The sequence below is a fragment of the Callorhinchus milii genome, unplaced genomic scaffold, assembly GCF_018977255.1.
Source record: "Callorhinchus milii isolate IMCB2004 unplaced genomic scaffold, IMCB_Cmil_1.0 Scaffold22, whole genome shotgun sequence".
In the NCBI taxonomy this organism is placed as follows: Eukaryota; Metazoa; Chordata; class Chondrichthyes; order Chimaeriformes; family Callorhinchidae; genus Callorhinchus; species Callorhinchus milii.
In genome coordinates this window covers 12,126-81,860 of record NW_024704763.1, presented here as the reverse complement: position 1 = coordinate 81,860, position 69,735 = coordinate 12,126, and the positions used below count along the sequence as shown (strand labels likewise).

General features: G+C 42.5%; 1 protein-coding gene and 1 long non-coding RNA gene across 4 annotated transcripts; one reads left to right on the top strand and one right to left on the bottom strand.

Annotated features, from left to right (window-relative positions):
- Positions 1 to 12,968: 12,968 nt before the first annotated feature.
- Positions 12,969 to 42,688, bottom strand: LOC103189904 (cytosolic carboxypeptidase 4). 3 transcript variants are annotated; one of them, XM_042342996.1, is made up of 24 exons: positions 42,543 to 42,688; positions 41,081 to 41,144; positions 39,369 to 39,515; positions 39,032 to 39,163; positions 38,371 to 38,464; positions 33,261 to 33,298; positions 32,403 to 32,611; positions 30,204 to 30,375; positions 29,631 to 29,713; positions 28,683 to 28,799; positions 27,578 to 28,263; positions 25,080 to 25,163; positions 24,195 to 24,281; positions 22,212 to 22,360; positions 21,432 to 21,519; positions 21,185 to 21,323; positions 20,454 to 20,607; positions 19,999 to 20,179; positions 17,341 to 17,470; positions 16,533 to 16,664; positions 15,805 to 15,981; positions 15,503 to 15,636; positions 15,005 to 15,134; positions 12,969 to 14,116 (listed from the first exon to the last, which is right to left on the bottom strand). In XM_042342996.1, the coding sequence occupies exons 1-24, from the start codon at positions 42,597 to 42,599 to the stop codon at positions 13,973 to 13,975; spliced, it is 3,528 nt and encodes a 1,175-aa protein (XP_042198930.1). In that variant the 5' UTR covers positions 42,600 to 42,688; the 3' UTR covers positions 12,969 to 13,972. The 3 variants fall into 3 exon arrangements, with proteins under 3 accessions (XP_042198930.1, XP_042198931.1, XP_007908652.2); XM_042342997.1 differs by having other exon boundaries at positions 15,005 to 15,131; XM_007910461.2 differs by lacking the exon at positions 12,969 to 14,116 and having other exon boundaries at positions 14,488 to 15,134.
- Positions 42,689 to 47,162: 4,474 nt separating this feature from the next.
- On the top strand, positions 47,163 to 50,030 carry LOC103189903. Its single transcript, XR_489107.2, has 3 exons — positions 47,163 to 47,213; positions 48,601 to 48,692; positions 49,541 to 50,030. It is a non-coding gene; the product is annotated as an uncharacterized LOC103189903 (long non-coding RNA).
- The last annotated feature ends 19,705 nt before the right edge of the window (positions 50,031 to 69,735 follow it).

Below are 69,735 nucleotides of genomic sequence, written 5' to 3'. Positions count from 1 at the left end.
ACCTCAACCTTCAAGGCCCTTTCCTTGAGTGGTTTAGGTCCCACCTCTCCCACCGTCTTCACTTTGTCTCTGCAAACGGCTTTTCCTCCAGCCCGCGCACTGTCTCGTGCGGTGTCCCTCAGGGCTCTGTCCTCGGTCCCCTCCTCTTCACCCTCTATATGCTCCCCCTTGGTGACATCATCCACAGACATGGGGTTAACTTCCACATGTATGCGGATGACACCCAACTCTACCTTTCCTCTTCTACCCTCAACTCCACGACCACCCATCGGTGACATCCTGACAGCCTGCCTGTCTGACATCGAGTCCTGGACGAGAGACAACTTTCTTCAGCTCAATGTGCGCAAAACTGAAGCCCACCTGATTGGCTCACGTCAGCGCCTCCGCATCTCAGGCACTGACAGCATCAGCATCCAAGGCTGCATTCTCCACCTCTCAAAGCCAGTCAGGAACCTTGGCGCTCTGTTCGACCCTGAGCTGTCCTTTCTTCCCCACCCCACATCCGCGCCACAACTGGCACCGCCTTCCACCACCTCCGGAACATTGCCAGACTATGGCACTACCTCACCCCTCACGCTACTGAAACTCTGGTCCACGCCTTTATCACCTCAAGGCTGGACTACGGGGACTCTCTCCTCGTCGGCCTTCCTGGCACCTCCCTCCACAAGCTGCACGTCATTCAGAAATCTGCAGCTCGTGTACTGTCCCGCACCAGGCTTTGCGACCACATCACTCCCATCCTCGCTCGCCTCCACTGGCTCCCCATCCTCCAGAGGATCGAATTCAAGATCCTCATCCTCACCTACAAGGCCATTCACGGCCTTGCACCCTCCTACCTCTCCGACCTACTATCCCCCTACTTAGCCCGTACCCCCTGTTCCTCCCTACCATCGGTGGCCGGGCCTTCAACCTCTCAGCCCCGAGGCTCTGGAACTCCATCCCCCAGTGCCTTCACCTTGCTTCCTCCCTTTCCTCCTTTAGGGCCGGGCTCAAGACCTTTCTCTTCAACCGTGCCTTTAGCTCCCCTCTCAACTCACTACCCCTTCCTCGCTCCCTCCCTTCCCTCCCCTCACCCTGACCATTTCCCCTCTGCTTGGGTCCCGACCCAACTGTCCAGCGCCTTGGGATGTCCTCCCGACGTGAAAGGCGCTCTTTAAATGCAATCTTGTTGTTGTTGGTGTTGTTTGGGCTGCCCGTCTCTCTATGTCATTGTGGACTGTAGAGACCCTCTCTAAGTATTGTAGCAAAGTAAGATTATTTTTTCTTAATTTCTATGTTGATCAAAACATTTGTGTTTAATTTGGGCCCTCCGATACTTGTCCTGCAAGAGTTCAAATTGTCCGTAATAAACTCCTGATAAAACTCGTCAGTCTCAAACTGTTCTGTCCTCTGTGTCAGAGTTGCCTGAAGTTAACTCTGGTTCACAAGGATGAAAGTAGGTATGAGAGAGAGATTGGAGGCTTTCCTGGAGCACAGATGGCTGAAAGGAGATCTGCTTTTGGGAGATGGAGTTATAAACCGGGAAATTATTCCCATTGAATGGTAAGTCTACAAGAGCAATGGGAGAGATTTAGAGAATTTATTTTACTTGGAGAGCTTGAATAGTGGTTGTGACACAATCCATAATAATTTTTCTGCGAGAAATAGATAAATATCTGAACAGAGTATAAAAAAGCACGAGGGAAAGGAGAAGGGGACTAAGCACCACAGCCAGCACAGGCTCAAGGAGCCGAATAGCTGATGTGGGGTAAATTTCTATGGTTCTAGAAAACAAATTCGAAAGCATCTTTTTCATCCAAACTGATCGTGAGATGAAATAACCTCAGTGTCTAGATTGAGGGAATAGGCTATTGGAAATTGGGTTTTCTGTTTCTGTTTGTGAAACAGTCTAAAGTGATAGACTTACTGTGGGTAATATGTGAGTAAACGCACAGGTCATGATGGAATCTGATTTTTTCCATTGTACAAGAACTAGCTTGTCACAGTGAGCATGAAACAAGAGAAACTCAGCCCACCCACCATACCTCCATACAGAAACTGACTCCCAACTACTGACACCCACTCAATAACCTCTGTATGAGAGTGTTCACCCACATCCAACCACCTGTGAATTGTGTCTGTGAAACTTCACACCATCCTCTTTTCGTCAGCATTCAATACAATCAGAAATGTAATTATAAAAGTCAGAAATATTAGTCATCTCCAGAAGCAGCATTTACTGGGACAGTTATAAATAAATCATTTCTTAAACTAGTTTTACTGTTCTAAAGTAAATTTGATTTTGGTGTAAACAGATGGCAGATACAGTGGTCATTGTCAGAATTTATTAGAGATTTGGGGAAGTTGACAAAGAGGTGGTGTGCAATGCCACTCAGCATCAATCTTACATCAACAAGAGCAGCAACTGCATGTGAAAGGTTCCATCATTGCCATCTCATCAGCCTGGGAAATAAATAGCACATTATTCAAAACCACCACTCACGTGATTCCTGGTTTGGGAAGTAAAATACATTAAAAAGGAAGTCTTTGTGCTTTTTAAATATTACGTTGAATCATGTTTAATCTTTGATTGATTGCCAATCCTTGAGAAATAAATTCTAAATCTGCTTATGAGAAATAGCCCAAGCTACCACGTGTTCATGTAGTGAGGACATGTTGGTAGCAGGCACAGTGCAGTAATGATTCAGTGTGTAGTGAGGAGAATAGACAGCAGTGTTAGTGTTCGTGCATTCCCTGCTTGGCTCTCAGGGGCTGGTGGCAGTATTGGGCATTGAGAAGTGAATTCCCTATAGCTATACAGTTCCTCAATGTTCACACAAGAGGGATAATGTGTGTAAGATAGTAGCAATTTGGATTGTAACAGCTGATCAGTGCTCATCTTCATCCCATGCCAGCCAGGGCTCTGAGCACATGGCTTGATTTAAGGTGAAGCTGGCTGATATATAAGAGATATTTGCTATTCCTGATGCCTCTGATATAAATACATCTCATCTGTTCAGTATTCTTGCCACATCTCCTGCCTAAACTGAGTGAGCAGCTGTCTAGGAGGATTGGCGGAAATGTAGAATCACTTTGGACTCAAAGGGTCTGTTTCAAGACAAGCCAAGTGACTGCTGCAATTTCTGCATCTTAATGAGGGAGAGTGAGCTGGGTTAATAACATCCCTGATGTGGACAGTCAGCGAATGAGAATGATCTCTGTTCCACTCAGACTGCTGACCCACAAACCCAGCAGCTCAAACAGGCCCAAAGTGCACGACCTGACTTCCTCCACTGGGTTCAGTATTGCTTTGTTTACAAAGAAGGATTGGCTGAGCCAACGTGAGCCCTGCTGCACAAGTGGCAATGCTGTCCACACCCAAAATACGATTGGCAATATGACGGGTAACATCAGCCCAGACTACCCTCACTCAGCAACATCTACAAGTCTTGCCATCACTCAGAAACATCAGGTTATTGCTAAAGTTACTTATAATAAAACAGAGACTAAAATTCAGGATTTTGTAAATTGCTTAAAATTACTGCAAATTTGGGCTGCTTGATACTAAATAATGAAGAAACACAAAGTCTAGACAGGATATCAAGCTGTGGGGAAAGTTGTGACACAAAGCTTCACACAACACAAAACAGAAATGTCTGGATTCCTATCGACAGGAAGTCTGGAAGAGCATCTTCCAGAAGCAATTTCACAACTGTCAAAATGCTGACACCCAGATTAACCTTTGTGCAGTGAATTTCACAGTGAGTCATTGTGATGCATGCTGTAGCTCTTTTCTGAATCTGTGCTGTAACCCTCCCTGTCCCACATTGCTCTCTCTGTCACTCTCACTGTCTAAGGGGACCTGTGCAGCTGTGTGTGGGCAACCTTGCAGCAGATGTGCCAGCAAGTCATTCTGTCACTGTGACATCCTCTGTGAAGCAAGGAATTGTAGAGGGTAAGTTACATTGATTTTAATGAAGATCTGCCAAGTGAAGTGGTTGTCTGAAAAGAGTTTAAAAAAACAGTGACCGTTCTGTCCAGCTGACAAAAGCTGAATGTCCTTTGAAGTAAAGATATTCCAGCCCACTTTGTGGTGATATTTCTTGTATTTCTGTAAAATGGATCATCTTAGCTGGACGTTGCTGCCAAATGAGCTGTCAGACCTCTCCATATTTCTTTTTCACCATATAGAATGTTGCTCTGTTCTCTGATCAGCAGCAAAATTATAGCAAATTCAGTTAAGAAACAAATTCCATGGTTTACATTTTGTGCAGTTTCAATAAATTCAACAGTAAGACCCATTTTCTGAACAAGACATTCATATTTCAAAGGGAGTTTCTGACCAGTGAAGCCGCAAGAGATGGTTAGTTGCTCAACACAGCGACTCTTTAGCGTAATAGTTGTAATAAAAAAAGGAAAATTCTTTTTCAAAAAAGCTTTACAAAAACACCTTTGTATCAAACACGCTTGTTCTGCACTGTAGTCAGTCCCATTTGATGGGATGGACACTAACTTGATGCAATGTCTACATTGGCTCTTGTTGAATAAAAACCTTTTAACTTCACATTCTCATGGAGTGTATCACATCACAACACTCGCTCTTCACAAATAGAGGCAGTTACTACAGTATTTTATTATTGCATCAAAATAAAGTGTTCCTTTCGTAAGGATTTATTTTCTCCTCAGTTCTTGGCTGTTTTCACCCCTGTACCCGCTGATCACACATCTATAGTCAGGAGACAGATAGACAGCAATACTTGGTGTTGGTCAGGAGCAAACAAAATTTGGTCATATAAACCTTGTAATTCTCCCCCTCCACTACACCCCCCCTCCCCCACCACTCCACGACAGACCCTCATTCTCCCTAAAACACAGCCCAAAACCAATAGATTCTGGTTCTGGCAGCAGATAACATAACACATCTACAGATCCTGAGGTTCTGAGAAGAAAAGCTTCTCAGGCTAATGATATCATGCATATAAACTGTGAAATTGTATCATTTGCAACCTTTACCTCTGTTAAAACAATCAATAGCCCTGACAGATGTGAGTTACTGAATAGTCAATCTAAGCAAGGGTGAAACGACAAGTCTTAACATTCATTGATATTAACATTTTATTCATATTTATTGATGAGGAAATACCTATGAATTGCACTTCGATTCCATCCATTTAAGACTGGATTCAAGGTTCAGAACGGACACATTAGCAATTTCATGTGAGTCCTTAGCATGTCTGCACCAAATCAAGAATATATGAATGAAAATTGTTTATTTGAATGAAAATGATTTCCTGTCCTCAGCTTTCATGTTAATTTATTACAATGATCCTCTTCACATTAAAGAAAACAGCTCATCTCAAACCCTGGGAATCATCTCCACTATAAACGCCAAACCTTTCATTGCTGTTAAACACTTGCACAACCACCAACCATTGTGTTTCCTGGACAGAAATCACAGAGCAATGCACCAGCCTGCGATTAGGACATCTGAAACTGAGAAAGATTCCTGCAATAGAAACCCGAAATCCACAGGTTGTACAGGATTCTCCGAGGCAGAAAAGTTATCTTTATGTTTAACTTTTGGGACAGGTCACACACCTTTCCCAATAATCTTTTATTCCATTGACAAACTTCAGACATAATGTGTGACAGAACAAGAGGCAAGAAAGAGGGAGTGTGAAATACAGAAAGGCGATAGAATAAAAAATAAAGCTGGAATATTGATTTTAATCATCTTGATTCTATAATGATTAGCTTTGCACATTGTGCAGTATTTATGTGGGTTGAATGATAAACTGGATATTGGATTCCCATGTGGGTTTATGCAATGTGTAAACAGCCACAACACAGCAGAGTGGTAGCAAAACAATCTCTTCAGAAAGAACATTATGCTGTGCCATTCTTGTTAATGCCTTTCTCCTGACAATTCCTGCCAAGACTTGCTCTTGTCAAATCTTCAACAAGAGTTCAACCACAATGGTGCACTGCACAGGCCAAACCTCAACTCTAACCACTCCAGTGAGACATGTGAATTCAAAATGTTTAAGTGATAATAAATATCGAGATGATTGAGTTCAATTCAGGCCAGAAACTTTAAAGCAGATTGTCAAAGGAGTAGAAATTACACAAACGGCTTTGGATTAAAGGGATCTGGACAGTTCTCTCTAATGCAACCCATGTGAATTGTGCTATATAAATGCAAGTTGCTGTTGGTATATACTTACTGTCTTTCAATCCTCTGGTACATTTCCTAAATCTATTGAACTTACTAGTAAAGCCTCTACAATTTCTTTCCTTATTCATTTTAGTTCCTGGGGTAGAAACTGTCTGACTTCAGACAAATCTATCTATTATATTATGTTACAGATAGAGAACTCACTGCAAACACGAGGTGATGATAACCTTGGCCCCTGCCACCCTGGGACAAATACTCTCCAAAATTAAGTAAGCAGATGTGTCATTCCAGGGAGAAAGTGTACATTCCATTCCTCGTACAGGAACATTTCTATGTGTGGATGGCAACGTGGAGCTCTCAGTCTGGTTTGGAAACTCTGAAGCACAGAGATGGGGATGGGATTTGCTGTTTGACCAAAAAATCACTTATTTCCAGAAATCAGATTCCAATCCGAAATGTAACATTTACAGGTCTGAAACACTAACTGCTCCTGAATAGAAAATGTGTCATAGGCTGGCCATCTGGTATGGAAACACACCCAATGCAATTGTTTATTGGGGGTAGTCATGGATCCGAGTTCCTGATATTCTATGGTTAATATTAAGCGCTTTGTGCCATTGGTAAATGAAAGAGAAAGAATATAGAGGGGGAGAGCGAGCAGGATATTAGGGTTAGAGTAGTTAGTTAAGGAGTTGTATTAGGCTAATTGCTATGAATTGTTGAGATCCCTGAGGGTTTTGAGAGGGACTGTGACACATTTTCCTCAATAGTCAGAATAGTTCCTCAAACCCACATTTAATTATCTGAATGTTTAACACAGAACAAAGGCAACCGGTGAGAATGACTGCAACAATTCTGTTCCTCCCCACATCAGTGGTGCTGGACTGAGGCCTGAGTGATTAGTATTCCGGCAAATGGCTTGTGATTGTTGAGTCTGTGTAAATGACTGCAATGAAATAAACAGCGCACATTGTGCTTTTCACGAGCACTTGTCATGGAGTAGTTTGTGCTCATGATTTTAGTGCTTGCAGGTCAGACAGACTGACCTACAAATGCATTTCCTAATCTGTGGATGTCTTTTAATTTTACTTAGAGAAACAGGCAGTAAGATTTCCCACCAGGAGGAAACGCAAACAAATAATGTAAATAAAAGCAAACCTGTTCTCAGAAGTCATCAGACACCAGATGTCAGGTGAGATTTTAAATATCACCTTTTGTTTTGTTACCAATGTATAAACCGCTCTGTGACTTATGTTTATCGCCTGTACACATCAGCATTCCACAAGATTTCTGTTCAGATATTATTGAAATATATTCAAATTTATTTTAGCACGTTTGTCCACTAAGAACATACAGGATTAGGGCTTTCCATTTCTTTCAGCATCTGATTAACAGATACATTCCAGGTTCAATTCTTCGTGTCCGTCTCTTAGTGTTCAGAATTCCGTGTTATTTGCAGGAAGAATATCAGAGAGAGAACAATGTCATGGGGAAAAAGAGTACTCAAAGAAAGAGTTTAGAGCCAACGTTTCACACAGAATGTTAATTAGAACATAGAATTATTTGCCACAAGTGGCCATTGAATCTAAGACTACATTTAAAAGAGAATTTGCTAAACATTTGAAGAGGGAAAATATAAAAGGAGGAAATTAGGATTCAAATAATTAGCTTCAGTGGATGAGATAGCAGTAACACAATGGGCCAAATGGGCCCTCTGTTGTATGTCTATGTTTCCCTCTCATAATGATTTGGTGATAGTATATAATTTATTAAATCGACACCTTCTCATAGAGAAAGACTCTAAAATGTATTTGGATGTCAAATTCTGAAATTGCCAACATTGGAGGCCTGTAGCTCAGGGGTTAGAGCATTCGCCTTGCAAGCAAGAGATCTGGGTTCGATTCCCGGGCAGGGGGAGAGCTTAGGCAAGTTTCCTTACTCCACATGCCTCTGTTTACCTAGCAGTAAGTAGGAACCTGGTTGTTAGTCGATTGGCCAATCACTTTTCCGGGGGTAATACTTCAAAAAAATAATTTGGTCACTCAATCCTCAATGTGTGCAATTGGCTGCCATGTTTCACCTTCACAGTATATTCTGTGAACCACTTTAAGATGTTTCGAAGGCATGATAAGGTGCTGTATCAAATGCAAGGATTATTATTATTATAGTGACCCTAATAATAATCCTTGCATTTGATATAGCGCCTTATCACGTCTTCCAAACGTCTCAAAGTGCTTCACAAAATATACTGTAAAGTGAATTGACTGTAGATTTTGTAGGCGAAACGCGGCAGCCAATTGCGCACAGCAGCATCCCACAAACAGTTGTGGATTGAGTAACCAAAATTATTATTATCATTATTATTTTTGAAGGAATTATTAGCCTGGAAAAGCGATCCACCAATCGACTAACAACCGGGTTCTTACTTACTACAGATAAACAGAGGCGTGTGAAGTGAGAAAACTTGCCCAACATTTCGATTATTATTATTATTATGGAGGGAAGAGTGTTAACTGGTTGTTTGGGGAGTGGGAGGGATAAAGAATGACATCACGATTACTCCTTTCACAGACATGAAGCTGACTCAACTGCCCCCGATTTCCCAGAGATCCAGAACAAACTGCACAACCATTTATATTGAATATTTATCTCTTCTTGAACTCTCAGCTCTTTCTCTCTACATAAACGTTCCCGGTTACGGCAGTAACTCATAGGTTGAGTAGCTCTCTGCCTGTTGCAGTCTCCTTTCTGAGTTGCTTTCCCATCAATAAGATCAATAACAAAATGTTTGTGATCAGTGGCTTGTTCATCTACCCTGCTTTATATTTTACATTTCTGCGTTGGTCCCTGCAGTAAATCTACATTTCCCTCCAGCATTCCTGCAGCTTCTGGCAACATGACAAAGAGATTGGTATAAAATTTCTTATAGATTGCTGCTTAGCAATATTCCTGCTGCACTTCAATCTCACTTTAAAGAGCTACAAAAATGTTCAGTGTCCAAGGTGTTTGTTCAACAATAACTTTCATTTATATAGTGCCTCTCACACAGGGCAGCATCCCAGACAACTTGACAGTGGCGGAGCATGACTCCGAGCCGGGGGGAGGTGGAGGTGACCTTAGGTACGGTCGAACAGGAAGGTCTTCAGGCCAATCTGAAAACGGGGAAGGAAGGGGCAAGGCAGAGGGATAGAGGAAGAGTGTTCCAGAGTTTCAGGGCATAGTGGCTGAAAGAGCAGCTACCAATGGTGGAACGGAGGGCACGAGGGACATGCAGGAGGCCGGAGTCAGTCGAGCAGAGGTAGCGCGTTGTGGGCTGGGGCCTAAGCAGTCAGAGAGATAGGTAGGTGCCAGGGCATGAAGAGGTTTGAAAATGAGTTTGAGGATCTTGAAATTGACCCATTCGGTGAAGGGGAGCCAGTGGAGTTTGGCTAGGACTGATGTGATGGGGGTTCGGAGATAAGTGCAGGTGAGTATGAAGGTGGCGGAGTTTTGGATCAATTGGGTCCTGTGCATGGTGGAGCTATGGAGACCAGCAAAGAGGGCATTTGAGAAGTCCAGTCAAGAGGTGACGAACACATGGACGAGTGTTTCGGCTGCACCTGGGGTAAGGTAAGGCTGGCAATGTGGCGGAGGTAGAGGAAAATGTCAGGGACCGGATGTGGGGAAGGAAGGACAGCTGTGGGTAAAACCTGACGCCTAGGTTGCGCACTGTTTGGGTAAGTTTGAGGCCGGGACATAGAGGAGGCCAGAGCCGCAGGTTAGAAGAGGTTGACGGGAGCCAATGAGTATGGCTTCCATTTTCTGTCTCGAACCAGGATAGTGGGGTCCCACTGAGGTGGATGTTCAATAAATATGTGTGCCAGTCCGGCTCAGTCACTTACACTCTTGCTTCTGGTGGGAATGTTGTGGGCTGAAACCCCATATCAGTACTTTAAGCTCACAGTCCAGAGTCATAGTCGCAGTGCTGGGGGTGCGCTACATTGTTGGAGGTGCCATCTTTCAGAAGAGATGTTAAACTAAAGGTCCCATTTGTCAGTGACATTAAAGATGCCTGGACAACAGTCCTCCACATAAAGTTGGCCACTCACTTCATGACTGTTTGGGGGAGACGCTGCTGTGCGCAATTGGCTGCAGCGTAACCTGCAAAATACACAGTCACTACACTGTACAGTTTGGGAGAATGCTGCAAAGCATGAGACATAATAATAAAATATAATCCTTGCATTTGATATAGCGCTTTTCACGTCTTCTCGACATCTCAAAGCGCTTCACAGAATAGACTGTAAAGTGAATTGACTGTATATTTGTGGGTGAAATGCGGCAGCCAATTGCGCACAGCAGTGTCCCACAAACAGTCGTGGATTGAAAGTGACCAATTTATTATTGTTTTTGTTTTTGGAGGGTTTATTATTTGGCGTGTGGAGTAAGGAAACTTGCCCAAGGTTTTGCCCGGCCTGGAATTGCACCCAGGTGTCTCGCTTGCAAGGCGAGTGCTCTAACCACTGAGCTACAGGTCTCCACATCTTCCAAACATGAAAGACACTGTATAAATATAAGGACTTTTTAAACACAGATTGAAGAATACGGTACAGATTGGAAGCTGTAGTTTGTGAACAATACTGAGGAGCAGAGTTACAGACGGGAATCTTAAACACAATCTGGATAAACCTGGTTGGATGTGAACCTTTTGTATAAATCAATTATACATATCAAGGTTCACATTGGATATATTTGATCTACAATGAATTTTTTGGCTCAAAGAGTCAGATAAATCCTAGGGTTATTAATTCCATATAATGTGCAGTATACAGGGCACTATCGTCGACCCCGTAAACCCCCTGTACCACCCTACCCTCCCGTAACTTCACCCTCGCACCCCTCCCCCCAAAACCCCCCTCTCCCCCCACCGAACCTCCACCCTCCGACCCCTCCCCACCCGGCTGTCCTATACAGTTTCTCATGTTCTGTATATCGAGCTGAGAGCATTTTATAGTGAAGCCTGGATTAGAACATCACAAACAGACACCAGACACCAGGGACTGCGGTTACCATCTGGCAAGTCATCGCTATGGTAACTGTCATCACACTATTCCATCAGCTGCATTTAATGTAATTTAAAATTATAAATGGGTTGCGTTGGATCTTATATTACAAATAGAATTGTTACAAGTGAATTTGAACATTTCCAGGAAGAGACAGAAATTGAAGTGATATTATTAACCGTTGTAATAACTTCAGAACAGATGGCAGGAAGTTTCCCCTTTACACCGAGGGTGATCAGGTTGTGAGGACAGTAACATGGGCTCTGGAGGGATGAAGGACCTTCTTCATCTGAATCAATCTTGGGACCTTGTGAAGTCCTCAGGCCTGTCACCCATATTGTTTCACCTCCAGTTGCTCTATAGCAGAGGAGCACCAGCTGCTCTCACCCTCATAAATTTCAGCTGCCAATTCTGTAAGTTTATTAATATCTTCCTGCATCTTTTTACAATTCTCTTCAGCATTCACTTTGAGGCACCTGTGAATTTTGACACTATACCTTCTGTGCCTTGGGACGTCCTCCCGACGTGAAAGGCGCTTTACAAATGTAATTTTGTTATTGCCTGAGTCCAAATCATTATGTCCTTGGTGAACAGTTGCAATCCTCGTAAAAAGCACTTGTTACTTCTTGCCAGTCTCACCAGCTTCATTGGTGGAGTCCTGTAGCTCAGTGGTTTGAGCACTCGCTTTTCAAGCGAGAGACCTGAGTTCAATTCCAGGCAGAGGGTGAAACCTTGGGCAAGTTTCCTTACTCCACACAGAGCCTAATAATAATCCCTCCAAAACCAAAAACAATAATTGGTCATTTTCAATCTACAACTGTTTGTGGGACATTGCTGTGCGCAATTGGCTGCCGCGTTCGCCCACAAATATACAGTCAATTCACTTTACAGTGTGTTCTGTGAAGCGCTTTGGGACGTCCTCCCGACGTGAAAAGCGCTATATCAAATGCAAGGATTATTATTATTATTATTGCCCTTCACCTCCCCTCACCCCAGATGACACCTAAACCCTAGTATTTTCATCGTTTGTTGTCCTGAGTCAATGTGAAACCTAAATTATTGAAGATCTATTTATAAGAATCCGAGAAGCGGATTTTACAGTCTGAATAGGACTTAGAGAGACTGAAATTCCACCTATTTTGAAGACCATTTTATTTTAACAATCAAATTGCATAAATGTGGAAAATTCTTAATTTAAATGTTAATTTGTAAAGCCATTTATCTGCAATTCTCAAGCAGAACCAACACCCAATTCTGTTCTATCTTTGGAGGAATCCTATACAGTAAAGGGAACTTTGAAATTCTGGATCTTGTTCTCTCACACAGAAAAACAATCAATAATTATAGCTTAGAGGACAGCACTTCAGGTCTGAGGTAATTATTCACCTTCGTAACAGTAAGATGGCAGGAAGATGATCTCATCTATAAAAAAAATTGTGAAGAGTATGATCTGCAGATTGACCCACTGCAGCCTTCCCTGTAACACATCCCACAAGAGGAAATCCTCTGCCACACTGGTGTGACAGCCTGTGTGTGCCAGTGTGAGTGTCCCTCACCCTGTGTGTGCCAGTGCGAGTGTGCCAGTGTGTGATCAGATCTAGTTACCAGCACTGAGAAGAGATATTAATATTTGTCAGGGATAGAGCACACAAGGTGGAGCGGTCGCTCTGTGAAGACTGGCCATTAGAGGCAGGTCTGGCCAGAGCTATGCTTTATACCTTGTCAGCAGTTGAATGTCTGAAACTATAATATTATAATGAACTTTATTATTATAACTGTTAGTTAATATTAATGTGATTGTTAGTTCAACACAAGGTACAGTTTAACCATGTCTCCACAGCCAGACAGACTGTAACACACAGCACAAGTGAGTTAGGATAAAGGCCCCAGAAAGAGATGCTTTTAATAATAATAATAATAGATAATTCTGAAGGGTAGATGCCCAAAAGAGCATTAACATTGCTTGTCTAGCTCGGACCACCCAACCTACCCATGATGGCTTTGTCTTTCAAGGCCAACAAGAGCCATTTCAGGTCTGACTGGTTTCAGAATCCTGTGGACATGACAGGCTGGGCTGCCATAAGCAGTATCCTAGAATCCTGCCCTGGAATACCAAGGACCATCCCGCCTCAGGAAGCAGACGAGCAAGGATTGACTCAATCCCAACATTCCATTGGCCAAGAATGTCACTTTGGAGCTCAGCTCAGCTCCATGAGACCCTTGCTATCTTCCCAAGTAGTCAATATTCTAAATGTTCAATGCTCTTGTTGTGTAACCTCACAGCTGATCATCTTAATGAATAAATCTTCAACAACAACATGCATTTATGTAGTGCCCCTCCCACAGAGTAGTGTTCCAGAGTACTTCAGTGAATGAACAGGAGAGCTGGTCGGAAAAAATTGTTAAGATTTTTGCTACATTCAGAAACTGCAGGTTATATTTATGTGTGTACTTCAAAATGACAGGGCCCATTATGTTATTTTAACCTGATACATCCTCTGAGTAATATATCCTGGAGCTTATCCTAATTAGTATGTACAGAGCAGCTCAAGTAAGATCAGATAGCTCCAGGTTTGATCAAATTCACCTTGAGGCTTGATGGTGTCTGTGTTTCCTGGGAATGAGGAGCTGAGCTTGGAATAGAACACTAAAACAGGAATTCTTTGCCTTCTGTCAGACGTACAGAATAATCTCTGCTGCACCAACACCTCAACCCACTGCTCCCGCTCCGCTGGTCATGTGGTGACTCCGGTTCCCTGTTTCTGCCTCTAACTGTTCAGCACAAGAGCACGTTCCAGCCAATGCCAGCGTTTAACCTTTTTTTTGGCAAATCCAGGAGTCTGAGAATGGTGCCCCCTTGCAGGTGCCTTGTGGAGTGACAGTGAGACATCACTGAAGTTCCAATGGGAAGGTGGATTTTCTGCAGTCACCATTACAGAAGGAATATAGAGACAATCATTTTCTAGTTGGCTTTAACCCTGGATTGCTGTCTATGTTTCTCAGAGTACTTAACAGTGGCGGAACCTGACTCCGAGCCAGGGGGCGGGGGGGTGGGGTTTGGCCCTAAGCATGGTCAAAGAGGCAGGTCTTCAGGCGGGACTTGAAAAAGGGGAGAGAGGGGGCAAAGTAGAGGAATTGAGGGAGTGTTCCAGAGTTACAATTTACAGGTCCTCCATGGATAGGATAGAACTTGCCAAGGAGGAGGATGAAAGAGACCCAGAGGGGTTAGCCAATTCATTGCTTAAAATGTGAAAACAATATGAGGCGGCAATAAACAAGGCAAACAAGATGTTAAGCCGAATAGTATATAACAATATATTGCTGAATAGTTGAGTACAGATCCCCTGACATCATGGCTGTTTTTGGACATTGCTGTGCGCAAATTAGCTGTCATGTTCGTTTCAAATATACAATCACTATACTTTACAGAATATGCTAGAGATGTTTCACATGGAAGATAGTGTACCGGACCTAAAGGTTATATTCTTATTCTTGGGGTAATGAGCCAGCAAACTATTAGAACTACTTGTTTTGGCATTCAGTGCATTATCAACCTCACACAATCATTGAATCTGTGATGAATCCAACACTTCTCCTCAGTTTCTGAGTGTTTTGCCTCATGTAAAGGTCTGACACAATAACTAGTGTGTCCTCTAAACTAAATTACATCAAAACCATACACTTCACCTCTGACTGTTAGCAAAGAATTGGAGCAAACCTTGAATGTCACAGCTGCAAAGAGCATGCCAGACACACTGTTGGTGAAAGATTATCTGTCAGGCCTGATTGGACACCATTGGGGCTATACCTCTGCCTCATCTCCTGAGCTTGAGCTCGTGTTCAGTTCAAAGGCCACATCAATGAACTGGTCCTCTTCACTGCTGTCTGTGTAGTAATCAATCTCCTCTGGGCAGCGAGGCTCATCGTCATCACTCCTGCTGCCGACCACAGACAACATATTATTGTTCCTTAATTCAAGTAAAAATTAAGTTGCATTTCATTCTGTGAAATCACCTCTATTGAATCTCTCCATGCTGAGATCCACCCAGTCTTTATAATTAGCATATGTAACTTGGATGAGTTTCAACAAGATAATTTTAAGAATCTGAAAGTCATCGGGAAGGGTTGGTGTGTGCGTTTGCATGTGTTAGTGTGATGTATGAGCATGTATTGTGTGTGTATGTCGCTCCACTCCCCCCTTCTCTCTCCACCTCAGTCTGGACAATGTGAATGGATCCAGCCATAATCCACAGCATATTGGGGGAGAGAGAAAGGGAGAGAGAGTTCCAGATTCCCTTTTAGTTACCTGTTGTCTTTGCTGTTCCCAGGCCAATCTGCCTCCGAGCATTTGCAATACTGTCTTGAACCACTGAGGTCCAGCAACGCGCTGCAGAAATTCCTTCCCATCTCTTCTAGTTCCCATGTTCCAAGCTGCATGTCCTGTCATCAAAACACACTTTGGTTTATGGCTGCGAAAATCTATATATGATTTTAATTTATTTTCCTATCTATCATTTGCGTAGCTGAGCACAGTCTCACACACACACCAGTGATAGGCATTAATATCGCCTTCACATGAGGTAGGGTCACAGAGACATGTGTAAATACCTTGTAGTTGCCTTGATTGCAGCCACAGTAAGTGCTTTCCATTGTGTAGCTCCTGAGAACTCCAATCTCTCTCCAAACCACCACTCGTGCCGTTGCCTCTCGAGATTTCTCCACCAGGAAACTGCAGCTGCTGATGGCAAACGCAGCCGACATCGTGTCCAGCACTTTGGGGAGAATCTGCATGGAAAGCATAAATTATTTCAATGCAGTATATTTAATGATGACACTAAGTGATGACATTCTGCATATGTCAGACACAGGGCCCACCAAGAAAAGATAAGCTTATATTTTGATTTACAAAAACAGAAGTCGCTGGGAACACTCAGCAGGTCAGGCAGCATCTTTGGAGAAAAGAAAGTGAGTCAACGTTTCGGGTCCACGACTGTTTGTCAGAACCCAGTTCAGATTATTGAAGATCATTGATCATTGTTTTTGTTTCAGATTTCCAGCATCTGCAGTATTTTGTGTTTTGTTTATATTTTGGTTTATTGTTTTAACATCAGAAATAAAGAGAGGCTGATAAGTTAATCGCTAGTACCCTGACTGTTTCTGTATTGATTATATTCCTGACAGACTGAGCCTCACAAATCAATTCAGAGAATTTATGGCTGTGACACGTGCTAAAGGTAAGATGTTTCTGAGTTTCTTTACTGGAGAAGATTTCTCACATCCCATGGGGATGGGGAAGTGACAATCAGCTATCGATAGAAAAGGGAAAAGGCACAAACCTGGTAACCACTATCCTCTGACACAGTTGTCGTGTCAACACAGGAGCTCGATTGCCACAGTGTCTCCTTAATGCTGCAGCCATATAGAAAGACATTCTTTTTCCTGGAGTGGCCATGGTAGTCACAGAACACCTGGCAAAGACACAGCAGAAAACACTCATACCGGCTGTGTCAGGGCACCGAGGAATACAACAATCTCACTCACTGACTGGTCAGGGAAGAGCCAAACAGATCAGCTTCTCTCTATATACTTATTATTGAAGAATAAATCTTCACTGATACGAGTGCTCTGGGACGCTCTGCGCGAGGTGCACTATTTAAATGCAAGTTGTTGTAAATAGGTTTTAAACTGTTAAGAGAAAAGTGATATAATTTTTCCCCACAATCATGTATCTCGTACAAGAACATTACATTTACTCCATTAAAGACCACTGCTTTCCTGCTTGTGAATCTTCTTGTTCACTATCTCATACTTTCCCCTCTATTATCCTCTCAGTGACTGCTAACCATCATTATTCTCCCTTGTGGTCACCTCTCTCACAGAGCCTAATGTTGATGCAAATGCTGTTATTCCTACAACAATAACTCTTCTTCAACCATTGACATCCCCCATTTTTACCACATTTGGTGATACTGCGAGGAAAGTAGAGATAATCTCAGGAGATGGAGGCTATTGTCAAGTCGAATTGAAATATCGAATTTCAACACAAGCTCAATGAGTCTCTTGTTTGCCGTCTTAGAAAATTTACCTTTAAACTTTCTGTCTAAGATGCATCTGGTTAGTGTACAAAAGAGTCCACACTCTTACCAGGGGAGTCCTGCCAATGCTCTTGATGTAGCTGAGGAGACCTTTTGTGTGGTAAATTGTTGGGTGCAGATCAGGACTAGGATGGGACCAGTGTCGGTTCAGATCCTCCCCACTCAGTGAACATCGCTGGCTAATGTGATTTAAACAAATTAATTCGTCAATCAGCAAATTGTCAAAACATTTTGACTTTTTCATTTCAAAGCCAGATGCTGCAGAGACAGAAATACATGAAATTGTACAAAGCAGAAAATGGGGACGTCTCTCCATTTCAACCCTGTTAAATGATTGAGCCAAGTTTCGGTAACAGAAGCTTTCAACTCTGCTAACTTTTAATTAAATGCATGCATGGGAAGTCTGCTGGAGATGAAGTTGATTAAAAAGTTACTAATTAACTATGTGCTTGTACAGTTTTAATTGGAAATGTTGGTGATGAAGAGTTGCATTGGCCAAACTGCCTGATGTGATAATTCAAAGCAATTGTACAACATACTTTAAAGGTAACCAAGTAAAAGATAGAAATACAAAGATAAGAAAAGAGCATAAAATACGAGTAGATATATATATAAAATTAATAAAGATGCTGTATTTGCCTACAAATACACAGTCACTACACTTTCCAATAAATCCTGTGAAGCGCATTGAGATATCTTCCCAACGTGAACAGTACTGTATCAAATACAAGGTGTATGATCTTTATATGTCTGTCTGGTTTTAGATAAAACTGAATATTTTTTATAAGCGCACACACTAGATATATTCATTTAACATTCAAACATTCACAAAGAGCTGGTAAATCTCAAGGTGGGAATGAGATTGGCTCCATGCACGTTTGGGGATAATCAATCACTCCAGTGAGAACAATGTTTCTGTGATGCTGGGAGCAGAGCTGAGGGTAGGTGTGGTATGTAATAATAATAATAATAATCCTTGCATTTGATATAGCGCTTTTCACGTCGGGAGGACGTCCCAAAATGCTTCACAGAACACACTGTAAAGTGAATTGACTGTATATTTGTGGGCGAACGCGGCAGCCAATTGCGCACAGCAATGTCCCACAAACAGTCGTAGATTGAAAATGACCAATTTATTATTGTTTTTGGTTTTGAAGGGATTATTATTAGGCTCTGTGTGGAGTAAGGAAACTTGCCCAAGGTTTCGCCCTCTGCCTGGAATTGAACTCAGGTCTCTCGCTTGCAAAGCGAGTGCTCTAACCACTGAGCTACAGGACTCCAAGGACATTGCTGGGTGCAGATTCACAGCAACATTTTCATTCTATGAACTCCTTATAGTTAAATAATCTTCTCTGAAGTGGAACATTGATTTTTGATGCCATCAATTGGCCAATGATTGTTCCCTATCTTCAGTGAGTGATTGTAGGAAGAACAACATCTTACACAAGGGAAAGCTCTTACCCCATTAATCTCATCTTTCCAGAATCCACACCAAATTACAAGATATTGCAGGAATTCAATTACTTTTAAAACTGTTCCATGTAATACAATCAAAGTGTTCTTTCCCCAAAGTATAGTTACGTTCAAAAGCAATTCTCTTAAAATAGGCAAATCCTTGGCTATAGTAAGACGGAAATATTCAATTTAGACACATTGCGACTCTACATGATCTATAATACAATACACTCTCACTCCAACTCAGTGAGCCTGAGTTCACCCTCGTCTCCCTTTCCTCCCCCCATTTGTTTGACTAACGCCAACCCCTGTACCTAAGAGCATTAAACCAGACATATTCCATATTTGCCAACTACACAGGGAATCCATGTGTTTGGAAGAGAATGTGCAGTTGCTTCCTGTTTACCTAATTTCAGAGAGTGTGAAGTGCTGGATGGAATCCAGACCGTGTCCTGGACAGTTGAATGCACATATCATGGCCCAAACTATATACTGTATCTCCAGATATTATTTCCCAACAGAAATTCCAGCAATTCTTTCAAGAACAAATTCCGGCTGATTCAGGCCCAGGCACCTCCCTATCTCTCTAATCTGCCCACATCTCGCTCCTTTATCCACCACCTTCGCTCAGCTGGCACAGGTTGGCTGCCTGTCCCTCGTCCCCTCCACTCCACAATTGGTGTTTGTACTTTTAGACCTACACCCCGAATTTCTGGAAATTCTTGCCACAAATCCTCTATCTTGACCCTCTTCAAATCTACCTGAAGACTTTCCTCTTTGATCATGCGTTGGACTGAGTCAGGGTATCAAGGGATATGGACAAGGGTAGGTAATTGGACTTGAGGTACAGATCAGTCATAATCTTATAGAATGGTGGAACAAGCTCAAGGGGTTGAATGGCCTCCTCCTGTTTCTATGTTTCTAAGCCGTGCTGCTGTTAAGCTACCTATGTGAACGATGTTAGATAAATACAATACAAAATTACATTTGTAAAGCACCTTTCACTTCGGGAGGACAGCCCTAGGTGCTGAAATCCAAGTTGGTGTTGTTTGTTTCCCTTGAAATCATTAAGATAAAATTTATCATATTTCGGTTACATTGGAGCTCAGAGTACGTCAGTGAAAACATAGATACGCAGGTGGTTCTTCATCAGTGAACAATTCACCAGCATCACGCTATCTCACAGGATCCCTTTTATCACTATTCCCTGATGAGTTACGATGAACACAGAGCTCTTGAGAGCCAGACTCACCAGCCATTGATGACACCATCGGGGTTCAGCATGGGGACAATCTTGAAGATGAACAATTGTCGAAGTTTCTCAGCTACGGTGGTGTTACTAACCAGGAACTCCAGTGTGCCCTTCATCACCCAGGATGCATTGCTTTCTCCAGGATGTACACGAGCAGTGAGTACAACGTATTGGCGATTCTCTGAGACACAGCAACAAATACAATTGGTTTAATTCCAACAAATAAATCTTTTTACAGAACTATTGTGTCCATAAAATAACTGCTCTAGAATTCCAGTACAAGTATAAAACAAGTATTATGTCTTCCTCTTAAACCAGTGGTGAAAGGCCTGACATCAAATGCAAGGATTATTGTTATCATCACTACAGTAAACACTGGACTCCCACACACCAGAAACTCTCAGATTAATCTAGTAAATGTTGTCATTCTTCTGCATAGTCACATTATTACTTACGGAATTGATGGTGATGTTTTGAGTGTCCAGACTTAGGTGCAGCGGTGATGGTGATCACTGGGCAAAGGTTGCCACTCAAGGTGCTACACAGCGTTTGGTGTCTGAAATAGACCTGACTGGGATCCAGTGACATTTCCAGCAGGTGCAGGTGGGCCTGCAACAGACCACAGAGGAAACCTTGTTGCACTTTGATAGTTTGCTCATTTCATTTAATCCTTAAAAGATTGACCTAATAAACTGGTGTAGCAGGCTTGATGGACTGATAGGCATCCTCTCGTTCCTATGAAGACAAGTATCAAATACCAGAACTAGCCAGTTTACATGGGAACAACTATTTGCATCCATTAACGTAGAATAACATCTCAGAATGTATATATATATATATACATACATGTACATATATATGCTTTTAGGGTAGGATATCTGAAACAGGAATTGTACCTTTCATAAAGTTTGGTGCAAGGTTCATGAGACACATTCATCACTGACATCTTTTGTGCATGGATTTTACATCAGTCACAATCATGTATCTAAATGAAACAATTTTCCATATTGTTTCACTCGTATTCTGTTCATTAAAACTCTTGCACTATATTGAGTGGATGGATGTTTCAGCAGGTAAGCCAACCGATGTCGTCAGTGGCCAACTTGCTGTGATTACCTCTGGACTAGTAAGTTGTCACTTCAATTTCCTGTGGGATGTAATTGAGTTACTGTAGTTATTGAATTACCATCAGAGCTGAATAGGTGTAGGGGTAGTGATAGGCCAGGTAGCACACATCCTTGGAATGAGGGAAGCTTATGGTGAAGGTCAGAGTGTAGAATTTTCTCCCTCTCTGTCCAGCGCCTTCATTGCAACAATAATGATTCCTGAGGAAATACAACATCACCTTTAAAATTAATTAATTTGTTTTACTTAAAACACTGTGCTTTTGGAAATTGCATCAAATGTTCTCATGATGTAAAAAGGAATCATACTTGTAGTAGCAGATATCACTCCCCACACGAATCCAGTGGGGTCTTCCACTCATTGCTTCATGAACCGAGTACATAACTGGCTGCATACCTAGAGAATAAACACAGAGTGAGGGTGACAGACAGTGAATGCTGATTTCTCAGATACAGATTCTTAACTGGATTCACAGCTTTGCCATTTTCAGGGCCAGTGAGGTGTTGGATTTTAGGATCATTTGCACTCCGGGAGCCTATCCCATGTGAAAGGTGCTATATAAATGCAAGTTGTTGTTGTATTACTGAATGAAAACTGGAAAGTGAACAAGTGCAATGTGAAGTGAATCCAGAACGAAAATCAAACAAAAGAACCTCTAGCTGAGGTGAACATTTAAAATGTTAGTAAAAGATTCATATTGGTAACTTAATTTGCTTCAAGTCCATTAATGGCTTCCATTAATTCCATTGTGTGTAAATGCCTGCAACAGTCATTATAATAATCCTTGCATTTGATATAGCGCCTTATCACATCTTCGAGACGTCTCAAACTGCTTCACAGAATGTACAGTAAAGTGAATTGTATATTTTGGGGGCGAAAAGGAGCACCACACATTCAGCTGCTGCTAACCGTCAAAAAAAGCTGCAACCTGCAAGTCAAAATCCTGATCTTGTTTCATCGATGTTGGTAATCAGAAGATGCATGGGGGTGGGAGGGGGGGAAATCTGATAATTACTATTCCATATTTTAAGAATTTAAGGGGCGCTGTATAAATGCAAGTTGTTCTTATTGTTATTGTGTGGTCTTACCATAGTTAAACTGGCTGTTTGTCTTCTCACAGTTGATGATGTTGAATCGATATGAAACTCCGGACTTCATTCCACTGACCTCAAAGTAGAACCACTGGAATTGATCGTCGGTGTTGATATCAGCATTCAGGATTAAATCATATTCGTAACTGGAAAGACGCAGGAACAGAGAATAAGAATTTGGTAAGAGCAAATGGAACATTCCTCACTAAATCCACTAACTCTTAATTTACTACAAACCTCCCTTTCCTTTTTTCCTTTCGAAGGTCCTTGAACAAGTAATTGCTTCCCAGCTTCTCTCCTTCCTCCCCCTATATGAACCCCTCCAATCAGGATTCTGTGCCGCCCACAGCACAGAAACAGCCCTGGTCAACGCTCTAACCTCCTCCACCACTTCTACTTTCATGGTTCCGTCCTTGACTGGTTCAGATCCTATCTCTCGCACCATCTCCACTTCATCTCCACAAATGGTTTCTCCTCCAGCCCCCGCACTGTCTCATGTGGAGTCCCTCAGGGCTCTGTACTTGGTCCCCTCCTTTTCAATTTCAATATGCTCTATCTTGGTGACATCATCTGCAGACATGGGGTCAACTTCCACATGGTTAGACACCCAACTGTATCTCTCTGCCTCCATCCTCGGCTCCAGTAACACTGCTATCCTGACAGAATGTCTGTCAGACATCAAGTCCTGGATGAGAACTAACTTTTTACAGTCGAATGTCAACAAGATCGAGGCGCTCCTGTCAGCACCTCCTCACCTCAGGTGCTGACAACACCACCCTCCACGGATGCACACTTCACCTTTCTAAGCCAGTTAGGAACCAAGGCGTCTTGTTTGACACTCAACTGTCCTTTCTCCCCCACATCCATGCCATGACCCGCTCTGCCATCTCCCACCTCCGCAACATCGTCTGGCTCCGCCATTGCCTCACCCCTCAGGCCGTCGATACCCTCATTCACAAGTTCATCACACCTAGCCTCAACTACGACTTCCAAAATCTTCCTTCCACAAGCTGCAGATCATCCAAAACTCAGCAGCTCATGTCCTTTCCTGCACCAGGCTCCATGACCCAGTCATCCTCCACCCTTGCCCAACTCCACTGGCTCCTCATCCCTCAGAGGATAGAGTTTGTCCTCACCTTCAAGGCCTCCACGGCCTTGCACCCCCACCTCTGTGAGCTGCTGACCCCTATCAACCTGTCCTATCAGCAGGCTCTGGCCTGCTCCACGTTCCCCACTCGCCCTGCCCCACCATCCGGGAAACTTTTGGAACTTCATCCCACTCCCTTTGCCTCGTTCCCTCTCTTGCCTCCTTCAAGGCATGTCTTAAGACCCTCCTCTTCGTCCATGCCTTCAGCCACCCTCCCTGCCCTCCTCCCTCCGTTAACCCAACATCCCTGCCCCATCCTACCACTTCCCCTCCACTTGGGTCTAAATCCCTGACTGTCCAGTGCCTTGGGATGTCCTCCCAACGTGAAAGGCACCATACAAATGTAATTTTGTATTGTACAGATGGTGTTAACAGCATAAACAAGTTTCTGAGTTTAAGTAACACATTAGCAATATCCACAATCAGGTCATTCAGGCGGAATAACAATAATAATCCTTGCACTTGATATAATAATATATAACTTGATATAATAACAACAATAATCCTTGTATTTGATATATAATGCCTTTCATCAAAGAATTTCATACAATTCAGACAAGAACAGGTAACCAGCAACACAGTGAAAGGATGATATCAGTGAGCCAAAGAGACTTTGTCAACCAAACATCTCTTATGATTTCTGCTGGAGAATAGCAAGTATTTCAGATATAAGATACATCTAATTAGTCATATGATTTAAATACCCGATGACCAAAAAAAACTTTTCGTGAAAGTTCAATTAATGGCAAAAATAGGATCTGGTTCGGCATAAACACTAGAGTTACTACAATGTAAGTTATAACAGAAGTTCACACGAACCTAGTTATACTTACTTGCGTATTTGAATGGCTTTACGAAGATTGCCTGATTCAAAGTTTGAGTAGAATTTAAGAGAAACACCATCTTCTGAAAAAACATTTCTGGAAAGGACAAAGAAGAATGTAATGGTGATCTGGTATTTACCATGTTCCACTTTTAATATCTCATATTTGCAGGCAATGAAAGCTAAAAATAATAATAATCTGTGTATTTTATGTAGCACCGTATCATGTTTTCGAGACACCTCAAAGTGCCTCACAGGATTTACTGAACATTGAAATGGTCTCAAAAATCTTCAACCAGAAAAAGCGAGGAATGGGAGCCACAGATTGGACTAACCATTCAGTGCCAGGCTTGAGGGGCTGAATGGCCTAGTCCTGTTTCTATGATAACCAGGGGAAGATCACAATACAATAAGACTGCACCCAGCACTGCAACACCATTCTGAGGGTTAAGATTTTATATAATTTAATGAATTTGCCTGAAACACATTCATATACCCAAATCCTAGCCTGAAAGAGCATTTTGTCTTGAAAGGTAAAAACATGTAAATTGTGCAACATTCTTAAATACCTGTGCAGTCTTAATTTGGAATTGTGGAAATTCAGTCTCCAAATTGAAACTAAATTTAAGAACTTTACACAATTCTGCACAAGGGCATAGTGCATGAAGGACAGTTTCAAGTGCATGATGAATACCAGGAATATATTCAGATTAATTCATTCTTATTTTTAGGGCTGCTGGAAATGGTACTTTACATCATCGTAAAATCAATGATAAAATAAAGCAGAAAACAGCAATGGATGAAACGTCACAAATTTGGTATTTTTCACAAACAGCAGGTTGGCATTTTGTATAAATTGACATGACTATGGAGGATTAATAATACATTCACATACCTCATAACTTCAGCATCAAAAACAACCCTGTTCAGTACATCTTCAGAATTCACTAAACGCTGTAAATCGTCAAAAATTTTACACCTAAAACCAAATAAATTGGAATAATTTGAAAACAGATCACTTAAAAAATGAACAGATAAACCAGGCATTGATCTGGTGGCCTCATTTGACAGAGCTTCTTGTAACTGAAGACCATACAATACCTACATGTCAATGCGCTCTTTCCTATCCACCCATTCATTATTCAAACCCCTTCAGTCGGGTTTCCGTGCTGCCCATAGCACAGAAACTGCCCTGGTCAAGGTCACCAATGACATCCTGACCATCTGTGACCAGGGCTCCCTCTGCCTCCTCGTCCTCCTCGACCTATCGGCAGCATTCGATACGGTAGACCATGCTATCCTCCTCCACCGCTTGTCCTCCCACCTAAACCTTCAAGGCCCTGTCCTTGAGTGGTTTAGGTCGTACCTCTCCCACCGTCTTCACTTTGTTTCCACGAATGGTTTTTCCTCCGGCCCCCACACTGTCTCGTGCGGTGTCCCTCAAAGCTCTGTCCTCGGTCCCCTCCTCTTCACCCTCTACATGCTCCCACTGTGGTGACATCATCCGCAGACATGGGATTAACTTCCACATGTATGCGGATGACACCCAACTCTACCTTTCCTCCTCTACCCTCAACTCTACGACCACCAATGTCCTGACAGTCTGCCTGTCCAACATCGAGTCCTGGACGAGAGACAACTTTCTTCAGCTCAACGTGCGTAAAACTGAGGCCCACCTGATTGGCTCACGTCAGCGCCTCCGCACCTCAGGTGCTGACAGCATCAGCATCCAAGGCTGCACTCTCAACCTCTCAAAGCCGGTCAGGAACCTCGGCGTTCTGTTCGATCCTGAGCTGTCCTTTCTCCCTCATATCCGCACCACAACTGGCACCGCCTTCCATCACCTCTGAAACATCGCCAGACTACGGCACTACCTCACCCCTCACGCGGCTGAAACTCTGGTCCACGCCTTTATCACCTCAAGGCTGGATTATGGGATCTCTCTCCTCGCCGGCCTTCCCGGCCCTCCCTCCACACTGCAGGTCATTCAGAACTCTGCAGCTCGTGAACTGTCCCGCACCAGGCTTCGGGACCACATCACTCCCACCCTCGCTCGCCTCCACTGGCTCCCCATCCCCCAGAGGATCGAATTCAAGATCCTCATCCTTACCTACAAGGCCATTCATGGCCTCGCTCCCTCCTACCTCTCCGACCTACTATCCCCCTACCTACCTGCCTGTACCCTCCGTTCCTCTGGCTCCGGTCTGCTCCACATCCCCCGCCCCAACTGCCCTACCATCGGTGGTCGGGCCTTCAGCCTCTCAGCCCCCAGGCTCTGGAACTCTATCCCCCAGTGCCTTCGCCTTGCCTCCTCCCTTTTCTCCTTCAAGGCCGGTCTCAAGACCTTTCTCTTTGACCGTGCCTTCAGCTCTCCTCTCGACTCTCTACCCCCTCCTCGCTCCCTCCCTTCCCTCCTCTCACCCTGACCATTTCCCCCCAATGCTTGGGTCCTGACCCAACTGTACAGCGCCTTGGGACGTCCTCCCGACGTGAAAGGCACTCTATAAATGGAATCTTGTTGTTGTTGTTGTCAATGTTCAGTATTGAAAAACCTGAACAGATGAGATTATGTGTCCAGTATTTGTTGCCAGTGTTGGTGATGTTAATCTAACACTGATGTGTCTCATTGTGTCCAGCTGGGATGTTGACAACCCACGGGGCAGTGTTACTCGGGAAGTCAAACTTAATTGTCTTCAGGTTCAAACAAGCAGTTATGCATGAACCACAAGGCTGGTTTTTGCTGCTAACTGCACCAATTCGAAGACAAGACCCAACATGGGTCATTTTAATCATTTTTATTGTGTCTAATTACATATTGTGTAGTTTAAAATACAATTATAAACCAATCAACGTTTAGAAGTTGGAGCACCAGGTGTTTGTCTGCAACGTAAAGAACAACAATAACAAATATAGTGCCCTTCACTCGGGGTAACATCCCGGAGACAGTCACTGCACCCATTGAGATGGCCATTCTGACAGGAAGGTACTGTATCAAATGTAAGAATTATTTATGAATAATTAATTTATTTAAAAAAGTATGTTCATAAAACATAAAATCAGAAATATTTTTACAAACATATAAAGGGCTGTTGTTTGGCAAAAATGTTGACAAACATTAAACCTGATCATTTTAAATAAGTATAATAAATATCAATTATCAGGGACCCGCCCACTGGTCAGAATGACTCAAATCACTGGCCTTTAATTTGCTTTAATGCTTTGCACACTTGCTCCAAACACACATATCATTTAGTCACACTCAATGCAATGAAGATGTTCATTATGTCAGCCTTCACCTGAGGTTGAATGACATCGTTTGAGATCTTAATCGACGAGACTTGAACAAGTTTAATATCCGCAACATTTCAAAACTTAAAGAAACTGAACCTTTACCTTTGAATTCGGTGTTTTCGGCTCAACATTGGCTCCTGACACGAAGGTGGAAAATGTCCCCAGAAATCGGGAAAGCCCAGGGTTTTGTAATCGGTGGCTGACTTTGTTTTTTCTGCCATAATGGTATAAATGTGCGGATCATGAAATGGTATCTCCTCTTTCCGCATTTCTAAAAGCTTATTCCCAATGTCAATCTTTCTGTTGAAAACCTCTCTCTGAGCCGAGGAACAAGCACATTGTCCCCTCTGGGTCTTTATGTCCTGTAAACCCTCAAAGTTGATGGTCATTTGGGATAAATCCTCGCGGCTCCTCCCCACATACGAATGAGGCTCCGCAACTTTGTGCGTTGAAGGATCCAAAGAGCAAATGGCAATAGTTTCTGTTGGAAGAATATCAAAATCTTCATCAGGTTTGGAATCGAGCTTTGAAAATTCTTCAGATGCTTCTTCTATTCCATAAGGTGAGGTCTGGAATTTTCTCTCAGTGATTTGGTATTTAGAAGACTTGTGTCCTTTTCCTGAACTCCTATCGGGTGAGTGTCCTCCCGACGTGAAAGGCGTTTCACAAATGTTATTTGTTGATTTTGTTGTTGTTGAGTGTTTCTGTCTCTGTCGTCTGTGTTGCTCCGATGTTGAAGAAAACATGGAATTATTCCGTAGATCATCCTGGGAGCTACTTTCTAAATTCTGCAAAAACAAAGTATATTATTACTTTTATTCTTTTGTGTTTAATGGTCTGTTAGAATTATCAGAAAAATACTAAATATTTTCCGGGTTGAGGATGGTTTAAGCAGGGCAGCAATGTAACAGAATCCAACAGAACTGCAGGCACATTCTCCACCAGGACTATTTAATTTCAAACACTTTGACATTTAACCTCAGAGTTTCCCAGATCATTCATTAATTTAAAAATAAAGTGGAACATGTTCCATTACGACATTATGTTTTCTAATATTGATAAAAACAAAATCTTTCACATTCCCGCTATTCATTAACCCTTAAAAACACATTTGTGATTCCGCATTCTTTACATTCTCTTTTAAAGCAATAACCTGACAATTCACAAATGTGACCTGACAATTAATAAGAACAAAACGTTGAACCACCTGAAAGTACTCAAAAAGTTCTGGGCAAAGTTTTTCATATTGTTTCAGCTCCTCCAATGGTCTGTCAAGTCCTGGCATTGGCTGCAACCTATTTAGGTCAGTTTCCAGGTCATTGTCCTTAAAGGAACAAGTAAAAGAGTGTTTAATGAAATTCATAAAGCCGCTTAAGTTAGACACATCGAGATTAATCCAAGTTCACTTCCCATCCAGCAGAGGAGCGGGTCCTTCCCCCTCTTGTTGCTGTTCCCATTGGACGGGAAGGAAAGCAACGGGAAGGGTACTTGGCAACTGACAGCCTGGAGGACTCCATTCACAAGCGCCCCAGCTGTCAATCAATCGCAATGTGTCTCCTCCCTTCTGCACCCTGGGGCTGCTTGAGACACAGAAAGCATCACTGAGTAGATGCAGCTTGACCGATTAACTGGATTTTTGTCTGACTTAACCATCATATTTAAAATAGTTATTACAAATGAATTGGGGTGTTTTGTCCAGTTTACCTGGCGTCCTGGGTTAACCGGCATCTGTATGAAGCGGCTTCCACTGTATCTATCTCCTTTATCAACAGCCACTGACTGCCTATAGCTTTCTGGCCACTGCATTCCATTCAGCTCCAACAACAACAATTTGTGTTAATATAGCGCCCTTCGCGCAGGGTAATATCCCGGAGTGCTTTACCTTCAAGGTAAAGAAATATTTTCTAAACGTTCTTGCTCTAACTTGAAGATTTTGTGCCCTTGTTTTCTCTCTGCTGAGGGAAGAGTTCCTTCATCAATTCCCTTCATTGCCTCAATCAGATCATATTTCTAAACATAATTTCAGAACATAGTTGCACTCAAACCTTCTGGATTCTTTTTGGTCTACACATACTGTTCTTAAGACTAATTCATGCTGGGTATATGTGGTTCAACCCATGACTCATGAAATATTACCCATTCTTCATTTACTTACTTCTTCATTGGACCCAGGCTCTTCATTGTCAATGTCTTCAGTGCCATCCAGTTCCTCATCACTCTCATCAGCTATAGCACCATCTACACAAACATACAGGCCAATAAATCTGATCACATTGCAACAATTTAGAGTATAGACAGTGATTATATCATTTGGTGTTTTTATTCTTCCACCTAAGTGAATCACATTACATTTCATCTGACACTTATCGCTTCCTCTATTAATTTCCCATCTTCATTATGTTGAGCTTCCTACCTCCACTCTCCAAATGCTATTGGATTTAAAGGTTTGATTTGCTGCTGAACTCTTAAAGATGGACTATAATGGATTTTTTTTGTCTCTTCTGCATTTCTTTTTACCATATAAAAAGGTCTCTTTTATAAGATAGTTTCTATGGAATTTCTGACTCACTACATTAGGCCTAAAATATTTCTAAAATGAAGTGAACAGTAGTGCTTTGGTCGACCCTTCCATCACATTAATAGAAATTCCTACAGAGTCTAAGCATCTCCGAGATGCTATCCCGCACGAAAGACGTTCTATAAATGTAAGCTGTTGTTGTTATCTCACCTTGAAGTGGCTCACTGCGATACCGAGTTATAGTTGAGCTGGAATTGTTTGGCAATATGAATAAGGAGCTTTTGACTGGAAGACCAGGAAGATGATGTTTTGGATGACACCTCCGCATAATTTTCGTAGCCAAATTTATGACAGAATCAACACTTGTGCTGGAGAGGCAAACCTAGAATCAGAAATCAAAATCAAAAATTGCCGTTGACTGAAGGCACGGTCAAAGAGGAAAGTCTTCAGGTGTTTGAAGACGGGCAGAGAGCGGGCAAGACAGAGGGATTGAGGTAAAAAGTTCCAGCGATTTGGGGCATAGTGGTTGAAAGCACAATGAACAGGCAGATGGGGTCTTGCTTTAATGTCTCATCTGCAGGATGGCAACTCCAACAATGCAACATATCCCCAACACTGCACCGGAGTGTCAACTTAGACAAGGTGATTCCCGACGTGGGTCTTGAACTCACAACCTTCTGACTCAGTGATGAAAATGCTACCAACTGAGCCAGGCAATTGTTGATTGGTTGTGGAAACAAAGTCAAAATGTGATCTTTTGTTATTTGTGGAGTCCTGTAGCTCAGTGGTTAGAGCACTCGCTTTGCAAGCGAGACATCTGGGTTCAGTTCCAGGCAGGGCGAAACCTTGGGCAAATTTCCTTACTCCATACGCCTAATAATAATCCCTCCAAAACAATAATAAATTGTTCATTTTCAATCCACGCCTGTTTTTGGGATGCTGCTGTGCGCAATTGGCTGTTGCGTTTCGCCCACAAATGTACGGTCAATTCACTTTACAGCATATTCTGTGAAGCATTTTGAGATGTCTAGAAGATGTGAAAAGTGCTATATCAAATGCAAGGATTATTATTATTATTATTTCATTCTGGAAAATGGCCAAACTCTCCTCAGCTACTGCAAAACTGTTTAATTGGAACAAACCAAATACAAATAATGTAAAAAGACACAATAGGTTTCATAAACCAGTCATGAATTCACATTATTATATGGGAATTTGTTGGCCACGACACCAGGAAAAGTCTTTTTGAATTTTGTCATGGGATGTTTAATGTTCTCCTGAAGAGAGATGGATTTTCAGAAAGCCTTTGATCAAGTGTCATTTAAGGGGCTCATGACTAAAATCAGGGCATGTAGAATCGTGGGAGAGGTGGCAGAATTAATTAAATAATGGTTAGGAAACTGAAAGCAAAGAGTAGGAGTTAAGCGCAACTTCTCAGGCTGGCGATAGTTAGGAAGTCGTGTCTGCAGGGATCCATGGAAGGACTGTGATGTTATATACATAAATGATTTGGATTAAGATGCCGGCAATAAAGTGTCACAAATTGCAGATAACACCAAACGAGGAATGCATAAGAATGCAGGAAGACATAAATAGGGTAGCAGAATGGGCACACAGATGGTAAATTAACTTTAATATAGGAAAATTCACTTCAGCAAGAAAAATAAAGAAATTATCTATAGTCTAAGCGGAGTCTGGGATCTCTTCTAGATTCAAATCTCTTAAAGTAGTTACACAGGGAGATGAGGCTGTACAATGCCATGGAGTTTTGGGCTTTATGTTCAGAGGGATAGAGTATAAGACCACATTTGGAGTATTGTGCCCAATTCTGATCTCCACACTATAAGAAGTATACAACAGTGATGTAAAGTTTATGAGGATGATACGAGAGCTGGCAGTTTATTGCTATCAGTAAAACTAGATAAATTATGCTTTTTTCACTAAAGAAGAGAGATTTAAGAAGGGTCCTAATAGGGGTGTTTAAAATTATAAAAGAGTTTGATAAGGTTAGTATCAATAGGCTTTTTCCACTGGTTGGGGAGTCTGTAACCATAGAACATAGGTATAAGATAATGATGAGGAGACGTAAAAGAAAATTTAGGAGGGACTATTTTGTGTAGAAGGACGTGAGATTGTGGAACTCACTGACTGAAAACGGTGGTTGAATTCAGATGTTTTCAAGAGAAAGCTAGACGTTCACATGAGGGAGAGGGGAATAGAAGGGTGTGGGAAGGAGTAATGAAATGGGTGAAGACACTTGTGGAGTGTAAACACCAGCAGAGTTTCTGTGCTGTACAATCTGTGTTAATAGGTGGGACCTCAGTTTAACCTCTTGTCCAAATGATGGCACCTTTGACAATACAGCAGTTCCAGGCAATGTTTAATAGCCTGTGGTGCTGAGTAACGTACCTGTGATGTGGTGAGTAGGATTCTCATTCCATCTTCATCCAGAAAGGCCTTCCTGCCTGCCTTGGTGTTTGTAATATTTTTAATACAGTTGAGGAGACCTTTGCGAATAGGAAGATATTTATTGAATACATCTCCTTGATGCCAGTCTTTATACAGCTTTAACAGACCTGAAATGTATCCACTGTTGACGGCACTTTTACTGTTAGATTCTGAAAAAAACATGAGAATTGCATCTCTCTGAGGGCTTGTTATTCTGAAGCATTTAAATATTTAGTCACTCTCTAATTTTCAAGCAATGTTTAGCAGAAGTATTGGGTACGGTTCTGGCCAGTTATCTGACAGAATAAGTGGTAATAGCAGCTTTTTGTGGTATTGCTATATTACTGCACCTTGAACTTTTGATGATACTTCATAAAGACACAAAATATTTTGTGATGAATGAATCTAACTACACAGAATTACACAGAATGTACAACATGGAAACTGGCCACTTGTCCCAACCATCTGAGCTGATGTTTATACTCCACAACAGTCTTCACCCATTCCTTCTCTTCCACACCCTTCTATTCCCTATTTATTCACAATGTAATTTGAATAAGATTTAAAGATATCAACGTGCTGATAAAATACTTCACAATCTGAATGAGATTACACACACCTGGAGCAAAGGCAGTGATGATATACATGCCGTTTGGAAACCTTGAGTGAGGCTTCCCCACTCTAAGGTTGTTTATTTCATTAGACATCATAAATCTACCTGAATGTTTTGACAAAAAGTCACAGTGGTAGCAATGTCTACAGATTTAAGAGCATTTTATTGCTTTATAAAAGGATTGTGAAAGTGAGTTCTAAACTTACTTGATTTTAATAGCGATGACAAGGCTGCTGTTGCTGCTCTGTGAAGCAATGAAAGATTTAATTCAAAGTGAACAGATTCATTTAAATACACATCAGCATAATTTGCAGTTATATAGCACCTTTGACACCAGGATGATGTCCCAATGCGATTAAAATTTAATTGAAAAATATCACTTAATATTATTTAAAAATTAGATTCATTCTATCCCTGTTATGGTCAGGAACTCAAACCTCTTTGTAATTTGTTCCCATAAAACGTACATTTACATTTTACACTTCTTATAGGTTATATACAGGTGCCTATGTAGATTTTATGTTGGTTGAAAGTCCCAAAGCACTTTGCAGGATTTACTGTAAAGTGTAGTGACTGTGTATTTGTGCACAGCAGAATCCTACAAACAGCCCTGGTGAATGATCAGTTTTATTTGGCGGTTATTGACCAGGACACCAGAATAATCTCCCTTGTCTTTTTAAATGTGTATCCAATTTCCTTTTAAATGTTATGGTCTCAGCCTCAATCGCCACTGTGGCAAAACATTTCATATTATTGAAGTAAAAATCTTTCCTCTAATCTCAGCAGAGCTGTGCAATACCGGCAGCCTGAAGGAATCTGGTCTTTACCTACCTAAGGATTTAGTGTCCGATTGAAGCAATTGGAAACACTCCACAACACAAATACTTTCTGTTATTCTTTTTATCCTCTACAATTTATGTCAAAAAATGTATTATAGCCTTGGCAAGAGCTGGTCACTCGGGGACAGTAGGAGGAGGTTGGAGCGGTTTTAATCAGCATATGATGAGCACATATAATCAGATACTTAGCCCCACCATAAGCTGATTCACATGGTTTGTGACAATAAATGATGATATTGTTCTTCCAAAATATATGTTACACAACGTGTGTCAGCCCGGCTCTGTGTGTGTGTGTGTGTGTGTCAGCCCGGCTCAGTGTGTGTGTGTGTCAGCCCGGCTCAATGTATGTGTGTGTGTCAGCCCGGCTCAGTGTGTGTGTGTGTGTCAGCCCGGCTCAGTGTGTGTGTGTGTCAGCCCGGCTCAGTGTGTGTGTGTGTGTGTGTCAGCCCGGCTCTGTGTGTGTGTGTGTGTGTCAGCCCGGCTCTGGTGGTGTGTGTGTGTGTCAGCCCGGCTCAATGTATGTGGTGGTGTCAGCCCGGCTCAGTGTGTGTGTGTGTCAGCCCGGCTCTGTGTGTGTGTGTGTCAGCCCGGCTCAGTGTGTGTGTGTGTGTGTCAGCCCGGCTCTGTGTGTGTGTGTGTGTCAGCCCGGCTCTGTGTGTGTGTGTGTGTGTGTCAGCCCGGCTCTGTGTGTGTGTGTGTGTCAGCCCGGCTCAGTGTGTGTGTGTGTGTGTCAGCCCGGCTCTGTGTGTGTGTGTGTGTGTGTGTCAGCCCGGCTCTGTGTGTGTGTGTGTGTGTCAGCCCGGCTCTGTGTGTGTGTGTGTGTGTCAGCCCGGCTCTGTGTGTGTGTGTGTGTGTCAGCCCGGCTCTGTGTGTGTGTGTGTCAGCCCGGCTCAGTGTGTGTGTGTGTGTGTCAGCCCGGCTCTGTGTGTGTGTGTGTCAGCCCGGCTCTGTGTGTGTGTGTGTCAGCCCGGCTCTGTGTGTGTGTGTGTCAGCCCGGCTCAGCGCAAATGCTACATTCGACCACAAGACAAGTATAAACCAGCCAATGCCTGATTTGACACCAACACGTCACTAATTGTGCTAATCTGGTATCTGCAAATTTCATATAAGGGATGATGCGAGGAGCCAATTGCAGGATTGCAGATTCATTTGCTCTGAAATGCTGTTAACCAACCAACTACAACAGCACAAATGGATTATAAACTCATCAAGCAGTTCAATGTTAAGCATCTGAAGGATGTCAGTGACATGGAGAATCCAGTACTTGCCACCTTTCATGTTCTTCTCAATTACGTAACATGAGAATGGGATGTATTACATGACACTGAAAACCAAACAGCAGCAAATATGATCATGTACATAAACTGTCATCAAGATTTGTTTGATGAAAACAACACTGAGCCCAGCAATGTTGACTGAGAAATGACTGATACAAGCAGCACAGTTACTGCAGACCATCAACTCAACCTCTGTAGGAGACTGCAAACATCTCAAAATTTTTGTAAATAATTTAGATTTGCATTACCGGAGTTACGTATATGATTTCCTTTTTTATGTACAAGGATGCGATGAAAATTTACATTAATATAGCACTTTTCACATCAAGAGCAGTATGCACACGCACACTGCTCCCCCTTACTGACATCATCCGCAGACATGGGGTAAATTTCCATATGTATGTGGATGATACCCAACTCTTATCTCTCTGCCTCCACCCTCAACTCCAGGACTAGTGGCGTTCTGACCGGCTGCCTGTCCGACATCAAGTCCTGGACGAGTGACAACTTTCTCCAACTCAGCAAGACCAAGGCTTCCTGATTGTCTTGCGCCAGCGTCTCTGCACCTCAGGCGCTGGCAGCATCAGCCTCCACAGCTGCACACTCAACCTCACTAACCCAGTAAGGAACCTGGGTGTCAGGTTTGACCTTGAACTGTCCTTTCTCCCCCACATCCGCCCCATGACCAGTATTGCCTACCACCACCTTTGCCAGACTCCACCGCTGCCTCACCCCTCAGGCTGCCGAAATCCTTACCCATGCATTTGTCACATCAAGGCTCGATTATGGAAATTCCCTTGCCTCCTTTCAAGGCTGGTCTCAAGACCCTCCTCTTTGATCATGCCTTCAGTCGCCCTCCCACCTCTCTGCCTTCCCTCACCCCTACCCCTAACCCACCCCTCCCCCATGCTCGGGTCCTGACCACTGACTTGGGACGTCCTCCCGATGTGAAAGGCGCTCTATGAATGTAATTTTGTTGTTGTTGTACAGAGGCTTGAACAACTATTTTTTAGAAAAATATTAAAAGCTCATTAACTCTCAGGGTTTAATTTAATATTAAGATTTTTCACTTCATATCCAATTTTGGGGGCTTTGGATGCAATGTATTTGACATGTGTCAGACTAAGCTGTCAATCAACAGAAGTAAATATCTAAGAGTTTGCCAATAACAGGGACGTCTGGGATTTGAAGAGGTAACTGTGTGTAGCATTGGGGTGTGTGTGTGTGCATGTGTGTGCGTGCGTGTGAGTTGTGTGTGTGTGGGGGGGAGGGGTGTGACAGTAATGTGACTGGAAATATCAGTGGAATCAAATGAAATAAGAGGCTGAAAAATTGTTTGGCAACTGAAGTGACAGACCAGCTCCATTTCAGAGCTGACGATTCTCTGGCTTCTGTCCACAAAGATTCCCAAACATCGAAATTCAACTTTCCAGCTGCAGTTTGGCACAGCATAAAACAGCAAGCTTTGTTTAATTGGATTTTCATCAATATTGTGGTTAATATCAATAATAGTTTTAGGGTCAAATTATTCTATTATTCTACTCCAATGATGGTTGACCATTGATAGTAATAAGAATTGGATGGCATGGTGCCTCAAAGATTCTATATTTATCATACCTGATACATGATCTCAGTCTTTACTAAATACTGTGGGCTAAAGGTGAAATTAAAGGCATTTCTGTTGGTGGATATTTGTCTTTTTCTGAATCCTGTCAGAGTTCTTCACTTTTTTTTCCTAAACTCATATTTTCTCCTTTTATAAACTTACACATATCATTTGTGCAATTTATGAATCTCTTAATAATAATAATCCTTGCATTTGATACGTCTTTGAGACATCTCAAAGCGCTTCTCAGAATATTCTGTAAAGTGTAATAACTGTGTGTTTTGTTAGCAGATGGATGTGCCCAGCGCAATGCAGGACAGGAGTATATTGAATAGAGGGATATAGACGAGAGGGATCAAGAATGGTGGAAACTGATGTGGAAGACAAACACCAGTGAGTTCATTAACCTGTTTCCATTCTATAACATTATATGTCATTTGGGCTCTACAAAACAGGCATCAAAACATTTCAATTGAAATTAACAAAAAAAATCAGCATAGCAGGCCCAGATCATTTACATAATTAACTTTGCAAGAATTATATGAATTAGTATGATTTTTAACTCTAAATATGAAGGTTTAAGTTATACAGTGCAGTTCTCCCTGGCTAGGCATCAAACTCCGCCACTATCAAGCGCTCCAAAATGCTACGCCACATGATGCGTGCTAAATAAATGCAAGTTGCTGTTGCTTTGTTAGCGATGAGATTAATCTGAGATCCCACCTGCCTGTTCAAGTGGACATCCTGTGGGGCAATGCTGAGCACAAATTGGTGCTGGATTTACCGACATTATATCCCTGAACGGCCTTAATTCCCGGGAATCTAACTTCCTACTAAACATCCTAGTTTGTGTTTCTAGTTAACCAAGCACACTCTTTAAATAGCAAGTTAGCAAACCCTTGTTGAAGCAGATGCCATAAATTCTTTTAAAAACAAATTAGATGCCAAAAGAAGAACATGATAGGTGCAAGGAGAAAACAGGAGCGTGGGATTAGATTTAGTGGCTCAGGAGGAGAAAAGCACCAACACGGGGTTAGGAACAGGTCGCAATGGGCCTTTATCTGTGCTGTATCTTTCTATGATTATATGGATATTAACCAAAGTCTTAACCACATCACTGCAGTGAAACCATTTGTCATATTTTGCACAAATAACAATAATAATAATAATCCTTGCATTTAATATAGTGCTTTTCACGTCTTCTTGACACAGAATATGCTGTAAAGTGAATTGACTGTATATTTGTGGGTGAAACGCGCTGCCAATTGAGTACAGCAGCGTCCCACAAACAGTCGTGGATTGAAAATGACCAATTTGTTATTGTTTTGTTCTTTGAAGGGATTATTATTAGGCGTGTGGAATAAGGAAACTTGCCCAAGGTTTTGCCCTTACTGGAATTGAACCCAGTTGTCTCGCTTGGAAGGCGAGTGCTCTAACCACTGAGCTACAGGATTCCAACAAACCACGAGGTAAACCTGATTAATTCCAAAATGACTTCAATCTAATTCAGGTCCAAATTTTTGGCTGCTGAGGGCCCGATCTCGGATTTGAGAAATGTCTGCGGGCCTCATAAGTGAAATCTTCCTTTACTTACTTTATAATCTTTGTGTGCTTCACTGTGTATGGCATCAATAGTTCATACAATATTTTTATTGTTCCGTTCTTACCCAGCACAGCACCAGTTGTGACTGTGAAGAAAACATAAAACCACACTGACAAGTTAACAATAGAAAGCAATAGAGATGGAAATAATATATAGTGACCACAATAACAAGAAGATCTAGGATTTACATGGGAATGTACAGACCAGAAAAGACCATCTGATCATTCCCAATGTAAAAACTAAACTTTTTTTTTATCTCTTATACTCAATCAATTTTTCCAGCAAAAGCTCTAATTCCTTCTTGAATTTGATAAATTAGGATCTGACTTCAAAAGAAGGCAATGGAAATGTTTAGTAAACAATCACTTCCGTCAGATCATGTTTGTAAGTCGACAGACCTCTCAGTCTGTAGCTCAGTGAATTATAAATATCTTTATGGAAAACCTTAGCAGAATTATCGTCAATTAGTTTCGCAGAACAGGAGAGACGTAAAGAGAATGAACCATCCTCAGCTGACAAGACATCAATTTGGTCCATTTTCATTTTGAGTGTTTACACAACATATGTAACATCGTTCCCTGCATAGCTGCACAATCTGAATCTAACTCATTAAGATTTTCCCAATTCCTGATCCCGTGAATGAGACACTTACCATGAGAAGCAAAGATCTTAAGAATCCATAAACAGAGAGTGACATGCTTGGTGCTGGTGGGACTCTGTCTCAGCAAGCTTAAGATCACATTTAGAGCTCCAATTTTTTGGGCTTTCTGTCCAAACTTTTTGTCTGCAATAAAACACCAAACGTTTAGATATATCAAGCATTTAGTTTTACAAATGCTTAAATTGAATGACAAAAATAACATTTCTGTGCTTTTCAGTGGCAGCAGAGGTTAGGAAGTCAATCCTGGGCTGTGCTACTTGCCTTCCTGAATGAAGGTAAATGAGTGGGAAAGGAAAACATTTAGTAAAAGAAATTCCATTTGACTTACCCCTTTGGCCAACTTTGACAAGTAAATGCATTAAAGGTAAGATGACATGATCATTTGGAGCTGATGTTTTGCTGCTATTTACGAGTACATGGAGTAAGGCCTCACTGCCTCCTTTGGAAATCATGTAATAGATCCGTGTGGCTGTACCTAAAACAAAGTGTAATAGACCTTACATTTGATACGGTACTTTATCACATCATCAAAACCATGGAAATTGACAGCATAAAAGACCATTCAGCCCATTGTGTGTCTTCAGGCTCCTTTCAGTCCTATTTTCCTGCCCTTTTCCCATATCAGTGTAGGTAAACATATCAAACATATCACCTTGCAGCCAGTTTATCTCCAAGGAGACCCCGTTTACCTGTCCCCAAGGAGGAGAGTCACCATTTGGTCGTTTGACATCGACAAGCGTGAGATTGAGCCCTGAATAGGTGGGCGACAGATAGCAGGAACTGACTGCAAGCTTCCCTGTGGACAACACAGCTCACCATGAAATGCATGAGGGCATTGCCACCATCTTCCTGCAAGCAGCTCGGGCACATGTCCCTTCCCATTGAGTGATGGTTCCACCAGTTGGAGGTGTGGAGTTTAAGCAGCAGCTGCTCACCTCTCTGCAGGCCAATCAAGATGGATTCCAGATGCTATGTATACAAACATGTTCACAAACTTGAACTCCAGGTAACACTTTGCAGCACCTGGCGCCCAAGCCTCAATGTTTTCTCATCAGTTTTCTGATACACATCTGTCTTCAGCATGGTGGGAGGACCATTACAGGATAGCTTGTGACGTACCAGCCACCTTGATATTCTTGAGGTCTAAGTTCAATGCCTCATATCAGGTTTACTTAGCACCAGCTGCTTAATCCAGTTCCTCATGTGAAGGGCTTTGGCAAACTTTGCTTAGTGAATCAAACTGAATGTTATTCAACTGTGGTCGCTGTCACCTAATGGATTAATTACTCCCTGAATAGTGTCTTGGTCACTGACTTCAACAACTTGCCTTTATATTGTGCCCTTCATATGAGATAGGATCTTGGACCCCTTAACAGTGACAGAGGCTGGTGCTGAACCAGGGGGAGAGGGGAGTTGATCACAGGTACGGTCGAAGAGGAAGGTCTTCAGAGTGCAATGTGAAGACAGACAAGGAGGAAGTAGGTGGTGGTATTGAGGCCAAGAGTTCCAGAGTTTCAGGGCATAGTGCTGAAAGCGCAGTCACTGATGGTGGAGCAGAAGGAATGGGGGAAGTGCCGGAGGCTTGAGGCAGCTGAACGAAGGGTAAAGGAAAGGGGTGCAAGCAGGTCAGAGAGGACAAGAAACTAGAATTAACAAGACAACTGCCCCTTATGGGTGTCATGACACAATGAGTCAGGAAGGAATCAAAGACTACATTGGCAAACTCATGGAGCACATTCAACCTGAGATACCATGGAACTCTAGCAATTTTGACTCAACAAGTTTCACCTCCCATTTGTCCCTACACACCCATACACACACACATGTATATATACATACAAACACACACATATATACACACAAGCACATATATATGTATATACTCACGCACATATATATCCACACAGATGCATACACACACACACATCCACATATATATATATAAATAAACTTTCCTATGTCTTCAATCTTTCCTGACTAACCTGTCCCCTTGTAACTTGTCTTGGCTCCCAAATCTAGAATTCTGTGACGTCTACTTACCAACTGACAGTAATTCATTCAGAATGCTCAGGTTGATCAGGATATTGTGTGCATCATGCGAACTCTAATAAAACAAATACAAATACCAAAATAAAAACACAAGGTCCATGTGTCGTCTGCTTGAAAATAGTGTAGGTGAGAGTGGAGAAGAGGGTGGGGAGGGGGGTTGAGCTACCTTAGCTCTACCACAGATCTTGGAAAGATTGAGAAACTTTTCTCTCTTGAAAAGAGAATATTCAGGGGATTTGATTGAGTGTGGCCCTTTCCTCATGAAGCACATTCAACCTGAGATACCATGGAGCTCCAGCAATTTTGATTCAACAACTTTCACCTCCCATTTGTTCCTACATACACACACACACATATGTATGCACACACACACATATACATATATACACATATAATAATAATCCTTGCATTTGATATAGCGCTTTTCACGTCTTCTAGATGTCCCAAAGCGCTTCACAGAATATACTGTAAAATGAATTGACTGCATATTTGTGGGCGAACGCGGCAGCCAATTGCGCACAGCAATGTCCCACAAACAGTCGTAGATTGAAAATGACCAATTTATTATTGTTTTTAGTTTTGGAGGGATTATTATTAGGCTCTGTGTGGAGTAAGGAAACTTGCCCAAGGTTTCGCCCTATCTGGAATTGAACTCAGGTCTCTCACTTGCAAAGCGAGTGCTCTAACCGCTGAGCTACAGGACTCCACACACATATATATATACACACACACGCATACACACACATACACACACACATATGTACACACACACACATATATATATATATAAGAAATTACAACAACAAATTACACTTGTATAGCCCACTTCACGTCAGAAAGACGTCTCAGGACGCTGGACAATCAGGGTTTTTTGGACCTGAGCTGGGAATTGGTGTCAGGAGGGCAGAGGGTGGGGGTGGCGGGGTGGCCGAAGGCACGATCGAAGAGGAAGGTCTTTAGGAGGACTTGAAGTAGACAAGAGAGGAGGTGAGGCAGAGGGATTGCGGGATAGAGTTCCAGAGTTTCTGGGCAGAGATGCTGAATGGATTATTATGAGGCGTGTGGAATAAGGAAACTTGCCCAAGGTTTCGTCCTGCCACGAGTTGAACCCAGGTGTCTCGCTTGCAAGGCGAGTGCTCTAACCACTGAGCTACAGGACTCCACAGTGTGCCTCAAATAGAACTGAAATATATCAGATTTACAAAGATACCATTTACTGTATTTCATTCCATGGAATATTTCCAAAGAAAAATGCAACATTATTTAATTTCACATTCTTAAAGTTTTTTGTTGCATCTTACATGGAATACAACTCGCATTCAAGAGGACATCTGAAAGCACCTACCACTATCGATGCGCACTGAAGGTTGAGGCGGCAGCACGGGGAATTGGGGAGGGGAAAGATATATATTTAATAACAGGAAATAAAGGAAAAATGCAGTGACAAACTTACCTGAAGTGCTGAGAGAAGATTCTGTAAGCTGCTTGTATCTTCAGAAGCAGAAGCCATCTGTACCTTGAATCTCCCTGACAGAGGGGAAGAGAAATAAATAGGAACACTACCGATTTCAAAACAGTAGCAATATAACTTCCCGACCACTTAAAATGGTAGGAATTTCTGGCCCTATCAGGGGCTGAAACCATTGGTCCGTGGCGCTGTGGGAGGATTAGATTTCACTCGTAAAGAATCTGGTAATTGCTGAAATCGTTCACCACAAACAGCGAGCTGAAAGGACCAAGGGCTTTCCCTATAGGATAGGACAGGAAAGCTGACTTGGCAGTCTGACTGCATTCCCAGCTGATCTGTTTATCAAATCCAAAGGGAAACAGTGTCTATACTTTTCCATCAGTGTCTCCAAATGAAATTAGACACAACACTCTGCAGTTGTGTCTTCAGTGACAAGTAAATGTCAAACTTTGCTAATTCTGCCTTTTTAATCTTGTCCCTCCTGCAAAAAAAATCGTGAAGCTACTTTTAGACTCGTGGCATTTGGACAGGATTGCGGCAATAACAACAGATGGGTACAGTAAGTCAGGATAAGTAACATGTGTTAATAAGGTTATTGTCGGGCCTGGCCAGCCGAATATTCTGGCATGTTATTCGGTAACACATTGCATGACAACCCATTCGAGGTCTGAAATTCCGGAGGTGCTCAGCGGACGGGGGCGAATCACAAAAAAATTTTGTGTGTTGGAGTGGCATCAATATGCATGTGGTCCAGGGCAAGGTGTAGGGCAAGGTGTAGGGCAAGATGTAAGGAAAGGTGCAGGGCAAGGCGTAGGGCGCTAAAGCTCTCCCTCTCTCTATTTCCCACCCCCTCTCTCCCCCACCGCCTTTCTCCCACCCTCTCTCTTTTCCCACCCCACCCCCTCTTTCTCCACTACTCCCCCCCCACTCCCATTCTCTCTCTCAAGCGCAGGTCACTATCGGCAGCGGCAGGTGCCGGTGGTTGGTTGGTAAGGACATGATTGGTAATAGACGCACTTGCCTTCCTGACAGACTACAGTGAAGAGGGGGTGAGAGAGGAGTACCGCCTCTCAACCGCCGGCTCCTGCCGCTGCCCCGGGAGGACGTTCACCAAGGAGGGAGGGAGTGCAAGTTGGAATGTTGGAAATGGTTTCCGGCCGCATAAAATCACCCTTCGGGCTGCTGGCAGCTCCCGTGTCGCCTTGGACCAACTTGGTGTAAACTGTCACAACCGAAATTACAATGGTCATCAAAAGAAATGTTGTCTGCCCTGGTGAGGACAATCGATTGAAAAGTACATTATGTATCTATTAATTATGTAGCTATCCCTGCAAGCCAAAGCCCTAATAAGTAGGGTGATCCTAGCTGGACAAGCAGTGGGATGCTGGCCGGACACTGCCTTCAATGGCAAGTTATGCTTCAGCCAATGTCTGTCGAGATTGGGTTTAATGGCTGAGAGACGGTTTGTGTCAGGGCTGGTTGTGGAGCATCAGTTTGTGTGTGAGTTGGTTCAGGGCAGGTGTAGAGTCAGTGACTGTCTGTCGAGGTCGGTCGAGTGCAGTTGTTGAGTTACAGTCTTTCAGGCCTGGCTCAGTGCAGTTGCCTCGGGTCAGTCGCTGCCAGGGCTGGGTCGGAGTAGTTTGCACGGCTGGTTTGCTAGTAACCGGTAATGTGTAGCTGCCGAGAGTCAGTCGCTGCCGGATCTGGGTCAGTGTAACTGCCACGAGTCAGGTTCTGTCCAGACTGGTTAAGTGCGATTGTCAAGTCAGTTTATGCTGAGATTGGTTCAGAGTTGGGTTTGTTGGGGTGAATTCAGTCTAGTTGTTGATTTGGTTTTTGTCAGTGTTTCCTTAGTGTAGTTGAGAGTTGGGTTTGTTTTGGTTTAGTTCAGAGGATGTTTGAGAGTTGTCTTGTGTCAGGGCAGGTTCAGTGTAGTTTAGCGAGTGGGGCCAGGGTTAGATTAGTAGAATTGTTGAGAATGAATTTCTGTGGATTTGATCAGTGAAGATCACGAGTTGCTCAGTGTCGGGGCTGGTTTAGGGAAGTTGAGGGTTTGTGAGATGGGACTGGCATTGTTTGTCAGAATTTCGTTTTGTTATCGAAGCTGTTCATGTTGAGATTGGTTCAGTGTATTCAATGAGAGTTGGTCAGTGTCGGGGATGGTTCAGTGTAGGCACACAACCAATGTATTTACAGCGCAGCTTGAATCGGGGTTAGGGGTTGGGGTTTAGGGGTTAGGGTCGGGTGTTAGGGGTTAGCGTTAGGGGTTAGACTTTAGGGTTAGGGTTGGGTTTAGTGTTTAGACTTGGGTTCAGGGTAAATAGGGTTGGGTTCAGGGTTAGGATGCCAATTAGGGTTAGGGTAGATTTAGGGGTTAGGCTTAGATGTTTATTCTTAAGAGAAGAATGGAGGAACGGAAATTGAAAGCCAAGCTGGAGAGGGTAAGTGAGTGCGCAGTAAAATTTACACAAGGTGTATGATTTGGGACCCAAACATTTAGTATGACTTAACTGAAGTCCGAGTTGCAGGCAAACTGTATAAGTAGTGTAAAATCTGATTTAATCAATAATCTATACGACGCATGAGTAATTCAATGCAGCCCTAAGTGGAGGAGGAATAGAGGGTAGGGGCACAGAGTTCCAAGTTAGGAGGTGATTAATAAAACCAAGTGGTTTTGGTAAGAAACTGAATGAGTGAATGTACGCTTTGGTCGTTTACACGTTTTATAAAGATCAGACTTGTGTGAGTTTTACTGTGTTTGTGAACATATATATTGTCCCTTCACCTTGAACTTGGGCAAAAGGTTAAGATTCAAGGAGTATAAATCAACTGAATCCTAATAATAATAATATGCACAAGACCAAAAACTATCGTCCCAAACCCTCGGGGCACTTCCATAATCCAAACAACAACTTGTACTTATATAGCTCCCTTCATACAGGGCAGCGTCTCACAGCGCTTAACAATGGCGGAGCTGAACTCCGGTGGGGGGTGGTGGAGGTGACCGTAATCATGGTCGAAAAGGAAGTTTTTCAGGTGGGACTTGAAAAGGGGGAGAGAGGGGGCAAGGCGGATGGATTAAGGGAGAATGTTCCAAAGTTTTGGGGCGTAGTGGCTGAAAGCGTGACCTCCGATGGTGGGGCAGAGGGTGCGAGGGACAAGCAGGAGGCGGTGCCAGTCGAGCGGAGGCGCCGGGTGGTGGATTAGGAAGTGAAGAGGTCGTAGAGGTAGGGAGGTGTCAGAGAGTGAAGCAATTTGAACACGAGAGTGAGGATCTTGAAGTCAATCCATACGGTGATGGGGAGCCAGTGGAACCTGGGCCAGAACTGGTGAGATATGGGGACGGAGTTTGGTCGGGGTCAGCATGCGGGCGGCAGAGTTTTGCACGAGCTGATCTTGTGAATGGTGGAGCTGGGGAGACTGGCGAGAAGTGCATTGGAGTATAATCCAGGCGGGAAGTGTAAGGTACGCTCGGAGACGGGTAATGTGGCGGAGGTGGAGGAAGGTGGTCCTCGTCAGGGACTAGATGTGGGCAAGGAAGGACAGCTGGGGTTCGAACCAGACGCATGGATTGCGCGCGGTTCGATGAGTCTGAGGGAGAGTCCAGGGAGGTTGAGGAGTTTAGATCTGCAGGAATAAAAACTTTGACGGGGGCCGAGGAGTATGGCTTCCGTCTTGTCCACATTCAGCTGCAGGAAGTTTGCACTCATCCAGGCCCTGATATTTGCCAGACAAGCTGATAGAACATCAGTGGATCTGGAGTTGATACTGGAGGGGGAAAAGTAGATTTGTGTGCCCTCCGCAGACATGTGGAAGTTTACCCCGTGTCTGCAGATGACATCGCCCAGAGGGAGCATATAGATTAGGAAAAGAAGGGGGCTAAGAATGGAGCCCTGGTGTATTCTGCAAGTGACCGGGTGGGGGCGGGAGGAGAAACCATTTGCCGAAATGAAATGGAGGCGGATGGTTAAGTAGGACTCAAGCCATGCGAGCACGGTACACTAAAGTGGATGACGGAGGAGAGGAGGATGGTGTGGTCAAGTGTGTCAAATGTGGCAGAGAGATCCAGGAAGACGAGGAGGCAGAGGAACCCTGGTCACAGATAGAGAGGATGGGAAGTCATGTGACTTTGATAGGCACTGTCTCTGTGCTATGGGCAGTCAGGATAAAAGTCAGACTGCAGTGGCTCGAGGAGGAAGTGGAGGGAGAGGTGTGATCGAAGTTCGCCTGCAACAATGTGTTCCAGTGTTTTATGTGGGTGATTGTAGTTGAGAAGGAGGAGGGAGAAATGGGGGCAAAGGAGTGGCAGGAACCGTGGCGGAGGGAGAAGGCGGTGTGGATGGTCTGGTTGAGGTGGAAGGTGACATTGTTGGGGTGGGGGGAGGATGCAGCCATACGGATGTTTTCAATTTTTGAAATCTAAGACCTGTCCGAATACCGTATATAATTTAGGACACAAGATGTCAAGTGACTGCCAGGATGGTGGAAGGCAACATAGATGGATCTTGGTTTTCTTTTGCCTAGCAAATTCTTATTTTCTTATTTCTCGCCCCAGGTTGCAGATTGTGGCTGCATATTATTCACATATTCATTATTTTCCTGTTTTGCAGAAAGCAAAGACGTCAAAGACCATATTTAAACCTGCTGCTACTGAAGGTAATTTGTTCAATGAATTGTTAGCCACAAAAAAATCAATAAAGCAAGGGGCTTAAATCCAATAAATCATTCTGTAAAGGACAGATTTCTGTTAAAGTTGATCATTAGAAGCTGGTGCTTAATGTAAACTGTGTCCTGCAAGGAGGAGACATAAAAACATAAGTACATAAAAAATTGACCTCATGGCCGCTGGTTGGATATTAGACATTGATTAGTATCGGGTGGTTTGCTGTTGTATCAAAATCAAGGATTCTTGTATTGTTCCTATTTTCTTCCCACATGAATCCTGCTCGGTGCTTGCTCCCTCATACCCACCCGCCTCCTCTCCTGATCTCCCAGCTCTATTGCCTTGCCGTCTGCTAACAGATGTTATCAATCTCTCCACGTCCACTTGTGCAGTTCCCACTTCATTTGAATCTGCTGTCACCCCCTCTTCTCAAAAATCCCTTCCTTAATTACCATCCCACCTCTAACCTGCCAACAACATTCTCTCCTCATTCTTATCTGTAACCAGGGCTCTCTGTATCTTCTTGTACTCCTTGATCTCTCTCCAGGCTTCAATGTTGTCAACCACTATCCTTTTTCACCACCTCACCTCTCTCAGCTCCACCTTCACAGTTCAATCCTCTCCTGGTTTCACGCTTACCCATCCCAACTTTGCCTACCCTTTCACAGTTACTTCAGGGCTCTGTCCTCAGTCCTCTTTAACATCTACATGCTCCCGCTCGGTGATGTCTTCTACAGACATGGGGTTAACTTCCATATATATGCAGATGACACCCAAATATGTGATGAATGCATGGATGAAGGTTTCAGCAGCCTGATGGGAGAGATGTTGGAGGAACCGGGCGATGTTGTGGAGATGGGGAAGGCAGAGCGGGTCACGGCATGGATGAGGGGTAGAAAGGACAATTTGACAAGGGTCAAACAAGATGGCAGGGTTCCGGACTGGTTCAGTGAGATAGAGTGTGCATCCCTGGATGCTGCCAATGCCTGAGCTGTGGAGGCACTATCTTGTCCCCTCCCACCTGTGCCATCTCAACTCATACCGATCCAGCTGCTCTCCACACAAAGCTTCCTCCGCCCCCTGCACCATCGAGCTTTCAGCCACCATTCTGAATGTTAAAAATCCAACAAAACGAATTGTAAAGAGAACAGAGTTTCTTGACAAATTGATCATTCACTTCATAATGTTTTGTAGGATATTGTGTGCAAATTGGCTGCCACGTTTTTCTCCAAATACACTGTTACTACATTGATAGCAATTTCCTGTGAAATACTTTGAGACATAGTCACTGGATCAGATGCAAAGAGGATTGTAGTATTAGGAAACAAAGCCCTTAACCCTATTGTCTTGATCTTTTGCAAGTTTAAATATTTTTGTTAGTTTGTGCATAGAAATTCCAGAGCCATCAAGCACGAAGTCCGAAGAAACAATCACCAGTGAGCAGCGAGCAGTTTCTGGCAGTAACCATTCCGGTGAGTTGTCATTGTTGCTGCGTGTGTAGAGCCCAGTCGTAAAGCGACTGGTGATTTCTCCAATGCTCTGCTATTCACAGCCATGTCCTCACCGCGACCCAAAATCCATCCCACCCGTCCTCAGCTTCTCTGGTTCCCTGACACAGAACAGATTGATTTCAAGATCCTCACATTCTCTGCCCTGGCACCTGCCAACCTCTCTCTGCCACCTGTCTCACACCCCATTCCTCTACCTTCACTCAGCCAGGGCGGCTTTGACCAACCCAGTCCATGTCATCAGTTACGCCGTGAGCCTCTGGAACTTACCTCAGCCCCTCCACCTCACCCCTTGTTTGTCTGTCTGCAGATCACAGCTGAAGACCCTCCTCTTTGACTGTGCTTAGGGTAATCTCCCCTCCCACTCTGGCTCAAAGGCAAACTACACCACAGTTAAGAGCTCTGAGGTGCTACCTTGCATGTGTAAACTCACAGGCCGATAGTTACCAATCTTTTCGTGCCCTCTCTCTTTTGATAATGGAGTGACATTTGCAATTTTCAATCCCCGTGCATTTCTGACAATACAGCATACCCTCAGCACTGCATTTGAAGGGTCAGCCTAGACTGGATCAGTTCAAGTGCTGATGTGGTGCCTGAACCCACAACCTTCTGACTCAGTAGAGAATGCAGTAAACTGAGGCAGCTGAGACCCGGAGCTGAGCTCTCGCCTGTTCCTCCTGGACTTCTCTTTGCTTCTTAGCTAATTCTGTGTTGGTTATAAATTACAACACTCTGCATTCTTCTACCTTAACTCAGCCAAGCCTTGACACCTCTCATTGTGCAGCTAGTGATCTTCATTTACTCTCTTACAGTAAACGGCCGATCGGTGTCCTCGGGCTCCGGGACTCCCAGCACATTCGGCTCCAGCAATGGCAAACGCTTGCGAGCCGACCACGGGCAGAAATCAGAGGCCTACAAATCCATTTTCACCTCCCACAGCTCAGCAAAGCGCTCAAAGGACCAGGAGCCAAACTGGATCACTCACACTGCATACTACTTCTGAAACAGCCAGAACCAGATACCATCACCGCCTACTTTAGTTAGTAAACCCAGGAGATTAAATTTCTTTCCTCTATGTGGACTTTTTCTCTAGGAGCTCTTCCTAATTCTGCCGAGACTCTTCAATCCTGGTGGTAATGAAAGTGAAAATGTTTAATTGGTGATGGGATCAGACTGAAGTGGTGAGACTTACCTCGGGTCCAGAGCTCAAACTAATTATTGCTCAAACGCGCTTCCAATTGTCTACTGGTGGCTTTACTCTCATGAAAACTCTTCATTTTGCTTAATAAATCTCACAAAGGATTCTTCATTGTCATCTTCTGTAGCAACACATCAAACAGCAGCTCACACACATGAGGAAACGATCAGCAAGTGCACCAGCGAGGCCCAGAGCACAATCATTCTGTCAGGAAAGCAGTGGTCCTGGGGTTGAGGTAGAAAGATAGAGTTGGTTGTTACACACACGCAGAGCATTCCCCCCCCCACACACACACACTTTTCTGTAACTTAGGGTGCAGTTATTTGTGTTTTTTAGCAGCTGATTCACGCCACATCCGACGAACAGCTTCTCAGTGAATAATCCACTCTGCACAGTGATAGCGGACGGTGCTTCACCTTATTTTGTTCCACCAAGCGCTCTGGGACCTCTGCCCTGCTTGAGGGGTGCTATATAAATGCAGGTTATTGGTACTCATTACATTTCAAAGTTTATTATTATTTTCTAGGTTGTAGCTCCTGCAGCTGAGCCCGGCTCGTCAATGCTGTGTGAAACATCGATTATATTGAGATGTGGGATACGAACCGACTGTCTGCTTCTGTCCAGACCAGTTTAAACAAAATAAAACTCATTGATTTGGAGTCAGAACATGTTTGTCTGGGACCTGTGTCTAGGGTGGAGGCTATGTTTGGAGGCTTGTCACACGCATGGAACATGCATGGATGTGGGGTAGAAAGGACAGTTGCGGGTTAAACAAGACGCCAAGGTTCTGGACTGGCTCAGTGAGGTGGAGTGTGCAGCCCTGAATGGTGATTTCAAGATCCTCACCCTCACCTATAAGGCCATCAACGGCCTTGCTCCCTCCTACCTCTCTGACCTACTATCCCCCTACCTACCTGCCCGTACCCTCCGTTCCTCCGGCTCCGGTCTGCTCCACGTCCCACGCCCCAATCGCCCTACCATCGGTGGTCGGGCCTTCAGCTTCTCAGCCCCGAGGCTCTGGAACTCTATCCCCCAGTGCCTTCGCCTTGCTTCCTCCCTCTCCTCCTTCAAGGCCGGTCTCAAAACCTTTCTCTTTGACCGAGCCTTCAGCTCCCCTCTCGACTCTCTTCCCCCTCCTCGCTCCCTCCCTTCCCTCCCCTCACCCTGACCATTTCCCCCCTCCTCCCCCCCCCCCTCCCCTCACCCTGACCATCCCCCCTCCTCGCTCCCTCCCTTCCCTCCCCTCACCCTGACCATTTCCCCCCTGCTCGGGTCATGACCCAACTGTGCAGCGCCTTGGGACGTCCTCCTGACGTGAAAGGCACTTTATAAATGGAATCTTGTTGTTGTTGTGATGCTATCAGTGCCTGAGGTGTGGAGGAGCTGACCTGAGCCAATCAGCACACCCACAAACACAACACCCAGTATAGCATCCTGTTAGTGTAGGGAAGGCTTAACCTGTAAATAAAGCACTCAGCAGGTAATATGAATTACATGATTGGCCACCAGACAGTCTGGATTATGGTGGCAGGTATAGAAAAGTGCCTTTTCTACCGGATGTGCTGAAACAGGTGGAAAAATCACCTGCCCAACCTGGTTCAACACATAAACATACACATATAGATGCTTGAAACTTCAGTTGTGTTGATTCAGGACCGAGAGTTGGTTTCTTTTCGGGGATGCGATGGGGACAGAGGAAGCGGGGGGAGTGGGGTTGGCCTAATTGGCCTGAATGGCAGCCTCCTGTGCTGTATAATTTTACGATTCTGCCCCAAACCAGGAATGTTATTGGAAACTCAAGCTGTTTGTTCCGATATCATTGTTTATTTAAACGGAGGCAGAAGCTGAACCAAGTGGCCTCGACCAACAGCTGTGACGAGGGTTGGGGTTCGAATCATAATAATCCTGGCGTTTGACACAGAGCCTGATCATGTCATTGAGACATCTCAAAGCGTTTCAGAGGACATGCTGTAAAGTGTAGTGACTTTGTGTTTTGCAGGCAAAACAAAACATCAGCAAGAAAACTGAATCTGTAAATCTCTGAATCAGCAGCTGATTCGCTAAACAAATCAATAGAAAATCGTGTGATTATTGTAAACCAATCAATAGAAAATTGTGTGATTATTGTAAACTAATCAATATAAAACCATGTGAAGTCTGTGAACCAGTCAATAGCAAAGAAACCCATGTGGTGATATTGACTGGTTACAGCTGTGAAGAGTAGATCAACTGGACCTTGTGAGGAATGGGATTCCCTTATTAGCCACATGATAGAACTGACCTTTGGGTATTTAACCCAGAGGCTGAGCGCAGTAACAGTCCAACCGGTGGAGGAAGGAGTCACCTCATCAGCTCAGAGAAAGCAGATGAGTTGCTGGAGGCTTGTGGTTCAGAGCAGTGAAATGGTCAGTTTGCATGTGGTGGATTGGCTCAGGCCGGTCTCTCTATGGACTATATAAGGTAAGTCAGTATTTGTGAGATCCTTCAGGTGGACTGTAAACTGCCTGTAATGTTGATTCTCCCTAAAAAGTGGAGGGAAAGTGTCCAAACCTTGGGTGTTGTCTCCTGTGAGCTTCAGAGACATTATCACTGTACACCTGTCCTTGATGTAAATTGTGAGTAACTGTTGGCCAGTTTGGCTTTTCCTTTTATTGTATAACATGTCTCAAAAACAATTGCTATTATTTTGTTCCTATCTGAAGTCTGTAGACAACTCCCACCAGAGTCTTAGCCTCCTTTGCTGTTCCTTAATTCTACCCATAGTGTTTCCACAGCCTGATCACCTTTACTAAAGTCCTTTCTATCTACTGCTGTACTTGAGTGTTATCCATATTGCTCTTCCTCCTTTCCCAATTTTCCTGTCCTTTCTAAAGATCTTACAGCCTGGAATATTTAGCTCCCAGTAATGTCCAGTTTGTAGCCAGGTCGCTGTAATGGCTACTACATCAGACCCTTTAAGCTGAATTTGTGTTTCTAACATGTTTTATTTTTTATGCTATGTATTTGTGGATAGACACTTAAGAAAACTGTCCTCATTTGCCCATATGGCCCAATGGTGTTTTTCTCTTGTCATTTTTTGTTTATTTCCTAAAAAACATCTCTTTCTGGAGAAATTGAGTTATTTATCACGTTTTGTTTTCTCATCTTTGCTCTTCTGTCTTTAGTTTACTGTTTCGACGTGAGTCAGAGGTTGTTAGTGGACATCCTCTCGATGTGAAAGGCACTCTATAAATGTAATTTTGTTGTTGTTGTCCTGGAACCAGTGCAGGTTTGTGTTGATCTTGAACGCTGGGCTAATGTTCGTTCATACCACATGAGAACTGGATTGTCATACGTCAGTGAACTTTGGAGACCTTGTCCCCATCCATCTGTTTGATGCAGATTGTGACCACTCTTGACCAGTCTGGACCAGGATTCTCTCTATCGCACTCTCTCTATTACAATCATTCTCCTCTTTCCTGTCACACTTTCTCTCCTACAAACTTGTCACTCTATCAGTGAATCTTTCTCCTCTCTCCTACACTTTCTATTGCAATCTTTCTCCTCTCTATCACACTTTCTATTGCAATCTTTCTCCTCTCTATCACACTTTCTCTCTATTCCAATCTTTCTAACACTTTATCTCATTCATTCTCCTCTCAATTGTAATCTTTCTCCTCTCTATCATACTTTCTCTCTAACACAATCTTTCTCCTCTCACAGTTTGTCTTTTTCTATTGCAATCTTTTTCCTTCTTTCTAACACATGTTCTCTCTATCAGAATTTCTCTCCATCTCTCTATCAAACTTTCTCTCTATTGCAATCTTTATCCTCTCTATTGTACATCGTCTCTCTATTAAAATCTTTATTCTTCTTTCTAATACACTTTCTCTCTCCATTAGAATATTTCTCCTCTCTATCACACGTTCTCTCTCTAATAAATCTTTGCCCTCTCTATCACTCTTTCTATCAGAATCTTTCTCCTCTCTATTACAACCTTTTCCATCTCTGTCACACTTTCTCTCTATCAGTATCTTTCTCTCTATTACACTTATTCTGTTACAATCTTTCTTTCCCTCTATTGCAATCTTTCTCCTCTCTATCACTTTCACTCTATTACTATCTCTCTGCTCTCTATCACACTTTCTCTCTATCGCAATCTTTCTCCTTTTCTCTATTACAATCTTTCTCCTCTCTATCACACTTTTACTCCAATGCAATCTTTCTCCTTCTCTCCATCATACTTTGTCTCTCTCAATTACAAACATTGTCCTCTCTCTCACTCCTATCAGAATCTTTCGCCTTCTCTCTTTTTTCAACCTTTTCCATCTCTGTCGCACTTTCTGTGTATCACAATATTTCTCCTTCTCGCCATCGCACCTTCTAACACAATCTTTCTCCTTCTCTCTTTCACAGTTTGTCTTTTTCTATTACAATTTTTTTCCTTCTTTCTAACACACTTTCTCTCTCTATCTGAATTTCTCTCCATCTCTATCAAACTTTCTCTCTATCGTACGTTGTCTCTCTATTAAAATCTTTATCCTTCTTTCTAATACACTTTCTCCATTAGAATCGTTCTCTTTCTTTCTAACACACTTTCTCTCTCTATTAAATCTTTGCCCTCTCTATCACTCTTTCAATCAGAATCTTTGTCCGCTATTACAACCTTTTTCCCTCTCTATCACACTTTCTCTCTATCGCAATCTTCCTCCTTTGTTTCACACTTTCTCTCTGTATTCCAATCTTTTTCCTTTCTCACACTTTCTCTCCCTCACACTTTCTCACTCTCTCGTACTTTACCTCTGTATATTACAATCTTTCTCCTCTCTATCACACTTTCTCTCTCTCTCTCTCTATTCCAATCTTTCTAAAACACTTTATCGCATTCTTTCTCCTTTCTATTGTAATCTTTCTCCTTCTCTCTATCATACTTTGTCTCTATCACTTTCTCTCTAACACAATCTTTCTCCTCTCTCACAGTTTGCCTTTTTCTATCACAATCTTCCTCCTCTTTCACACTTTCTCTCTCTGCATTCCAATCTTTTTCCTTCTTTCTAACACTTTCTCTCTCTATCAGAATTTCTCTCCATCTCTCTATCAAACTTTCTCTCTATTGCAATCTTTCTCCTTCTCTCTATCACACTCTCTATTGCAATCTTTCTCCTCTCTATTACAATTTCTCTCTATCACAATGTTTCTTCTCTCTTTCACACTTCCCCTCTCTATTCCAAACTTTCTCTATCGCACTTTCTCTCCGTCACAAACTTTTCCCTCTCCATCACTCTTTCTATCAGAATGTTTCTCTTTCTCTCTATCGCAATCTTTCTCCTTCTGTCTTTCACTTTCTCTCTCTGCATTCTAATCTTTCTCCTTTCTAACACACTTTCTCTCTATTGTAATCTTTCTTCTCTCTATCGCACATTCTCCCTATCAGAATCTTTCTTCTTACCGCACTCTCTCTCTATTGCGATCACTCTCCTCTCTATCAGAATCTTTGTCCTCTATTACAAGCTTTTCCCTCTCTATCGCAATCTTTCTCCTCTCTCTCACACTTTCTCTCACTCTATTGTAATCTTTCTCCATCTTTCTAACAAACTTTCTCTCCCTCTCACACTTTCTCACTCTTTCATACTTTTCCTCTGTATATTACAATCTTTCTCCTCTTTATCACACATTCTCTCTATCGCAGTCTTTCTCTTTCTCTCTATTTTAATCTCTCTCCTCTATATCACTCTTTCTATCAGAATCTTTCTCCTCTCTATTACAGCCTTATCCGTCTCTGTCACACTTTCTCTCTCTATTACAAACTTTTCCCTCTCTATCTCTCTTTCTATCAGAATATTTCTCCTCTCAACCATCGCAATGTTTCTCCTTCTTTCTAACACACTTTCTCACTATCACACTTGCTCTCTCTATTACAAGCTCTTCCCTCTATCACACTTTCTCTCTATCAGAATCTTTCTGCTTTCCACTCTCTCTCTATCGCAATCTTCCTCCTCTATCAAACTTTCTCTCTATTGTAATCTTTCTCCTTCTCGCTATCATACTTTTTCTCTCTATCACACTTTCTCTGTAACACAATCTTTCTCCTCTCTTTCACAGTTTGTCTTTTTCTATGACAATCTTTTTCCTTGTTTCTAACACACTTTCTCCTATCAGAATTTCTCTCCATCTCTGTCAAACTTTCTCTCTATTGTAATCTTTATCCTCTGTATCATACATTGTCTCTCTATTAAAATCTTTATCCTTCTTTCTAATACACTTTCTCTCTCCATTAGAATCCTTTTCCTTCTCTCTATCACTTTCTGTCTCTATTAAATCTTTACCCTCTCTATCACTCTCTCTATCAGAATCTTTCTCCCCTCTATTACAACCTTTTCTGTCTATCACACTTTATCGCAATCTTTCTCCTTCTTTCTAACACACTTTCTCTCCCTCTCACACTTTCTCACTTTATCGTACTTTGCCTCTGTATATTACAATCTTTCTCCTCTTTATCACACTTTCTCTCTATCGCAATCTTTCTCACTATTGCAATTTTTCTCCTTCGCTGTATCACACTTTCTCTCTCTCTATTCCAATCTTTCTAACACTTTCGATCACACTTTCTCCTCTCTATTGCAATCTTTCTTCTCTCTATCACTTTCTCTCTATCACAATCTTTCTTCACACTTTCCCTCTCTATTCCAAACCTTCTCTTCTCTGTCACACTTTCTCTCTATTTTAATCTCTCTCCTCTCTATCACTCTTTCTATCAGAATCATTCTCCTCTCTATTACAGCCTTTTCCGTCTGTTACACTTTCTCTCTATCAGTATCTTTCTCTCTATCGCAATCTTTCTTCCCTCTTTCACACTTTCTCTCTATCGCAATCTTTCTCCTCTCTATCACACTTTCTCTATCACATTCTCTCTTTCGCACTTCCCTCTATTCCAAACTTTCTCTTCTCTATCGCACTTTCTCTCTATTTTAATCTCTCTCCTCTCTATCACTCTTTCTATCAGAATCTTTCTCCTCTCTATTAGAAATTTTTGCGACTGTCACACTTTCTCTCTATTACAAACTTTTCCCTCTCTATCTCTTTCTATCAGTCTTTCTCCTCTCTGTTACACTTAGTCTCTATTGCAATTTTTCTCCTTCTCTCAATCAGTTTCTCTCTATCGCAATCTTTCTTTTTTTCACTATTGCAATCTTTCTCCTTCTCTATCATACCCTCCATCTATTGCAATCTTTCTCCTTCTCCCTATCACACTCTCTCTCTATTCAATCTTTCTCCTTCTCTATCACTCTCTCTATTGCAATCTTTCTCCTCTCTATCACACTTTCTCTCTCTCTATTCCAATCTTTCTAACAGACTTTCTCTCTATCGTATTCTTTCTCCTCTCTTTCACACTTTCCCTCTCCATTCCAGACTTTCTCTTCTCTATCACACTTTCTCTCTATTTTAATCTCTTTCCTCTCGATCATTCTTTCCATCAGAATCTTTCTCCTCTCTATTACAACCTTTTCCGTCTCTGTCACACTTTCTCTCTATTAGAACATTTCTCCTCTCTGTCACACTTTCTCTCTCTATTACAAACTTTTCCCTCTGTCACTCTTTCTATCAGAATCTCTCTTTTACACTTTCTCTCTATCGCAATCTTTCTCCTCTCTATCACACTTTCACTCTCTAATGCAATCTTTCTCCTTCTCTCCATCATACTTTGTCTCTCTGTATCACAAACGTTGTCCTCTCTCTCACTCCTATCAGAATCTTTCACCTTCTCTATTACAACCTTTTCCGTCTCTGTCTCACTTTCTGTCTATCACAATATTTCTCATTCTCACCATCGCAATGTTTCTCCTTCTTTCTAACACGCTTTCTCTCTATCACACTTGCTCTCTCTATTACAACCTTTTCCCTCTATCAGAATCTTTCTCCTTACCACACTCTCTATTACAATCTTTCTCCCCTCTATCACTGTTCCTGTCTATTGCAATCTTTCTCCTCTATTGCGATCACTGTCCTCTCTATCAGAATCTTTGTCCTCTCTATTACAACCTTTTCCCTCTCTATCACACTTTCTCTCTATCGCGATCTTTCTCCCCTCTTTCACACTTTCTCTCTCTGCATTGCAATGTTTCTCCTTTCTAACACACTTTCTCTACTTATCACACTTTGTCTTTATTGCAATCTTTCTCCTCTCTGTCACAGTTTCTCTCTATTGCAATCTTTCTGCTCTCTATCACACTCCTTCTCTATTGCAATCTTATCTATATCACACTCTGTCTCTCTCTATTCCAATCCTTCTAACACACTTTCTCTCTCTATCGCTCTCCTTCTGTCGCCCAATTTTCCTCCTCTCTCTCACATTTCTTCTTTATTGCAATTTTTCTGCTTCTCTCCATTATACTTTCTCTCTCTCTACCACAATCTTTCTCCTTTCTGACACAATTTCTCTCTCAATCGAATTCGTTCTATTTCTCTATCACATTTTCTCTCTATTGCAATCTTTCTCCTTCTGTGTCACACTTTCTATTGCAATCTTTTTCCTTCTCTCTTTCACACTTTCTCTCTATCGCAAAATCTTTCTCCTTCTGTATCCCGATTTTCCTCCTCTCTCACATTTCCTTTTTTTGCAAACTGTTTCCTTCTCTCTGTCACAATTGCTCTGTATCTGTTGCAACCTTTCTCATTTTCCCTTTCACACTTTCTCTCCCTCTATCACAATTATTTTTTTTCTATCGCACTGTCTAATGCAATCTTTCTGCTCTCTATCGTACTTTGTCTCTCTCTATTCGAATCTTTCTCCTTCTTTCTAACACGCTTTCTCTCTATCACACTTGCTCTCTCTATTACAACCTTTTCCCTGTCTATCACTCTTTCTCTCTATCAGAATCTTTCTCCTTACCGCACTTTCTCTCTATTTCAATTTTTCTCCTTTTGATTACAATCTTTCTCCTCTCTATCACACTTTCTCTCTGTCACAAACTTTCTCCTTCTCAATCACATTTTCTCTATCAGACTTTCTCTCTACTGCCATCTCTCTCCTCTCTATTACACTTTCTCCTAACAGAATCGTTCTTCTCTCTATCACTTTCTCTCTATTGCAATCATTCTCCTCTCTATGATACTTTGTCTCTCTCTATTCCAATCTTTCTAACACACTTTCTCTCTCTATCGCAAAGTTTCTGCTTCTCTCTTTCACACTTTCTCTCTCTATTCCAATCTTTCTAACACACTATCTCTCTATCACAACCTTTCTCCTTTTGTCCATCACACCCTCTGTCTATTACACCTTCTCTCTATTGCAATCGTTCTCCTTCTTTCTCACACCTTTTAGTGTTCGTAATCTGATTTGATGTTGTGTTTGATGAAGCATTTAATAGGAAATTCTAGAAAAGGGTAAATGCTCTAAAGTAATGAATATAAAACCTGTGAATTCTCTGAACCATCCAATAGCCAATAGCCCATGTGATGATACTGACTTTCCAGCTGTGAAGGGAGGACCTTCAACTGGACCTCGTGAGGAATGTGATTCGCTCATTGGCCACATGTCAAACCTGAACCTTTGGGTATTTAACTCGAAGGCTGAGCTCAGTCAAACAATTGGAGGAAGGAGTCACCTCATCAACTCAGAGAGAGCAGATGAGTTGCTGGAGGTTTGTGGTTCAGAGCAGTGAAATGGTCAGTTTGTGTGTGGTGGCGCTTGGCTCAGGCTGGTCTTTCTATGGACTATATCAAGTAAGTCTGTGTTTGTGGGAACTTTCTGGTGGGCTGTAAATTGTCAGTAATGTTTGTGAAAGGAAGTTGTCCAAACCTTGGGTGTTGTCAGCCCTGTGAGCTTCAGAGACATTTGCACTGTCCACCTGCTCTTCATATAAATTGTAAGCAACTCTTGGCCAGTTTGGCTTCTCCTTTTATTGTGTAATTTGTCTCAAAAACAATTGGTTATGTTTCTCTCTAGAGTCTGTAGACAACTCCCATCAGAGTCTTCCCTCCTTTGCTGTTCTTTAATTCTACCCATAGTGTTTCTACAGCCTGATCACCTTTACTAAAGTCTTTTCTATCTACTAGTGTACTTCAGTATTATCCATATTGCTTTTCCCAATTTCCTTATCCTTTCTGAAGATCTTACAGCCTGGAATATTTAGCTTCCAGTAATTTCTGGCTTGTAGCCAGGTCTCTATAATGGCTACTACATCATATGCTTTAAGCTGAATTTGTGTTTTTAACTTGTTTTATTTTTATACTATGTGTATTTGTCACAGACACTTATTGGGGTAACTCTCCTCACTTGCCAATGTGCCCAATGGTGTTTTTGTTCACATTTTTGTTTATTTTCTTAAACTGTTTATCTTTCTGGAGAAACTCAGTTATTTATCACTTTTTGTTTTCTAACCTTTGAACTTTAAAGACCTTGTTGCCATCCATCTATTTAATGGAGATTGTAAACAACTCTTGAACAGTCTGGCTTTTCTTTTTATTGTCTAACTCGTCTCAGAGATGGCGATGACAGAATTGTTATGTAGAATTATTATTTTGCAGTGTTAGTCTTTAAATCATCATCTAGATTTTGGTCAAAGATGTCCAACTAGGAATCGTTTGGAGATGAGATGCAGCTGAAAACCATGGGAGATGTAAGTGATTAATGGGCTGAGCTCAGTTGCTCGGTGGAATCCTGTAGTTCACTGGTTAGAGCGCTCGCCTTGCAAGTGAGACACCTGGGTTCAATTCTAGGCAGGGTGAAATCTTGGATAAGTTTCCTTACTCCACAAGCCTAATAATAATTGCTCCAAAAAACAAAACAATAATAAATTGGTTATTTTCAATCCATGACTGGTTGTGGGATGCTGCTGTGTGCAATTGGCTGCTGCGTTTCGCCCCCAAATAAATAGTCCATTTGCTTTATGGTCCGTTCTGTGAAGTGCTTTGAGACATCAGACATGACAAGTGCTATATCAAATACAAGGTTATTATTATTGTCACCAGAAGCCAAGTCTGTACTAATGAGAACCAAAAACTGTCGACTGAAACCAACGCCCTGTTTCTCTCTCTCGCACCTTGGGATTCAAGGAGGGTAAATAAGTTAAGTCTGTGCTAGTGGGAACCCTGTAATGACAGCAAAGGCTGTATATTGTTCTTTCCTGCACCATTCTACACTCCAGAGGTTTGGCAACACTGTGTGGACTTCATGCAGGATGTCTGACATCCAAACATATGAGTCTTAACTCTGGTTCACACTGGAGGTTGAGATTAGAAGTCGTTAATAAGAGACTGGGGTTTGAGAGGGACAGGGTGGAGGAGATCTTGCTGGATTAATGGTTTAATTCATCGACACAGATTGTAGGAATATCAGAGATTGAAGATACATACTTTTGTTAGATGGTGTAAAATCAGATTTGATGGTACCTGTTTAATCTTCGGATTGTTTTTGGGTAATCTCGAATAGCTGTGTGAAGGTTGGTTTTGTTTGCCCAGAGCCAGTGTCTGTCCAGGTAGGTTCAGTTTACTGGTTGAGCATCAGTTTATGCGACAGATGGTTTGGAGCACTTGTCGATCATCAGTTTGTGTCCAAGTTGGTTCAGTGCAGGTTGTGAGGTAGTAAAGGGCTAATCAAAATAAGGTGAATGTTTGTGATCATAGAGAGGGGTCCCAGGTGCTCAGGATTGATTGGGTAAAAAAGTGTCTTTGGCACATTTGAGGTATAAAAGGGAGGAGGTGGAGATGAACCAGAATTGTTGAGGTTTGGAGTTTTCACTGACACTTGACTCTAACATTACTAATTATGCAAACTCTGAATTTCAGGAACTTGTAAGAGGTTTGGGATAATGTTACTCTATTGGTTACTGCCTCACAACCTGCAAAATTGTGAAGAGAAGGATCGCTCTTTCAGAGTGCACTTAAACATTGTGGAATTCTCACCCAGAGATAAGATACTGTGACAAGGTGCGGAGTCAGTGTCTGTTGAGGTTGGCTCAGGGCAGTTGTGGAGTTAATCCATGTCAGAGAATTGTATTATTAATGCATTTTATCCTGAGATTGGTTCAGTGTTGAGTTGTTTTGTGTCTGGGCAGGTTCAGTGTAGATCATGAATTGGTTAGTGTTGAGACTGGTTCAATGTAGGTAAAGGGCCTTTTAGTTTATAGCTGAGTCTAACTTAGACGTGTTGCACTACATTGGACTCTATGGAAAGTGAAAATTCCTGGAAAGCTTAGGGTGACAACTGAAGCTCATGCCCTATTTCTCTTTCTCTAGCTTCTTGAGACTCGTAGAGAATAAGTAAGGCAAGTCTGTGCTAGTGGGAACCCTGTGATGATGGCAAAGATTGTATCTTTCTCTCTTGCACTCTTCCACACTCCAGAGGTTTGGTAACATTATGTGGACTTCATGCAGGATATCTGACATCCAACCACATATGAGCCAAACTCTGGTTCACACTGGAGGTTGAGACTAGAAGTTAATATCAAAGACTGGGATTTGAGAGGGACAAGATGGGGAGATGTTGCTGAGTTAACATGGTGAGGTGATAGTTTGGGTTGAGGGTAGAATTAATTGGTACAGATTGTATAAATCGCAGAGGTTGAAGTCCAACACTGTAGTTGGTGTAAGGTTTGATTTGATAACTTCTATTACAAGAGTTTGATCTGAGATCAGAGAATTTGTGTGTCGTTGGGTAATATAGTCTTTGTGTGAAGTTTAGTTTATTGAGCCAGTGTCTGTCAAGGTTGGTTGGGTTTACTGGCTGAGAGTTGGTTTGTGTCGGGGCTGGTTGTGGAGCATCAGTTTGTGTGCAAGTTGGTTCAGGACAGGTGTAGATTCAGTGACTGTGTTGAGGCCGGTCAAGTGCAGTTGCCTCGGGTCACTCGCTGCCAGGGCTGGGTCGGAGCAGTTTGCATGGCTGGTTTACTAGTGACCGGCAATGTGTAGCTGCCGAGAGTCAGGTTCTGTTCAGACTGGTTTAGTGTTGTTGAGTCAGTTTATGCTAATGATTGGTTGAGAGTTATATTTGTCAGGGTGAGTTCAGTCCAGTTGGTGATTGAGTTAGCTTGTCAGGGCAGGTTCAGTGTAGTTTGAGTCAGTTGGTGTCAGGGTTGGTTACTAGAGTCCTGTAGCTCAGTGGTTAGAGCACTCGCTTTGCAAGTGAGAGACCCGAGTTCAATTCCTGGCAGGGTGAAACCTTGGGCAAGTTTCCTTACTCCACACAGAGCCTAATAAAAATCCCTCCAAAAACCCAAAACAATAATAAATTGGTAATTTTCAATCTACAACTGTTTGTGGGACATTGCTGTGTGCAATTGGCTGCCGCGCTCGCCCGCAAATATACAGTCAATTCACCTTACAGTGTGTTCTGTAAAGTACTTTGGGACGTCCTCCTGACGTGAAAAGCGCTATATCAAATGCAAGGATCATTATTATTAAAGGTTGTGATAAAAAAACTATGTTTGCGGTAGAGAGAAGTAGAAATATTCGGACAGAAAGGATAATAGAGAGAAGCAGAAAAATTGCGCTAAAGAAGAAATATGAGAGAGAAGAGGAAAATTGGGCGAGAGTGTGTGTTAGGAGGATTGGAATAGAGAGGAGAAATATTCTGATTGAGAGTGTGACAGAGACGGAAAAGGTTGTAATAGAAAGTGTGATAGAGAGGAGAAAGATTGCACAAGAGAGAAAGTGTGATAGAAAGAATGAGAAGTAATGTGAGAGGAGAAATTTGAGCGAGAGAAGGACAATGATAGAGAGAAAGTGTGTTAGAATAGAAAGAGAAAGTATGATAGAGAATGTGATAGAGAGGAGAAAGATTGCAATACATAAAAAGTGTGATAAAAAGAAATATTGCGATAGAGAGAAAGTGTGATATAGGGTAAAGATTTTGATAGAAAGTGTGACAGAGGAGAAAGATTCTGATAGAAAGAGCGATAGAGAGGAGAGATTAAAATAGAGAGAAAGTGTGATAGGGAAGAGAAAGTTTGGAATAGAGGGGAGAAAGAATACGATAGAGAAAAAGTGTTAGAAAGATTGGAATAGAGGGAGAGGGTGTGATAAAGAGGAGAAAGATTGTAATATACAGAGGCAAAGTATGATAGTGAGAAAGTGTGAGGGAGAGGAAGTGTGTTAGAAAGATTGGAATAGAGAGAGAAAGTGCGAAAGAGAGGAGAAAGATTGCAATATAAAGTGTGAAAGAGGGAAAAAGTTGTAACAGAGGAGAAATATTCTGATAGAAAGAGTGGGCAAAGATTGCAATAGAGAAAGATTCCGATAGAGGGAGAAATTGTGTTAGAAAGGAGAAATTTTGTGATAGAGAGAGAGAAAGTATAATAGAGCTAAGCAATGCCACAAGTGACACCAATACAACATGGTGTCACAGCTCAAATAGGTAGTTCCTATTTCTGACTGAGACTTCACACAGAAATACGAGTATAAGATAGTGACTGGAGGATTGAAATGAGAATTTAGAAGGAGTTTCTTCAGACAGAGGGCAGCACTATGCGGAACTCACTCCCATAAGTAGTAATTGAAGCAGATAATAGAGATTGATTTACATAATAATATTTAATAATCCTTGCATTCTGATATAGCGCTTTTCACATCGGGAGGACGTCCTAAAGTGCTTCACAGAACACACTGCAAAGTGAATTGACTGCATATTTGTGGGCAAACGCGGCAGGCAATTGCGCACAGCAATGTCCCACAAACAGTCGTAGATTAAAAATGGCCAATATATTTTTGTTTTTGGTTTTGGAAAAATTATTATTAGGCTCTGTGTGGAGTAAGGAAACTTGCACAAGGTTTCGCCCTCTGCCTGGAATTGAATTCATGTCTCCAGCTTGCAAAGCGAGTGCTCTAACCACTGAGCTACAGGACTCCCCACCTGAGCTGCAGGACTGATTACAAATCCACAAGTGACACCAATACAACATGGTGTCACAGCTCAAATAGGTAGTTCCTATTTCTCACTGAGACTTCACATAGAAATACGAGTATAAGATAGTGACTGGAGGAATGAAACGAGAATTTAGAAGGAACTTCTTCAGACAGAGGGCAGCACTATGCGGAACTCACTCCCATAAGTAGTAATTGAACCAGATAGATTTACATAATAATAATAATAATAATCCTTGCATTTTGACATAGCGCTTTTCACATCGGGAGGACGTCCCAAAGCGTTTCACAGAAAACACTGCAAAGTGAATTTACTGTATATTTGTGGGCGAACGCGGCAGCCAATTGCGCACAGCTATGTCCCACAAACAGTAGTGGATTGAAAATGACCAATTTATTATTATTTTTGGTTTTGGAGGAATTATTATTAGGCGTGTGGGGTAAGGAAACTTGACCAAGGTTTCGCCCTGCCAGGAATTGAACTCGGGTCTCCCTCTTGCAAAGCGAGTGCTCTAACCACTGAGCTACAGGACTCCCCACCTGAGCTGCAGGACTGATTACATTGCCACAAGTGACACCAATACAACATGGTGTCACAGCTCAAATAGGTAGTTCCTATTTCTGACTGAGACTTCACATAGAAATACGAGTATAAGATAGTGACTGGAGGAATGAAATGAGAATTTAGAAGGAACTTCTTCAGACACAGGGCAGCACTATGCGGAACTCACTCCCATAAGTAGTAATTGAAGCAGATAATACAGATTGATTTACATAATATTTAATAATACTTGCATTTTGACATAGCGCTTTTCACATCGGGAGGACATCCCAAAGCGCTTCACAGAACACACTGCAAAGTGAATTAACTGTATATTTGTGGGCGAACGCGGCAGCCAATTGTGCACAGCAATGTCCCACAAACAGTCGTGGATTGAAAATGGCCAATATATTTTTGTTTTTGGTTTTGGAAAAATTATTATTAGGCTCTGTGTGGGGTAAGGAAACTTGCCCAAGGTTTCGCCCTGCCTGAAATTGAACTCGGGTCTCCCACTTGCAAAGCGAGTACTCTAACCACTGAGCTACAGGACTCCCCACCTGAGCTGCAGGACTGATAACAAATCCACAAGTGACACCAATACAACATGGTGTCACAGCTCAAATAGGTAGTTCCTATTTCTCACTGAGACTTCATAGAAATACGAGTATAAGATAGTGACTGGAGGATTGAAATGAGAATTTAGAAGGAGCTTCTTCAGACAGAGTGCAGCACTATTCGGAACTCACTCCCATAAGTAGTAATTGAACCAGATAATACAGATTGATTTACATAATAATAATACTTGCATTTTGACATAGCGCTTTTCACATCGGGAGGACGTCCCAAAGCGCTTCACAGAACACACTGCAAAGTGAATTAACTGTATATTTGTGGGCGAACGCGGCAGCCAATTGCGCACAGCTATGTCCCACAAACAGTCGTGGATTGAAAATGACCAATTTATTATTATTTTTGGTTTTGGAGGAATTATTATTAGGCGTGTGGGGTAAGGAAACTTGCCCAAGGTTTCGCTCTGCCAGGAATTGAACTCGGGTCTCCCTCTTGCAAAGCGAGTGCTCTAACCACTGAGCTACAGGACTCCCCACCTGAGCTGCAGGACTGATTACTTTGCCACAAGTGACACCAATACAACATGGTGTCACAGCTCAAATAGGTAGTTCCTATTTCTGACTGAGACTTCACATAGAAATACGAGTATAAGATAGTGACTGGAGAAATGAAATGAGAATTTAGAAGGAACTTCTTCAGACACAGGGCAGCACTATGCGGAACTCACTCCCATAAGTAGTAATTGAAGCAGATAATACAGATTGATTTACATAATATTTAATAATCCTTGCATTTTGATATAGCGCTTTTCACATCGGGAGGACGTCCCAAAGCGCTTCACAGAACACACTGCAAAGTGAATTAACTGTATATTTGTGGGCGAACGCGGCAGCCAATTGTGCACAGCAATGTCCCACAAACAGTCGTAGATTAAAAATGGCCAATATATTTTTGGTTTTGGAAAAATTATTAGGCTCTGTGTGGGGTAAGAAAACTTGCCCAAGGTTTCGCTCTGCCTGAAATTGAACTCGGGTCTCCCACTTGCAAAGCGAGTGCTCTAACCACTGAGCTACAGGACTCCCCACCTGAGCTGCAGGACTGATTACAAATCCACAAGTGACACCAATACAACATGGTGTCACAGCTCAAATAGGTAGTTCCTATTTCTCACTGAGACTTCACATAGAAATACGAGTATAAGATAGTGACTGGAGGATTGAAATGAGAATTTAGAAGGAACTTCTTCAGACAGAGGGCAGCACTATGCGGAACTCACTCCCATAAGTAGTAATTGAAGCAGATAATACAGATAGATTTACATAATATTTAATAATCCTTGCATTTTGATATAGCGCTTTTCACATCGGGAGGACGTCCCAAAGCGCTTCACAGAACACACTGCAAAGTGAATTAACTGTATATTTGTGGGCGAACGCGGCAGCCAATTGCGCACAGCTATGTCCCACAAACAGTCGTGGATTGAAAATGACCAATTTATTATTATTTTTGGTTTTGGAGGAATTATTATTAGGCGTGTGGGGTAAGGAAACTTGCCCAAGGTTTCGCTCTGCCAGGAATTGAACTCGGGTCTCCCTCTTGCAAAGCGAGTGCTCTAACCACTGAGCTACAGGACTCCCCACCTGAGCTGCAGGACTGATTACTTTGCCACAAGTGACACCAATACAACATGGTGTCACAGCTCAAATAGGTAGTTCCTATTTCTGACTGAGACTTCACATAGAAATACGAGTATAAGATAGTGACTGGAGGAATGAAATGAGAATTTAGAAGGAGCTTCTTCAGACAGAGGGCAGCACTATGCGGAACTCACTCCCATAAGTAGTAATTGAACCAGATAATACAGATTGATTTACATAATAATAATACTTGCATTTTGACATAGCGCTTTTCACATCGGGAGGACATCCCAAAGCGCTTCACAGAACACACTGCAAAGTGAATTAACTGTATATTTGTGGGCGAACGCGGCAGCCAATTGTGCACAGCAATGTCCCACAAACAGTCGTAGATTAAAAATGGCCAATATATTTTTGTTTTTGGTTTTGGAAAAATTATTATTAGGCTCTGTGTGGGGTAAGGAAACTTGCCCAAGGTTTCGCCCTGCCTGAAATTGAACTCGGGTCTCCCACTTGCAAAGCGAGTGCTCTAACCACTGAGCTACAGGACTCCCCACCTGAGCTGCAGGACTGATTACATTGCCACAAGTGACACCAATACAACATGGTGTCACAGCTCAAATAGGTAGTTCCTATTTCTCACTGAGACTTCACATAGAAATACGAGTATAAGATAGTGACTGGAGGATTGAAATGAGAATTTAGAAGGAACTTCTTCAGACAGAGGGCAGCACTATGCGGAACTCACTCCCATAAGTAGTAATTGAAGCAGATAATACAGATAGATTGACATAATAATAATAATCCTTGCATTTTGATATAGCGCTTTTCACGTCGGGAGGACGTCCCAAAGCGCTTCACAGAACACACTGCAAAGTGAATTAACTGCATATTTGTTGGCGAATGCGGCAGCCAATTGCGCACAGCAATGTCCCACAAAAAGTCGTAGATTAAAAATGACCAATTTATTATTGTTTGTTTTGGAGGGATTATTGGCCCCTGCAGCTCGGAGGCCCCTGCAGCTCGGAGGCCCCTGCAGAATAATAATCCTTGCATTTGATGTTGCACTTTTCACGTCGGGAGCAGTCCCAAAGCACTTCACAGAACACACAATAAAGTGAATTTGACTGTATATTTGTGGGCAAACGCGGCAGCCAATTGCGCACAGCAATGTCCCACAAACAGTTGTAGATTGAAAATCACCAATTTATTATTGTTTTGGAGGGATTATTAACCCCTAGTGTTTACATTCATTACTTTACAGCATTCACACTTTCCTAGAATTTCCTATTGAATGCTTCAGAGACACTATCAAACATACCGTCAAATCAGATCACAAGTACTAATAGCTGTGAGAGAGAAGGAGAAAGATTGCAATAGAGAGAAAGTGTGATAGAGAGGAGAAAGTCCTGTAGCTCAGTGGTTAGAGCATTCACTTTGCAAGTGAGAGACCTGAGTTCAATTCCAGGCAGAGGGCGAAACCTTGGGCAAGTTTCCTTACTCCACACAGAGCCTAATAATAATCCCTCCAAAACTAAAAGCAATAATAAATTGGTCATTTTCAATCTACAACTGTTTGTGGGACATTGCTGTGTGCAATTGGCTGCCGCGTTCGCCCACAAATATACAGTCAATTCACTTTACAGTGTGTTCTGTGAAGCGCTTTGGGATGTCCTCCCGACGTGAAAAGCGCTATATCAAATGCAAGGATCATTGGATTCTCCCAATCTGTCTAACACACTTGATCGCATTCTTTCTCCTCTCTATTGTAATCTTTCTAACACAATTTTTCTCCTTCTCTCTATCATACTTCGTCTCTCTATCACAATTTTTCTCCTTCTCTCAATCAGTTTCTCTCTATTGCAATCTTTCTCTTTACTCTTTCTATCAGAATCTTTCTCCTTCTTTCTATTCGCTTTCTCTCTCTATCACACTTTCACTGTCTGATGTACTCTTTCTCCTTCTCTCCATCATACTTCGTCTCTCTCTATTACAAACGTTGCCCTCTCTCTCACTCCTATCAGAATCTTTCACCTTCTCTCTATTACAACCTTTTCGGTCTCTGTCGCACTTTCTGTGTATCACAATATTTCTCCTTCTCGCCATCGCAATGTTTCTCCTTTCTAACACACTTTCTCTATCACACTTGCTCTCTCTATTACAACCTTTTCGCTCTCTATCGCAATCTTTCTCCTTCTGTCTTTCACTTTCTCTCCCTGCATT

Bases quoted from the DNA above. Each gene is read 5' to 3' on its own strand.
- LOC103189904 (XM_042342996.1), bottom strand. From the start codon at position 42,599: ATGGCTTCTGCTTCTGAAGATACAAGCAGCTTACAGAATCTTCTCTCA. The intron at 38,465-39,031 runs GTAAGTGTCTCA...TTTTCTTCACAG, and splicing joins TAAGATCTTTGCTTCTCATG to TCACAACTGGTGCTGTGCTG. The intron at 20,608-21,184 runs GTAATTCAATAA...GGTCTGTTGCAG, and splicing joins ACACCTATTCAGCTCTGATG to GCCCACCTGCACCTGCTGGA.